The sequence below is a fragment of the Notolabrus celidotus genome, chromosome 12 (genome assembly GCF_009762535.1).
Source record: "Notolabrus celidotus isolate fNotCel1 chromosome 12, fNotCel1.pri, whole genome shotgun sequence".
Taxonomy (NCBI): domain Eukaryota; kingdom Metazoa; phylum Chordata; class Actinopteri; order Labriformes; family Labridae; genus Notolabrus; species Notolabrus celidotus.
The window spans coordinates 20,032,368-20,093,558 of NC_048283.1; the positions used below are offsets into that span (position 1 = coordinate 20,032,368).

The 61,191-nt window shown below is 38.8% G+C and overlaps 5 protein-coding genes across 8 annotated transcripts; 2 read left to right on the forward strand and 3 right to left on the reverse strand.

Annotated features, from left to right (window-relative positions):
* Positions 1–1,770: 1,770 nt before the first annotated feature.
* On the reverse strand, positions 1,771–4,835 carry LOC117822721 (chemokine-like receptor 1). The gene is made up of 2 exons (XM_034697599.1): positions 4,546–4,835; positions 1,771–3,529 (listed from the first exon to the last, which is right to left on the reverse strand). The coding sequence occupies exon 2, from the start codon at positions 3,525–3,527 to the stop codon at positions 2,421–2,423; it is 1,107 nt and encodes a 368-aa protein (XP_034553490.1). The 5' UTR covers positions 3,528–3,529; positions 4,546–4,835; the 3' UTR covers positions 1,771–2,420.
* LOC117822729 (trypsin-3-like) lies at positions 4,665–20,351 on the forward strand. Of its 2 annotated transcripts, none has more exons than XM_034697613.1 (5): positions 4,665–4,782; positions 18,558–18,711; positions 18,899–19,161; positions 19,247–19,383; positions 19,456–20,351. In XM_034697613.1, the coding sequence occupies exons 1-5, from the start codon at positions 4,716–4,718 to the stop codon at positions 19,603–19,605; spliced, it is 771 nt and encodes a 256-aa protein (XP_034553504.1). In that variant the 5' UTR covers positions 4,665–4,715; the 3' UTR covers positions 19,606–20,351. The 2 variants fall into 2 exon arrangements, with proteins under 2 accessions (XP_034553504.1, XP_034553505.1); XM_034697614.1 differs by lacking the exon at positions 4,665–4,782 and adding an exon at positions 18,314–18,394 and having other exon boundaries at positions 19,456–20,346.
* Positions 7,089–11,098, reverse strand: LOC117822720 (chemokine-like receptor 1). The gene is made up of 2 exons (XM_034697598.1): positions 10,991–11,098; positions 7,089–10,345 (listed from the first exon to the last, which is right to left on the reverse strand). Exon 2 carries the CDS (start codon positions 10,332–10,334, stop codon positions 9,192–9,194), a length of 1,143 nt encoding a protein of 380 aa, XP_034553489.1. The 5' UTR covers positions 10,335–10,345; positions 10,991–11,098; the 3' UTR covers positions 7,089–9,191.
* A 1,732-nt stretch (positions 20,352–22,083) lies between the features above and the next one.
* On the forward strand, positions 22,084–26,416 carry has1 (hyaluronan synthase 1). Of its 2 annotated transcripts, none has more exons than XM_034697584.1 (5): positions 22,084–22,233; positions 23,123–23,863; positions 23,969–24,194; positions 24,278–24,410; positions 24,763–26,416. In XM_034697584.1, exons 2-5 carry the CDS (start codon positions 23,171–23,173, stop codon positions 25,436–25,438), a joined length of 1,728 nt encoding a protein of 575 aa, XP_034553475.1. In that variant the 5' UTR covers positions 22,084–22,233; positions 23,123–23,170; the 3' UTR covers positions 25,439–26,416. The 2 variants fall into 2 exon arrangements, with proteins under 2 accessions (XP_034553475.1, XP_034553474.1); XM_034697583.1 differs by having other exon boundaries at positions 22,085–22,233; positions 23,158–23,863.
* Positions 26,417–49,410: 22,994 nt separating this feature from the next.
* LOC117822723 (sperm acrosome membrane-associated protein 6) lies at positions 49,411–55,026 on the reverse strand. Of its 2 annotated transcripts, none has more exons than XM_034697601.1 (9): positions 54,764–55,026; positions 54,502–54,588; positions 54,199–54,270; positions 53,920–53,943; positions 53,296–53,373; positions 52,643–52,746; positions 50,456–50,609; positions 49,684–49,867; positions 49,411–49,564 (listed from the first exon to the last, which is right to left on the reverse strand). In XM_034697601.1, exons 1-9 carry the CDS (start codon positions 54,975–54,977, stop codon positions 49,480–49,482), a joined length of 1,002 nt encoding a protein of 333 aa, XP_034553492.1. In that variant the 5' UTR covers positions 54,978–55,026; the 3' UTR covers positions 49,411–49,479. The 2 variants fall into 2 exon arrangements, with proteins under 2 accessions (XP_034553492.1, XP_034553493.1); XM_034697602.1 differs by having other exon boundaries at positions 49,440–49,564; positions 49,684–49,856.
* Positions 55,027–61,191: the final 6,165 nt, after the last annotated feature.

Below are 61,191 nucleotides of genomic sequence, written 5' to 3' on the forward strand. Positions count from 1 at the left end.
AACTCCAATAAACATACAAATTATGAGATATGCATATGCAATTTAAAACACATGATGTACTTATGCATGAATAAATCATCTATTGTTGACAAATACAATCTACCATACTGTATATACCATTCATTCATATGCTTGCATGCATGTGCTGTTCCCACAAACATGTATATAGTGTATAGTTGATATTATCCATTAAGTAGTATTGCCTTCTAACTATTTAAAGATAAGACTATTATGTAACTACAAGGGTAAAAATACCCGCATACAAATATATACTAATAAAGTAACCATAAACAATAACATACTTTTTTTTATATTCAAGTCAAAGTGACTTCAAATACAGTTGTTCAGATTTGCTGTTTTTAAGCCTCTAACTATTTTTTTCTTTTAGTTCATTTTTTAAACTGTGTGTACACTCAGAGCTACACACACCAATAGATCTGATCTAGAGTCCTAATTCTCACACTTTATAACCTTTGTTATAGCATGGGCTAAAACAACACAACAGAACAACAAATGCGTAAATAACGTGTCGTGTAATTGCTCTGCGTCGACTGTTTTGATTGATATTCAACCATAAGGACTACAAGTTTTAATTCCTTCTTTCGGCACACAGCACTAGGTACCATTAAGTCACAGCAGCTTTTGTTGTTAGGTTAATGGATGCTTGCAATAGTGGGCTTCCAGCAACAAAGACCTGGAGTAAGACACATTTATCAAATATGACCCACCACTAATCATATTATAAGAATTGATGGTGTAATTTCAAAGGACTCAGTTATCTGTTTGTTCCTTCCTGCATCTATATCAGAACTCTTTATCAGATTTACTGCTCTCCTTAGAGATCACTTTCTTCGCTCTCTGGCAATTTACTTTTAGTAAAATATATAATTTATGCTGATACTTTAAACAACTAAATGTAAATTCTGTGACCTGTATCCATGCCTGCTCTATGCTCCTGTGCTTCTCTTATGCTGTGTATCTTCTACCAAGACATTTTTTTCAACCAGGGTCTTCTGTCGAGACATGTCCTAGCACACAATGACAATATTTTGTAATGTGCAGGTAACCAAACAGGGAGCGAAGCTCTCCCTCCCTTCCATTACTCTAACTGTCTCAGAGGCTATTATCATGGAGCAGCATTTAACTGCTGTATCTCCTGTGAATTCTGGACAGTGAGGCAGATCTCCCCTCTGGGAGCTTGCCACTGGCAAGAGAGTGGACACCTCACACCAGTGTGGTGGAGGAGATATGGAGTCAGGCTGGCAGAGCCACCGTTGTTTGTCCACTGTCCTTTTGTTCTTCTTGCTACAGTAAACCCGCTGGCTCTTTTGTGGTCTCAGACTCCTCTGTATGTGTTTCCCCCCAGTTGGGTTATTCCAGACCACATTGGAGCATGTGTGCTTAGGGGGGTTGACCATGGTCCTGATTGCTTATGCTGGCCCATGACAGTTTGGCTTACGGAGATCAACTATCTCCTGGTGCCCAGGGGCCAATCTGTCACAGGCCGGGCTGGGTTTGGCATCTATGCCCTGGAATCTGGGACTTAAAGGGAAGTAACACGCTCACAGGAATGCGATGTACTGGTTGTCATATCTTATGAAAGGAAAAGTTCCCCATTGGTATGAGTAGATGTTAGTTTCTAGAAAACATGTTGCATAAGTTGTAAACAGAGTCTTTGAAGCATCATACAATTAGAATGGTTAAGAAAGACTAATAATGGACATCTTGCAGTCAGTCAGAATTAAGTTTTTACTCAGACCATGGTATATATGAGAAAAGTTCTTTATTGTATAGAGACACATTACCTTCTACATGCAACTGTGCCATAAAAAAGAGTTCAGTAAAGATTCATTATGAGACTTTTTCTGTTGGTTATGAGATGGAAATAATTAGTGAAAAAAGAAGTATTGAATAATATTTTTAAAATAACAGTATTACAGCAAAAATCACAAAACATCAGTGACCGTTTATCGACTCTTCCTGTCCATACACAAAAAATTTAAATATTATAAAAATAAAGATTTTTATACACTGAAGAAAACACATTTTAGGCTTCAGGTTTGTTTCTTAATAATATGCTACACCAGTTCAATACAAAACATGAAAATAATAATGAGCTTTTCTCACACTTTGTTTTTCAGGAAAAAAAAGTCAAGACTTCCCCAGTTGTTACTTTAAAATGTAAATAATATTTTCTTTTAGACATTTAAAGACGTCGATTTACACTAGAAAGGGAGTGCTCAACTATACAACAATTCAGAGGTGTAAATTGTTACATTTTAGCTAATGTCCAAAATTCAATATGAGGTTTCTCAAACAGGAAACAGCATATACCGGAAGCAAAATCTCCTTTTGATTCAACTTTTTGATTTAATTGTTTTTTTTACTCTGTACATTTTCAGTATCTGTGTATTCATGATCTACACATCAGTGCTGTGCATTGACCTCTCTTTGCTCTGACTCTTTAGCGTGCTTGTGTCAGTATGGGAGCCAGAATCCTCTTCTTGGAAAGCAGCCTCCAACGCTTTTGTGATGGATTTGCAGACTCTATCCCTGAAATCTTGTCCAACAAACACATACAGAAGTGGGTTCAGGCAACTGTTGGTGAAGGCCAGGCTGGTAGCAAGAGGGATCCCAATGGTGGTAACATAGTCCAGTGAAAGAATTGTGTAATCGTTGATGGCATGAACCATGTCGATCAAAGAGAAGATGTGAAAAGGGGCCCAGCAGAAGAAAAAAGCGATGATAACTGCAGCGATGATCTTAAAGGTGCGAGTGGATTGGCTGGCCAGGGTGCGGTTTCTCCTGAGACGATGGATTATCACAGCATAACAGGAGACAATGACAGTGAAGGGGATGACAAATCCCAGGAGGAAGCGAGTGATGGTCATGACCTTGAGACGAAACAACCCCAGCTCATACACAGACAAAGATTCGTAGTCATCAGAAAGGGCAAAGTTGTTGAAGCAGTTGATAACTTTATTGTTGAAGGAAGGCCCAGTGTCCCTGAAGACAAAGTATGGAGTACTGAGAATCAGAGCCAGCCCCCAAACACCCAGACTCACGCAGGATGCCTTACGCACATTGCGATGATTCTGGGCCCAGATTGGCCACACCACAGACACATATCTGTCCACACTGATCACCACCAGAATGTAGATACTAGCAAAGATGTTCAGGTAGTTTAATGTGCTGTTGAGTTTGCACATGAACTTGCCAAAAGGCCAGTGGAAATCTAAAGCCAGGTATGTCACACTCAGGGGCAGAGATGCTGTGAAGAGGAAGTCAGCCACAGCCAGGTTGAGGAACCAAACTGTGTTGACAGTTTTCTTCATCTTGAATCCGGTCACCCAGATAACCACTCCATTTCCAAGAACACCAAGAACAAAGACCAGGCAGTAAACAATGAGAGTCATGGTGTTCAGAGACTGTCTCAGTTCAGAATACTGGTCAATGTACTCAGAGCCATTTCCATCATTTACCCCTATTGTACTGCTGTTATACAAAGTGGTTGTGGTCATCTCCATCGCTGTTAGAGAGAGAAAGAGATATGCAATGATAAGAAAAATACTTCTTAGTTTTCTGAAATATTTTGTCTATACAGAAACCAACAATAATCCATGATGAGAAAACAAGGTTCAAATTTGGTGTCCAGGCTGAAAAACAGCCTGGACTTAGAACCAGGTAAGAGCTAGATTTTGGACAGGTAAGCCTCAAGTACTCTTTGCATCCCATCAATCATTTGTGAGATTTCTGAAATGAATACTTAAAAAACGATAACATAGATAAAATAAATACAAAAAGCACTCTAAAAGGGCTCTTTTGAAAGGATCATAGTTAACATTACAATCACAGTATCTTTGGGAACCACATTGATTGTAAATGATTCCTGAAAATGAAAATGTTAACTGGACATATTCACTTGATAGATCCAGTTTAAACCCCCCCCCCCAAAAAAACATGTATAAATAGATATACACAGTAGGCTACTGTAAGTAGACTATTAAATTAAAAAAAAAACATTGTTGAGGGTAAATGAGTTAACCTCATTAAAAAAATGTTTGATATGCTTCTTCTAAAGATAACAAGAAACTCATATGTTTTCTTGACCAGTCTTTAACGTGTAGCATATTTCTTTAGTGCTTTTAAATGCAAAAATTTAACAGTTAGCATGCTTGATATGAAAATCAACACTTTTTCAAATAGGCTTTGTAATTAACATACACCTTTTTAAAATGGTATAGGGCGTTACTGCATACGGAAGTGAACTGCTTTAGAAACAATGGAAACAAAACTAGACAACTAACTGTTACAAAATACAAAATCAATTAAGCAAACGCCAAACCATTTTCAGTAAAGAAACCAATTCGTTTTAAAACAATAAATCAGCAAACTCTCTGAAATGAGGCATTTTTTTTATTGTTATTAATTTAAAATAATTTTGTTTGATTCAATTTCAGTGTATAATCCCAGTTATTTTGTCTGCATAATCTTGCTTAAAATGCGCGTAATTCAAAAACATTATTTCTCACAAAGACAGCTTACCTCTATAGAAGTTTTCTCAGTCTTCTGAAGATTAACCGATGGCAGAAACGATCAAAGATTAATATAGGCTGCGGTGTGACGCCATCGTCCGCTCAGGGGCGGAGCCACAAGGAGTGCACAAAAATGACCCTTAAGTTTATCAGATAACTTTCGTGTTTAAAGACTAGATTATGCGGTGTATTTGTATTCCACAGTTTCCTGTGAGAAATGTGATCCTGTTTCTTCACTTGGTATTGGGTAGGTACATTTTGACATCTATTTTAGTAATGTGGTTGACACCTTCTGTTAACCACTGTCTGAATTAAGGAAGAAGGATGAGGTTGCACAAAAAGTTTCCACAAACAGTTTCCTAACAATCCAGTTTACCAACAGGCAGCACTTTTGTTTAGAGTTCAATTACAATGAGAATTTTAATACATAGTCTAGGTTCCAAGTTACTAAATCCATTCGAAGAATTTAGCCTTGACTAAAATTGTCCAATAATTCAATAGCTTCTCTGTTGTCCAGTTCCTTTTCTTAATAGCACATTGGTCCACTATTTTTTTTTCTTTGAAGATCTAAAAACTGATGACGATGGACAAACTACTGTGCAAGCACCATTTGCATCATGTTTTAAAAAGATACTAAGGGATCTATGTATATTTTTATGATGTACAAGGATCGTAAAGCGGGAACTTGACAAATATGTGTTATACATTTACATTAAAGGTGACATATCATGCAAAATTGACTTTTTAATGGTTCTCTACCTGAAATATGTGTCCCTGGCATGTCTACAAACCCCCCGAGAATGAAAAACATCCATTCTGCCCCTGTTTTGATTTCTCCACCTTTCTGTAAATGTGTGTGAAACGAGCCGTTTCAGACTTCCGTGTTTTTGTTACGTAACAACAATATCCGGTCTGTCACGGAGTCAGAGCTCGGAGCTTGCTCAGCCCATAGACTGTATAAAATAATACTGAATCCCCCCTCTGTTTTTCATTACCTGCACAAATGTGTGCTAACAAGGAGCTTAGGAGGGAGGCATGCTAGTTGCAGGCTGTCTTAATAAACACAAAGGTCGGTTTTACTCCCCACGTCTGCAGATTTGAAGATCTAGTGGATGAATTTTATTTATCATGGATAAGTGCTAGCGCTAGTTAGCAGAGCTACATAGCTACATGTCATAGCTGTAGCTGTGTACCAAGACACACGTCGACATACTGACAAATAAAACAACAAGAAACACTAAATCTGTGACCAATGGTTCAGAAAGGTCCTGCTGCAGGCGCCTCTCCGTCAGGATCAGATTCTGGATCAGATTCAGAGGGTTGAAGTAACGTGATCTCTGAGCAGCCGTGTATATTCAGCCAACATGTAAACATTAGATCAACGTGCTGGACAGCCGAGGCACATCCACTTCCTGAGGGGGCGTGGTCAGAGAGAAAACAGAGTGTTCTGAGGAGGACTGAAGAAGAGGGTTCTTCAGGCAGACCAAAATCTGATTTCAAAGTGTTTTTTTGAACATAAACTTTAAAGACATGTTTTGGGGACCTCTTAGACCAATATATATTGATGAAAAAAGCGTGATATGTCCCCTTTAATATCTAAACTATTTATCCAAAGCAAAAATGAATTAATCGCCTGTAACCCAATGAATGTTATAATAACAACACAACATGCTGTACAAGCAATTCATTATTACTGACTAACCGATTATGATAACAACTAACTGATGATTAGCCAGACCACACCACCTGACTGCCATGTGTTTTCAAAAGAAAAATCAACTGGGATACAAAAATTCATATGCAGCCTCTTCCCCAGTCTGGTCAGAACTGAAGAAGCCTTTCGGAGGAGGGGTGAAACGTCTTCAAGTTCAGTCCAGTTGCCTTACGGATCTAGCTTCGAAGCAGCCTTAAATAGTGCAAACAGATATGTAGCAATGCTTCCACAACTTCAAACCTCCTGTTGGCATCTCGTTTTTCCTGTATGTCTGGTATATACAGTGAAAATTGACAATAAAAAAAACCTTTGAACCTTTGATAAAAAAAAAAAAGCAGATTTGGGTTCTTATGACTTCCAACATTCATGACAAATGGAAAAAAAAGTCTGAAGACGTTAACTCCTGTTACAGTTGTGGTGTAAACAGAATTTTTCTTCCAGTCACACCACTCTATTCAGGCTTGTGGTCTTCACTGGGGTCATTATAAAACACAGAGAACATTTAAACCTCATCTGAGTGGCAGTATGGCAACAGCACCCCCTATTGGCCATGTCTACAATAAAAAGAATATAGAGTAGCAAGAGTATTAAGAGTATTTTATCTGATTTGCAACTCATTTTTGAGTCATATGTACATGTTTTTAGATCAGATGATCTGGGTTAAGATTTTAAAGGTTCACTAATCTGTCTTTCTGTAAATACAGACAACACAGGGTGTTTGTTGTCATTTGGAGTGATGTTTTAGGATATCAGACAGGCACTGTGAGTGGTAAATGGCTTAAATCAGGATAATATTCAAATTATGGGAATGATAGTTACTGCAAGATCCACAACAAAAGTCATCATCATAGTTCACATTTATTCATATTAACTCAAAGCAACAATAAAAACAATTTAAATCCAAATGAAATCATCTTTACATAGCTTACATTAGAACAGGGCATTTATCATGTGTTTCATGGCACAGTGCCACATGAATTGAGATCAAACAGTACATATAGTAAGTATGTCAACCTGTTCTTTACATTTATTTAGTGGCTAAACAGAAAATGTACAGACCAAAATCCATTAATTATAGCTTCTAAAATGAGTTTACATTGTGGTTTTGTTTTGTCTATTTTTGAGTAAATAGATGTCTTTGGGTTCTTTGTTAACAAGGAAAATAAGGCACTTGAAGATGTTAGCAAGAACAGAGGGTACAGAGGGGATGACTTCCCAGATTTTCATGAAACATATGATTGATTATGAAAATTTGAAGGAAAATGACTGATTCATTGATAAAGTTAAACAAAAGCATTGGTTTCTTCTGTGAAATTAACAGAGACATGGATAAATAAAAACTATTAGATTATATACACAACATGCAGGATGGGGGTCATGGAAATACCATCAACCTAAAACTTTTAACAGTGATCAAAATAACACACAAAGCCAAATTACAATTTGCAGCTGAAACTTTAAGCGCAATTATCTCATAGTCATTGTCATATTCTACAAGCTTTGATAATGTTGAATGACGGATGTAAATACAATGTTCATTAAGCATTTAAAAAGTAAATTCAATTTTTTCCTGTAACTCTATGTTGTTGCCACATGGAAAGCATAATCAACATTTCAGGTTGATCCACTTAATGAAGACTACTATAATACAAGATATATTTTACTTTACATTATTTAGCTTCTCACTTCATTTCCACTTGTATGTACACAGAGATGGCCTTTGTTGTCACTGTGGTGCTTTTTTTTTTTTTCCAGTGACAGATCCTAGTTAGGTGTAATACGGAAACTGGGACATTAAAGCACCTGTGAGGAACTTTCAGTTTGTGTGGACATGACCCCAGTGAGCAAAGCAGTACCTCTGATCACTTTGTGAATCTTGCATTCGACACTTGTAGGTCACGTTTTCTGACAAAATGGAATTGTGCTTGCTCTAACGCTCAAATGTTGAATACTTGTTGTGAAAATGGTATAAACATAAATATTCTTGGACCCAATAAAAAGGCATGAGAATTAGACATTAAAAAATACAACATAGAACTAACCTATTCTGTTGCTGATGGTCTCATTTGCCTTTTTAGGTAAAAAAAGAGGCATTTTTATAAAGATTCAGCCTGTTTCATAACCCTTCAAAAACTCCTCACAGGGGCTTTAACTTGCCATAAGCTTGTTTGTGCAAAAGAAAAAGAGATAAAAAGTAGATAAATTATTCATTCAATCTATTCCACAAATACATTTTAAAGCCTGTACTGTCAATCATAAGGCAAGAAAGGGCATTATGTACTTTTAAACTTCCCCTATACATGATAAACGAAAAACACACTACCTTTTCTATCAAAGCTACGTGCTTTTGTTGCTTGTGATGTACAAATCAGAACATAAACTACTCAAGCATGGCTTGCAGACGTGTTTTAGCTCACGATTATATAATATATAGTATGCGTGCAAAATTCAGCCAACAAGAGAACAGTATAATGATTCAATTCTGGTACCTAAAAGATCCACCAGTCTCTTGCTTTACTGTAATGGTTTGTAAATGTAGATAAAGGTGCTTGCATATGTGAAGGTTTGTGTTTTCTTCCTTTGTATACCTCATACAGTATTGTAGTTTCTATTTAATCATTGTTATTTGAAACATTTGACCCATGCATCCCTTTTAATCCCATTTATGAATCACTAATGATTCTCAACTTGCTGTATACTATGACCATCTGTCAGCTCCATCACAACGGAGGCAGTTGATGCTGAGAAGCAGATTTTTTATAGACCTGATCAGTTCATTAAAAAACACTGGAACAGGTAAAATGTTCAAAATCAGGTAGCATATATCTGTTATTTTGCTTCCTTGTTAAAAAGTAACAAAGGCTTTAAAAGTTGTTGTTTTATATCCACTTACATTTGCAATATACAGTTAAAATAATTGTGTTTTCATGTCATGGACAACCCTACACTTCAGCATCAGAGTAAGACTTTTCTTTGCTCCGACTGGTGATCATTGAGTTTGTGTAGGTGTAAGAGCGAGAAACTTCTTCCTGGAAGGCAGACTCCAATACATTCAGGATGGATTTGCGGACTTTATCCTTGAAATCTTGGCCCATGAACACATAAAGCAGTGGGTTCAGGCAGCTGTTAAGAAAAGCCAGACTGGTAGCTATGGGGACTCCGATAGTGGTGACATGGTCCAATGTTTCACTTGAATGATTAGCCATGTGATTTACCAGCTCAATTAGAGCCATGATGTGATAAGGAGCCCAGCACAGGAAGAAAATGGCGATAACTGCAGCGATGATCTTAAAGGGCCGGCTTGACTTGCTGGCCAGGGTGCGGTTTCTCCTGAGACGATGGATTATCACAGCATAACAGGAGACAATGACACTGAAGGGGACGACAAATCCCAGGAGGAAGCGAGTGATGGTCATGGCTTGGTGACGAAACTGTCGCAGCTGGTTCACTGATGGAGTTTCATAGTCATCAGAAAAGGCAAAGTTGTTGAAGCAGTTGATGATTTTTTCATTGTTATACGATGAACCAATGTCCCTGAAGATGAAGTACGGGGCACTGAGAGTCAAAGCCAGCACCCACACACCAAGACTCACACAGGATGCCTTCTGAACACTCCTGTGGTTCTGGGCCCAGACTGGCCACACCACGGACACACATCTATCCACACTGATCACCACTAGAATGTAGACACTAGCAAACATGTTCAAAAAGCTTATAGTGCTGTTGAGTTTGCACATGAACTTGCCGAAAAGCCAGTGGAAATCCATGGCTGTGTAAGTTACACTCAGAGGCAGAAATGCAGTGAAGAGAAAGTCAGCCACAGCCAGGTTGAGGAACCAAACTGTGTTTACTGTTTTCTTCATCTTGAATCCGGTCACCCAGATAACCACTCCATTTCCAAGAACACCAAGAACAAAGGCCAGGCAGTAAACCATGAGAGACATGATGTTCAGAGACTGTCTCAGCTCAGCATGCTCGTCCTTGTAGTCATACTCGTCGTCATCATCGTACATGGAGCCATTGCTTCCAGTGGCATCTGTTGTGTTGATGTGGTACAAAGGGGTTGTGGTCATTAGATCCATCATTGTCTTGGGAGCTGCAATAACAACAAAAACAAATGTTTACTTTCTCCTCATTACAGGCATTGAGTTTTCCAGAGTGATTTCAATTACAAGTAAAACAAAAAATGAAGTCATGTTTTTGTATTGATTTCAAAGAAAGGTCTAGACGCTGCTGTTCACAAAGACATGAATGTGGAATGTGGGGCAATACTCCAAACTACAACCTTTTCATGGACCACAGAAAATCAATCTTGACATGGCATTTTAAGATTATAATCCAAATTGTATTGATGCTCATTACACCAATAGCACTGAAATAAACCCAGTTTAAATTAAAAAATGCAAGCCCTGCCTAACATGCACATCAGGCAACACATTTTGAACAGTAAGCGCACCTGAAGAGGAACAAAAACTGATGAGCATGGGTTTTTAACTGTTAAACCACTAAAACCCAAACCCAATCTATTGCATCAATTGAAATGTTCCCACGCACTGTACACATACAGTTTGTGCCTTATTTTGACATTCCTGAAAAGCTCAAAAGAAGATGAAAAGGCAGCAGACTCCCTGATTCGAAGCGGTTTGAATCCAAACTGAAAAGTTTTCCAAAGCATGTTTTAGTCTACATTTGATGCTTTACTCCCCCTCCTCAGTCCTGTGAGAAAACAAAGGTACGGTACCTCTCTCAAAGCGCCAGTCCGACGAGGATGAGTCCGCTGCAAAGGTAACTCTGAGCGGAGTTTTCCCAGTGTGCGGGATTATTGGAGTTCTGAGCCCTGACTCCTTAAATATATGACGTCATCACAGAGGCGGGACCCCAGGCGCACGTACGCCCCTCATTAGAAGATCATAAAACCTTTATGCACTGCAGGCTGCGTAGTCTATGTGTGGCTGTAGTTGCATTTTAGATTGTTTTATAAAGATAAAATATATTTTGGCTTCATTAACAGATGAGTCAGACTGATGTGCACAGTGTGTGTGTGATGACTGAAAATGCATAGCCAGAAGTAAAATGCTTATTTAAGCGTAGCCTACATTTTCTATCTAATTAAGCTACCAGCTTCCAAAGTGTAAAGAAAACAACAAAAACAAAACAAAAACAAGTAAATCATGAACACCTAAAGACTTCAAAAACTGATTTGGAAACCTTTTTTTTTTTTTTTTACAAACCCAAAGGTGAATCACGCTTTTAAATGTTTACTGGCATCAGTCCTCAATTTAACCCACAATTAAATTAGAGAAAACAAAATTGTTTTTCCTGTTATCTTCAAATTTTCTTCCTCACTCATTTAGAGAAAGAAAGAAAGAAACGTACTTTATTAATCCCCAGGGGGGAAATTCAAATTTTCCACTTGTGTTATATTTTTTGGTCATGCTACACGCACAGTTTTGTGTATATACATACAATTTTATGCACAAACATGCAGTGGACATGCACTTAGGGAGAGATGTCAGAGTGAGGATGCTGCCATCAACCAGCACACCCCGAGCAGTTGGAGGTTCGATGCCTTGCTCAAGGGCACCTCAGCAGTGCCCAGGCAAGTGAACCAGCACCTCTCCAGCCACCAGTCCACTTGGCAAACTTTGTCCATGTTGGGACTCGAACTGGCAACCCGCCAGTTGCCAAGCCCCTATGGACAGAGCTACTGCCGCTTTGCATATATTGCCTATGCCATGGGGCCGGCCCTGTGTGCATGCAGTGTATGTGTGGATTAAAAAAAGATAGTCAATGGTGAGCCCATTTAACAATTAAAAGCTAGACTACATATCTGTTATTCAATTATTCCTCTTAAAAAATACGTTTCATAAATCTAAATGACAATCTTACCACCCACAATGTCATTCTTATAGCACAAATGACGTCACATTTGCCATTCATTTGAATTGGGCGTTCAATTTCAGATACCTGCTTCATTTTTTCTATCCAGAATAAACATTCTTGATATTTGGAAGAGAATTATACTTTGGGAAAACTCATCTTCTCAGATATCTGATACCCACTTGCGCTTACCCAGTTCACACTATATTTTAAAAACCTCAAACATTGGCTAAAGAGTTTGCCAAGGGTGATAAGGTGGAAAGTAGTTGTTTTTCTCAGTTGTAGCCTTCATTACTACCACTAAATGACCTGCCTGATCTGAGTGACATTTGCTCTCAACCATGGAGACGCCAGTCAGTGACACCGCTAAGACAAACCACATGCAGAACTACACAAACACAGATTATTATCTCTCGATTGGCTTTAAGAAGAGAAAAGAACATTTATCAGCTGACTTCAGAGCAAAAGTAGCCAGTAATAAGAACATAGATATATAATTGAAAGCCCCACATTAGAACTAGTAAGAATGACATTATAAATATCTGAAATGGTAATTTCTACTCTTAAGAATCTCATTGTTGATATTTTTAATTACAGTTCTTGCTAGTGAGGATATCATCTTGTCTATATGCTATTATGGATATATCTACAATATAATGATTAATGGGAGTGTGTCTTCTTTAAATGTTGAAACACCTTACACTACTCATTCAAATCAGCATTTATCTGAAACTAAGCTGCTCTGTTATGCTATTCTGAAGCCTGACGCACAATCTTGCTGAGACTCGTCTTCCTCAAATGATTTTGCTGGGAAACTCCAAAAGTGAAAACACTGAGAAACCAAACAACTAAATACATAAATTGTGGGTTTGTTGAGATGACTACCTGAAACGATGGGGCTGTGACTCCTCATGCTCACCCTTGATCCTCCTGCGTAATGTTTTTTTCTCCATGTGGGTTGAGGTCATGTTTTCTTGAGGTTACAGGTGCAATGGCTGTGTGTTGGACGTGTGGATGGATATCTAGTGGTTGAAGGATTTTATCATTGTTTTAGTGTCCCCTCTCTTCACTCTGCACATAGAAGAAAGTCACAGCAGCATTTGCCGATAATTTAAGGTTGTCTTGCACTTTTATGAAATAGCAGGCTACTCCCTCTCTGCCACTGTCCATTTGAAGCTGGACACACAACCTTGGAGCCTTTATACAATCAAGCTTTTGAGAAAAATATCTTTTTGTCACATTATTGCATCTTAGGTTCATAATGCAACTACTAGAAACCTGTATGTTACTTAACAGTAAGTTCTTTTTTTTTTATCATCCTCTTCTACACGTTTATTTTTTTTATTTTTAAAGACGAAAGTGTTCATTTAACTTGTGACAACTGCTTTTGCAGCTCAGTCATTTTGGGTTGAATGTGTCAATCTTTTTTAGCTTAAGCTCCAAAGTTAAAATAGGAACATCTTGGCCCATGATGAGATGGTTTTTGGTCACTGCAGAATACTTGTTATGCATTAAACTGCACCCTGCATTCCTATTGCATGTGACATCTAAGATAAACGCCAGAGGTGCACAAGTTTTACTACTGAAGGCAGCTAGCAAACAACCGCAATCCTGATTGCTAGCTTAAAACAAAAGCGAATTCATATACACACCCTGGAGCAAATTTAAGCTGTAATTGCAAGCAATTTCATCTTTTAAACCTGCTTGGCACATTCCTGCTGCTGTTGTACGGCCAAAATATCCAAGTTAAGATCTCAGAGGTTGAAAATTGGAATTGAAAAATATCCAAGCTCTTGCAATTATATACACTTGAAGATTAGCTACAAGATTAAAATAATTAAAAACTACATTTCAAACATGTGCAAAGGGAACAATTTTAAGGAGCTTCCTGATGTACTGAGACTCCTGCTCGAACCCTGCATGAAGAATGTGCATGCACAATATCCAATCAATCACACAGACACAACAGGAAGAGGCAAAAAAACACTGGATATATATTAATAAGAACAAGATGCAGGCGTAAGCATGTGGGAGTTTTGGCTGCAGAGACAGAAAGTGAGGCTCATGTCTCCAGAGTGCAGCCCTACCTTACACTATGAGGGACAATGTTTCATGAAAGTTTAACTTCATGGTCAAAATTTCCTCCCACATGGTTCCTCTTTACTCTGCACTGCCCACACATTTGATCATCTGTGTGAAATAGTTGTGAGTTAATCCTTTTTTCACAGACAAAATTGAGAGGAGAATCACAGAAATCACTTTTTCCCTGAATACCAGGACTTGTGTCTTCACATTTAATGAGTAACAATGCTAGTAAATTAAAACATATCCTGGTGTAAAAGGTTACTTTTCAGAAAAAGTTCATGTGGTTTAGTTTGATGTCTTTGAACAGCATCTAGAACTTAATGGACAGCAAAGTAAGAGATACAGAAAAATGCAAAGATTGAAAACTGCCAGCTAAAGTTTGTGTAACTGACTTTTTATATTATGAATTTGGATGTCACAGGGAGCTGTGTTCAAGGGGTTTCAACTCATACACTTAATATGTGCAAATAAAAACTGGCATGTCTGTAGCTTCCTTTGATGGAAATATTTGCATGTCTTTCAAAGAGAAAATGTAAACTTGAAATCTCACTCTGGGGTCTATGATGTTTCATATTACTTCACTCACTCAGACAAAGCAGTCTCTTTGTGGCTTTGATGATCTGATCCCATCAGTTTACTCTTGGAAATACAACGAGCCTCCAAATCTTACGCTGATCAGATTTGCGTGGTGTGGTCTGCTAGAGGCTGCCCAACCCTAAAAATGCTCAACCCCTCTGCTAGTGTACACACACCCCACACAGCACAGGAACTGTGTCCTGCCAATGCTCCAGATGTGAGGGGGAGGAAGGAATAAAAGAGAGAGAGAGTGAAAACAGACAGAGAGAGAGAGAGAGAGAGAGAGAGAGAGAGAGAGAGAGAGAGAGAGAGAGAGAGAGAGAGAGAGAGAGAGAGAGAGAGAGAGAGAGAGAGAGAGAGAGAGTAAGAGACACTACATGTGTGTGTGTGAGTGTGTCTGTGTACACACTCCTTTAGTCCCTGCATGGGTTCACAGCAACACCCTCGTTTCAGTGTGTGGGTGGACATATGTCTGTTATCATTGCCTTTTTTCTTCAGATACATAAATATTCAGCAATTGAATTTTCCTCCCCACTGAGTGATATTCTACACCGGCACCAAAAACAATTCACCCTAACTACAGGAAAGAGTTTTATAAAAGCTGACCTAGTTAACTTTCTCATTACTTTGAAACTACATTTCAGCTCCATTTGTTGTACAGAACGACATTACATTTTTAGCAGAAGTCTAGACAGTAGGACTACTTTGTTAAATTCGGTCACGACCCTCTTGAGCAACACGTCCTCCGCTGTTCATTTCTGTACTGAAATGTGTTTTTTGGATTTTTTTTCTGCACAGTTTTGTAACAGAGCATTGAAGGCACAGCGCTTGCTGCTGTCTGTAGGGGATATTAATAGCTATCCCAAGGCTATAGTTTGAGGGAAGCCTTCAGAGGCCAGGGCTTGCCAGAGTTCTTGATTTACCAACCAAACATGTAATTATGTGTGTGCCGCACAAATACCAATTTGGGTGTGTAAAACAACTAGTGGAGGTTTAAAGGGAGTTTAGTTTTAGCAGAGGGTGACATACACAGTTGGAGTTTGGGGGTTTTGATTCACTTAAACACCTGGGAGAGTGGGGGGGCGGGGGGTGAGCAACCAGAAATGCATGACTAGAATTCATGTATGTGTGTGTGTTTGTGGGACAGTGCAGCACTAATGACACACTCCAGCTCCCAGCATCACTGTAATACACCCAGTGTTTTTCTTCTCTGCTGTGTGCAAAACAGTGTGAGCTCAACATTTCTAAATCCACAAGTTCTTTTTATGAAATGTGTGGCACACTGACTGTCATGTTGAAACTTTCAGACTTCAGTGGTGCAGTCACAACGACACAAATAGTGGGAATCTGCAGCATCCTGAAACCTCAAAGGTTTGTTGATCTTGTTGCGGTGCTGACTGGAAATCAAACCCTTGTCTCACGGCTGTGGAAAGGTCAGGAATTTTGTTTTCCAAGGCAAATCCCGGTGCCAACTGCGCTCGCCCCTATGGCTCACTGACAGTTTTTTCCATGAAATAAACCACACACAGGGGGAAAAAAGCTGAACCTCAATAACCAAAACCACTTCCTTTCGTTCCTACTTTCGACCGCAGCGCCTGGTCCCCCTCAGCAGGCCTGAAGGATATGAATAATAAGCCAGGGCTCTGTCTGACAGCAAACAAGCCTGGCAGTGCATACCCATGCAGATCTGTGACACAGTGCTCTCTCTGTCTGAGGGTATTTTGAGGTACAGTGAAACAGGGTAACTAGGGCAACAGATGGTGAACTCAATGGAAGATTTGACCCTTTTTTTTTATTGTATAACTGAGGGTTAAAAAAGACTGTGCTGATTTTCATTAGTGAAAATCTATGGCAGTTCCAGATTGCAGAGAGAGAAGTATTTATGTTGTTTCTAAATCTAGCTGATCACATCCTGGATGCTGTTTTGCACATGTGCAACCAAACAGGCATCTGGGTATCACATGTGAGTTTATCAAAGACAACTCTGCCCACTTATCTCAGGGACTCTTTGCATTTGTGGCACATCTTAACCATTCTGGCAATTTCGTTTTCTCTAATAAATGTCCTGGAGCTTGTTTTTCCGAGTGAAAACTTAATGAAAATGCATCCCGACTGTCTTGTGAAAAGTACACACGACAAGTGATCAAACACAAGATCCTAACAGTGAGCAAACTGAGATGTTTTTATTTTTGAAGAGTAAAAGTCTCTTAGAAGAATGTGCCAAGTTATTGCACTTGTTAGCAACCAAAGAACATAAAGCGATGATGTGCAGGCTGCAGACGCTATGTATGCCACACTTAATGAGGGAGGGAGAACCTGCCTGTGCTGGATGGGAATGCATTCTATCTTAAACCTTAAGTGTATAATCACAGGGTTTGCTTAAGTGCACCCTTACTTTAGATGTTTTTCTGTCTGCTGCTGATAAACACCTATGCTCACACATGAGTAACGGTGCTTCTTACCTCTTTGCACGCCTCTCTCTCTTGGAACATTGACTCAGCAGTGACGGGCAGTTTTGCAGTTTCCACACAGTGAATTGCTTATTTCCTTCTTACATACATCTACACCCAAATCAGGAAGGCAGAGGGTGAGACAGATTGGTACCAAAAAAGTACAAAGCAGAATGTTAAACTGACACTATCAGAAAAAGTTCTGCTTTATTTCTCTGCTATTTCTAATGTAGGATTACACTTAACACTTCACTGATAGAATATCATGCACTAAAGGAAGCTGAAGGTGATGATGACAATGTATCACATTATCAATCTTGTTAAATACAGAAACTGGCAACATTACCGCATTCATTTAATCAATTACAAAACACCAAATGGTTGGTTGCAAACACACTCTTGAGCGTGTCTTTTACCACATGAGTTACCAACATACCAATTCTTACTCAACATCTACGATGGAATGTGTCAATGTGTTGGCCCAGAGCGCCCACGTTATATCCAGTATGTGACTTTAGAATAAACTTTGTCATGGTGACATCAAGTGAAAAAAAAGTGGTGTATATCCAAAGTATATCCATCCTTTGTTTTATATATATATATATTTTGGTGCATTTTTGCCTTTAATGGATAAGACAGCTGAAGAAAGACATACACAAAAGTATATCCAATCTTATGAAAATCACACAAGCATTAAAAAAATATGTAAACAGTAAAACACACAAACACACACACACACACACACACACACACACACACACACACACACACACACACACACACACACACACACACACAGAATGTGCTGACTGAATGCAGTTTAACAAAGGGGAATTCCAAATACCAGTTTTTACAATTAAATTGGTTTCCTCGTCCAATTTCTTGTCCTGGTTATTTTCCCAGCGTTGAGCTGAGATGTGTTTTTCTCTTCTGTTTTTCACTACATGCTGTACATTAAACAAAACGTTCTGGGAAAATGTAACACATGTTTGGTGTTAATGTGTACCTCTGACGATGGAAGGCCTTGGGAGAAGGGAGATAAGAGGACTAAAATACCTGAAACTAGAGGGTGAGTGCACATTAATGTGCTGAAAGAACAGACAGACAGACAGACATGAAGCTACTCCTTCTGCTGACTCTCTTTGGAGCAGCAGGTACAGTACAGACAGAGCTCATAAACACAGAAAATGACTCATTATCAGGCATTGATTACCGAAGACTAGCTTTTTGATATAGATAATGATAGATGCCAGTTCACTTTTGAACAAATTTTCCTGTGTTTTGCTTCTTTGTGACTTTTTTTTTTGACATCTGCAGTTGCCCTGAAGGAAGATGACAGGATTGTTGGAGGATATGAGTGTCAAAAAAACTCTGCACCCTACCAAGTGTCTCTCTTCTCGGGGTACAACTACTGTGGTGGGATTCTTCTGTCTGAGGAGTGGGTGCTCTCTGCTGCACACTGCAAATCAAAGTAAGAAATATGATTGCTTACCTCTGTTCACATACTGGAAAAACAAATCTGTAAACAGCTGCTTAACACTGATGTATTTATCTTGGGTTTGAAAACTTCAAAAAACAAGTCATTTTTATGACTTTTATGATTTTCTCAATTGTGAAAGCAGAAAACATGCAGTTTATTCTGAGTGTATTTCTTAAAGGTCAGATCTAGAAATTCGCCTGGGCGAGCATGACATCTGGGAACCTGAGGGGACTGAACAGCACATCATGTCTTCCAAGTTTATCCAACACCCTAACTACAACCCCCGCTCACAAGACAGCGATATCATGCTGATCAAGCTGAGTCAACCTGCCACTCTGAACAGCTACGTCAGCCCGGCTAGACTTCCTTCAAGATGTGCCAGTGATGGAACAATCTGCCGGATCTCTGGATGGGGAAATATTCGTCCCAGTGACGAAGGCTGTGAGTACTTGTGTGCTAAAGAAAGTGTGCTTTTTCATGTCACTATGGGACACAAAAATGAATCACATTTTGCTGTCTATTCCAGCTAAGTTCCCTCATAAGCTGCAGTGCCTTGAGGTCCCTCTTCTGAGTGATGACACATGCTTTAACTCATACCCTTTCCAAATCACTGAGAACATGGTCTGTGCTGGCTACCTGGAGGGAGGGAAAGATTCCTGTCAGGTAACATAGACAAGGACGGCTATGAAGAAAATGTTCTGCCAGCTGAGATAACCTCATTTTTTATGTCCTCAGGGTGACTCCGGGGGTCCCATGGTGTGTGACGGAGAGCTGCAGGGAGTCGTGTCTTGGGGTAAGGGCTGCGCTCAGAGAAACAAGCCTGGGGTTTACACAAAAGTCTGCAACTACATCTCCTGGATCAAGAACACCATGGCATCTGGTTGAGAGGGAAGGACGTCAAACAACTCACATTTAATCTGGCATCAACAGCAAAGTCCACCTGATGGTGATCTATCTGTACAGTGTCATTTTTACATGTAATAAAGAGTTATTAAACATAAGTGACAAGTTACTTAAAGAAAGAAAATACTGTGTGAGGAGAAACAAATCAGACTGCCTCCTAAAGTTTCCCCACGCACACAGTTGAAGCTACAAGAAGTTAAAGCTCAAATAATACTGACAGACAGGTGTTGTGCTTCTTGTCTCATTGGTTGGTTCTATAATTCAAAGCTTTGTTTAGCGTAGATGCATATGAAAATGTCAAGGATTTAACAATCTAACGAATCTAGTTGCCTCCTTTGTCTCAGAGCGGGCCCTGACTCAGGCTGACCTAACAGTGAGTGTGCAGATGAGGTTTTTTTTTCCTCAAAGATCGCAGAGCAGCTGTGAAACAAACCTGACATTTACAGCCAGCGAACAGTAAATCAAGAAGGCAAAAAACACTGCTACACCGCTCTCTGTGGGCTGAAAGTGTAAAGCATGTTGCACACTCCATGATCACCGATTGTAGATCACTGCTGCCCTTAGACAGCGGGCGGACCAGAATCATTTTTAGATCTAGTTCATTTAAACAATTACAATAGAAAGTCTGTGATTGTAACAGGAAGAACTGTGAGGTTCTTCTTTTTATTATTAAACTGAAAATAAAGGGTTGCCATGATCTAAAAATTCATAAAAAAGGCATCAGGTGCACTTGTAAAGCATAAAATCCCAAACTGATTGCAGTGGATTTTGGTTTCTTGGGTGTGGCAAGAGCAGAGGAGTGACTCACTAAGCTTTTTCTTGACCACCGAATAAAAACCCAACAAGGTTTCTGAGGACTCATACAATAAATAGCTCTCATTGCTATGAAGCTTTGGATACTGCACTTTTTTATTTTTTTAAATGGATCTCTGGTCTTGGAGAGGATGTTGATTCTGGCATCACAGATGTCCGTGTTTTGAATCAGAAACAGAAACAGAAATCCACAAACCATGTTTACGAGCTACTCAGATGTTATGGCAGCTCGGCAAAAGGTTCCTCCTCCTTCTGCAGCATCTTTCACAGAACGTGAACTTGATGTGGCCACGACTCAACCCTGTGATTTCAATGATTCGTTGGGGACATGCCAGAGGAAGGAAACAGTATTAGCACAGACTTTACAAAAGAAATATTGAGCTACAAAGGCAAGAAAAAAAGAATATAGCTAACTGAAGGAGTATTGTAGTGAAGGTATATGTGAAAAATAACAAAACACCTTACACAGGCACAAATGATAGAACAAAAGCTCATACTGAGGACCTGAGATCGTTAGTTCAGGATTCTTTCAACCTGCTCATGTAAAACTTGAGACCATGTTTACAATCATGTGTATCTACAGCTCAGTGTTGTGAAGCAAATTAATGAAATTTACAGATCTCCTGAGGTAAGCAAACATATAATAACATGTCTTTTAAGTAAAGCCAGTTACCCTGCTCTGAACACACAGACTGGCACAGCCCTCGTACATGACATCAGCTGCTGGTGGCTTCTATTCCAGTCTTGACATGAAGCATGTTGACGGCTCGGCCAGCTCTTGTGGCTAAGGGTGGGGACCCTCATGAGCGGTCAACAAATTTCCCTGTAAAGAAACTCTACAGGGATGTAATCATGGTTAGGACGGGACAGTTGCAGCAGCAGCAGCACAGTGAATCACAGGAGACAGCTTTTCTCCTCTGAAGTCAGAAATAAATAGCACAAAGTAAAGAGTTCCTTTGTTCTATTACTACTTGTTATCTTCTCCTATTAAAACAATTGCCTTTCTCCCCCCTACTTCTTCCTACTACTTAACTACCACCTTGTTTTTGTTTTCTTTTTTTGCTTCTTGTAGTGGCAGCCAGCAGCCAGCAGAGAGCAGCATCAGCACATAGTAGATGAACTTCTGATCTTTACACTGCACTACACTATGTTCATTGGACGCACAAGACTAATGGTGATATTTTCTCTCTTGTATGACTGACCACCATATGAACATACTTGCTGCAGGGCAATCTGTTCATGCATAAAAGAAACAAGGACATATACATTTATTCATCAAGAAAGCTTAGGTATGAACTCATTCTGAGGTAGATTCAGAGGAGAAAAACTGTTAACCTAAACACATCGAGAATGACACAAAATGTGTGAAAGGCTACTTTTAGCAGGAATTAAAACAACAGAATGTGGACAAACATGTAGAACAGTCTGCTGCCAAATATATTGATATGTCTTCTCTATAGGCTACCTAGATTATATGAAGGACATGCAGAGTTTGGAGAAACTCCATCTTTAAGTTGTATTGATCACAAACTTATCATCTCTATGGTAAAGTAAAACAGACCTACAGAGCACTGCTCTCACGGATGTCCTCCGCCGGCGGGACCACCGCCCCCTGACGCAGGGCTGAGTCAGCGGGGGCGCGCAAAATCCCTTCATATAAAAAGCGCGCACGTGGTTTCATCCTCTTGAACTTGGAAGCTTAGACTATAAAGTCCACCAACTTCCCTCAGAGTCACCAGACAAGAGAAACACGGACTGGATGTAGCAGAAACAAAAAGAAGGGGAACCTAAAAACAGGTATGATTAAACATTTAATAAATTAATATTTGAAACATTAACATGTTAATGTTAATTTATTTTTTATATCTGAGGTGCTAATAAATTGCGAGTGATCGGGTGTCACTTGAATTTAAACAAAAAAAAGTAGAATAATGGTAAATCAGTGTTAATGATATTTTTTTAAAAAAAGGCTATTTAAATAAAAAACGGATTCTTGCAAGCGGTAGGATATCTGCTGCTTACATTAAAAGCTATATCAACTCTGAATTATGTAACATTTGCAGCTAACTACAGGTGATGAGCACAGGTATTTCGTTTTGGTCAGTAACAAAAGAACAAGATATTTTTTTCTGTTGATTCCAGTCTATAAAACATAATTTCATACTTTGACATATGTCATTTTTTTGATAAATTCAACTTTTAAAAGTGCGATATTATTTAAAACAATAGTTTCAAATTGATAAGTTGAGTAAAAAAATGATCTGAACCATTTTATGTTATTGCTGATAATACTCTGGAAAACTTTAAATGAAGTACGTTTTTAGTCTGATTCCAAGTAAAAAATCTCTGAACCTTAATGTAAACCACATTCACCTGACAAGGCCAGGTACACGTCTTATTTAATGATATTACAAACCTTTAACTAATACTAGGAATAAGGCAAAAGCACTTATTTAATACTGATTGCAGTGTGTCTCCTGTTATTGGACATATGTTCTAATACAGTGGAGCACTGATAATGAACAGATTTAAAGTCAGGAGTTAAAAAAAATAGTAGACCAAATTTAGACCTTTCTATATATAAACAATTAACTCCATTTATTCCCCACCTCACTCAATATTGCATGTCAGTGCGCATTTTTGGCATGACTATGATCAGTAAGAATACATCCTTTGTGCTTCTTAGGTTTTCTAACAGGTGCTGTCTTCTGTCTCCAACAGGAAAAGAAACACAATGGAGTTTAAACCTTTATTAAAGAAGCTGCTGTCAATCCTCCGCACCATCCTCACCTTCCTCTTCGCTCTGGTGGTCCTGTGTGTGATGATTTGGGCCTATGTGGCAGGTTTTCAGATTGCGACCTCTCCATATGGAATCATCTCCTTTGGCTTTTACGGACTGCTTCTTACACTGCACGTGCTGGTCCAGAGCTTATTCGCCTTCATTGAGCACCGGCGGATGAAATCTCGCACAGAGGAGTGCTCCTTCACCAAAACCATTGGCTTCACCATATCGGCTTACCAGGAGGACCCCGTCTATCTGAGAGAGTGCCTTAACTCCATCAGGGCCCTCAAGTACCCGCCTGAGCTGCTGCGCATCATCATGGTGATAGACGGGAACTCAGATGATGACCGATATATGATGGATATGTTCAGAGAGGTGTTTGCTGACCAAGACCCCGGCTTTTTTGTGTGGAAGAACAATTACCACACGTGGGACCCGATGCAGTCCGAGCAAGATATGGAAATGGGACCAGCAGTGAGCCCAGAGGATGCTGATTATGTAATGGTAGAGGATCCTCAGAGAAAAGAGGTAGAGCGCCTAATCAAGACAACAAGGTGTGTGTGCATCATGCAGAAGTGGGGCGGCAAGCGGGAGGTGATGTACACAGCGTTCAAAGCTCTTGGGGATTCAGTGGACTACATACAGGTACATAGTCTTCTTTATAACCATGCTGTAATCTTTTCAGATGTGCTTATTTTGTTAAAAGAAAACAGAACTATTCCTGACATAATCTTCTTTCTCCCCCACCAGGTGTGTGACTCGGACACTAAGCTGGACCCTCTGGCCACAGTGGAGCTGTGTAAAGTGTTGGAGAGCAACCAGAAGTACGGCGCTGTGGGGGGCGACGTGATGATCCTCAACCAGAAAGACTCTTACATCAGCTTCATGAGCAGCCTCAGGTACTGGATGGCTTTCAACATCGAGAGGTCCTGCCAATCCTTCTTCAACTGTGTGTCCTGCATCAGTGGCCCTCTGGGTAAGAAAAACAAACTATTATTTTTGTTGTTTGTTTTGTTGTTAGCAGTAATAGTCATGGTTTAACCTCGCTTCTTTTTACAGGTCTGTATAGGAACGACCTCCTCCAGACGTTTCTGGAGTCATGGTATAATCAGACGTTTTTGGGAAGTCACTGCACGTTCGGGGACGACAGACATCTTACCAACCGCATGTTGAGCATTGGCTATGCCACAAAGTAAGAAGCTTACAGATAGAGATCTTTTGTCTTTTGATACTGAGACTTGAATGTTGGCGGAAATAGAATACCCCTGTGATACTAGTGTGGTTAAAAGTCAAAAATTCTGTCACAAAAACACAGATTGCTTAAATGATGCTAGCTTGAGGTTGTTTTTTGTGTCACATGTTTATGCCCTGACATTTCATTTTGGGGGGCAATGTACTATGGTACATGGATCAGAAGTACATCACCCTAACTGTGCTTATCAACAACATGCAAAGGAATTACATAAGATGCAGTTATCTTGAGGGAGTTGTCTTTACTGTACAAATAAATGTTTCATGGATCTAATTAGTTTTTTTTTTTACAGATACACTGCTCGCTCTAAATGCTACACAGAAACACCTGCTCAGTTTCTGCGCTGGCTCAACCAGCAGACCCGCTGGACTAAATCTTACTTCCGAGAGTGGCTCTACAATGCAATGTGGTGGCACAAGCACCACCTGTGGATGACCTACGAGTCCATCGTCTCAGGTATTTTCCCCTTCTTTGTCACCGCCACCATCATCCAGCTGTTCTGGACCGGCACGCTGTGGGACATCCTGTGGATCCTGTGCTGCATCCAGCTGATTGGGCTGGTGAAAGCAGCCTACGCCTGCATCCTACGTAGAGACTTTGTGATGGTATTCATGTCCCTGTACTCGGCTCTTTACATGACCAGTCTGCTGCCTGCAAAGTATTTTGCCATTCTCACCATGAACAAAAGCAGCTGGGGGACATCGGGCAGGCGTAAGATTGTAGGGAACTATATGCCCCTCCTCCCTCTGTCAGTGTGGTCAGCCATTTTGCTTGGAGGGATGGGTTACACAATCTACAAGGAAAGTCAGATGGACTGGTCAACTGCAGCCAAGAAAGCAGAGATTGATTTTCTTGTCTTTGGGTGTGTTGCCTACGTATGCTACTGGCTGTTTATGATAAGCCTTTATTGGGTGTGGTTTCGTAGGGCTATAAGAACACGCTCCAAAAGTTACTCATTGAATGTGTAGGTTTAGATTGTCCAGTGAAGAAGGAGGTAGATAAATTATTGAAATTTAACCATATATCTTATTTCATTTATTTATTTTGACATATATTAAAGTAACTGTTGGAGTGGGTTTTTTTTTGCAGCTGCTAAAAAAAAGGAAAGAAAAAGGAGTAGAGCACTTTTTAAAAACAGACGAAAAAATCAGTAAAAACTGTTAGGTTGAGTGTTTAGGACAAATGATTCATATGGAGATGTTGTTGCACATTAAAACGAAAACAGTACTGAGGGCCTCAGGCCCAGGCACTTCTCAGGTTTCTTTAGGACAGATTTTTGTGGCAGAGATGACCTTCCATCAGATATTAATTCCTCACATCCAAAGATCTGAAAGTGCTATTTAGATAACATCTATTATTTTGTATTTTAGGGTGAGGGTAATGGATCTTGTGTTGTGTTTTTGGTAATTATAAACTTCACTTACGAGCTTTACTGGGTCACTTTAGCGACCATTACTTCACCACTGTTGTTGTTATTGCACTGGATCCTTGAAGGCACTTTCTACACTTCTGCAGACCTACTTGAACATGCAGAAATGGCAGTTGAAGTACTGCACAGTGGGAACGATTTACAAATAGAAAAAAAGAAACCTTACCTCTGTGAGAAAACTGAACAATCATAAAGATGCTGTGGCTAAAGACTGAAATATGTTGTCACTTACTGCAGCCTGGAACAATGCTGACAGATGCTTCTTTAAATATTGTATTTTTGATCTATTTGCTGTTTCCCTACTCTCTTTATGGTATGGGTGTACTGTGTATGATGCACTTTGTTTAACTTGATATTACAGAAGAGAATGGACAGAAACATGTCAATTTTTATATATATTATCTCAGCAGTATACATGCTGTGAGGGCTGGAAGTTGACTGAAAATGTGAACAAAAAAAAACAACGATGGTTTGGGGATCTTGTATATACAAAAATAAAATATTTTTCTAATATGAATGGTTGCATTTTCCTTGTATTAAAATTGTATTATTTATAAAATAACACCAATTTGACCTGGCATATCAGTGTCATCAGGAAAAAGCACATTATGTCATACTCAATAGCACAACACCAGAAGGAAAAACAGCACCACAATACATCCAGTACTGACAACTAACAAAATGATTGTAAGTGTCTCCAAAAAATAACATTACTGTTTGTCAAAAGAAAACTTTAAAGCCCTTTGTCTACCAGGGAGGACAAGGAATATCTATGAACTCAATATAAATGTATGTGTTCAAATCGCATGGTGAGAACGTCAATTCATATAAGACAAACTAAAAACATGCCCTGAAAAGCTTAAACTTCTCCTGTTTATTTTTCACAATTTAATAAGTGTCAGAATCTCCTCCACTCTTCCTGCCAATGCCTCAACTCTTATCATATATATCCACTTCTGTCCTCTGTAAGACTCAGATTTGATTTAGTTTGGGATTTTTTACTCTTTTGGTCATGCATCTAAGCACACACAGCACACACAAGGTGTCTGTCTGTTTGCAAGCAGACCCAAAGTGAGAAGGAGGACCCTTCACATGAAAAAAAAGTCAATGAAGAGCCAGGAATGTTTACTGCTGCACTGATTAACACTCGGTCTTTATGAGAAAGGGAGGCACAGAGTTACATAACACATGAAGGAGGAAACATAATTGAAAGTTAAAAAAAAACAACAACCTAAAATTAGGTTTAATTGTACAGCATAGCATCCTAAAAATAACCCGTATCTGTGAGAGCATTGGCACAGTTGCCGACATCGGTATGGCAGTGTAGCCCCATGGTGTCCGTCATACAAAGCTATATTCACAATCTTTACAAGACTGTTGATGATCGGGATAAGATAGGATAATCTGAAGGTGCAAAGTACACCCAGGCCTGTAAATTGGGAGAAAAAAAAAAAAGTTTCCATTCACCGTTAGATAACGGGCTATCTTTTTTCCACAAAATGGGAGGATTCCCTCACTGGGACTTCTAATCAAGATGACCCCTGATGCTGTCACTGGTTAGCAACAGGAGCAGTGATGAAAACACACACACATTTCCAATAAACTGAAAGTGAAGTTATCAAAGGATCCATGATTGTCTGAGTCAAGGTTCCTACTAGTTTTTACGCAATGGGCGGGCTCAATTGCACAGGTTTACCTTTATGCGTGTGGAGTCAGGATACAACCTCACAATGGTGATTTAGTTGTATAACCCTGGTGGTATTAATGCAAAATGTTGTTGCACAACATTGGTGTTTCTAGCCCATTTTTGGGGTTGCTGAAGCACCCATAAATTGAATCCCAGTCACCACTAAAATTTGAGGGATTAATATTATTATCATTATTTTTTTTCCCTGTATGTCCTTTTTAACAAGCAAACAAAAATACAGCAGCTGATGTTGTAAGTTGGATCAATGTATCAGTTTATGTCTTATTAGATATAAAAAGCATTGTGTGGTTATTTGCCTTTTGGTTGACAGTACAAAAAGAGAGAGAGGAGCAGAGAGAGGACTTTATTTATTTATATATAGTTTTATTAGTTTATTATTAGTATTTTTAAATATTTATGTAATCTTTCATCTAGTTGTATACAATCTATTTGTGGATTATTGTCAGTCCAAAGAGGGAGAGATGAAAAAGGGGAAGGAGAGGAGAGAGTGCAAGATCAGGAAGAACCAGGTAAGAAAACAAACAGAGAATAGTGGCACGCAAAACTTATCAAATTATAAAATCCAGACAAGAAGGAAAGGTAGAGAAAACATTGAAAAGTCAATTTCTGTTCATGTGTTTTACATGTTGTGCATTGATGATAGTCCAAAAAATAATTCCAATGTCAATTTTTTGTATTTTTGTTAATCACTATGGGGGGCTGGTTTACTCCAGAAACATACATACTGTTTATGTATATGTTGAGGAGCTGCTGTATCAAAATTAGTTAACTTTTCCCAGAAATAAGGGTTACCATATGTTTCTTTTATGATTCCAATCCATTTCTCTTTTGCTGTGGCTCAGCATTTAAATAATCTTAATCAGATTTGATGGTTTAGTTACAGACTTTCCCAAAAAGTGTTTTTCTTTCACAAATGTGGGAATGAAATTGCATTAAAATGTACAAAACAGGGAAATTGATCTTGCCCGGCCGGGCAGCTCTCTGTGTGCTCATCCGATCCTAGAATCGCCCCTGTTGCACAACACCATGTACATATCTGCTTTATGACAAAAAAAAGGGCCACCTTTTTAAATTTTTTTGAATCACCTTAAATTGGTTCATTTACATTTTTAGGACTAAGCAAAGGCTCATAAGTGGCCTGACAAACTCCCCTACAGTTTAAAGCTCCTGTGAGCAACTCACAATTTGTGTTGAATTTGGCGCCTCATGTAGACAAAGCAGTGAATCTTCACTCTTGAGCCCATTTCATATAAAAGCACAATATTTACTCCCTTGCGACATTTTGCCTTCACTTTGAATGTCTCAAAGATGTGATGATGTAGTGATGATGACTAAGTAGTTCCACCGCCATGCAGGCATTGTAGGTGTAACAGAGGCATAAGCAGGGCAGACCAGGTCACTGTGACCCTGTAGAGCAGTGCAGTAGAGAAAGTTGATTCTGATTGGTCAAAACCTTTTTGTTTCTTAACAGCAAAGGGTTGCTAGAGACAACCTCATCCTATATGAAAAATAAAAAAACAATCAACAGAGAGGATTCTGGCACACTTTACCTCTGCCTGCTGACACTGTGGTAAAAATGGTGTTGGTACACAACGTAGAGGATATTTTTGATATTGCTTTAAATTTTTAAGAGAGCACAAGGCTTTAGATTTATGATAAATGGTGGATCAGTCACCAGCAATGAAAAGAGGAAAATAGTAGTAAAATATCACAGAGGGAGGTTTATAGAAGGAACTGAGTGACATAGATGGGGAGCAGGAGACAGAAATGAAGAAAGCACAAAACAGAAGGGGATCTGGTAGTGATGAAGGACTGGTAGAGTGACAAAGTTAAGTCAACTGACTCCAAAGTGACAGAGCAGAGGACTTTAATCAGGTGCTGCATTGGGTCCTGCTCACCTTTTTGAGGTTCCAATCCGTTGGATCAACCAAATGGAGCTCTAGCAAAAGTTCAGTCAGGAAGATTTTATTCTGCATGCTACTTCTTTATTCTTTTCATTTCATTTATTGTGCTCACTCCAACTTGTATTTCCTGTAGTCATCAGCTGTTCTCCTCACCTGGTCATATCTGTCCAATAGCACTGCAACGCACCATCATTGTAAGCCCATCGTATCACTTCTGTCTTTTAAAAAAAATATGGCCTCCTCTTTCTCCAGTTCATTGATGCACCTCCTCCCCATCCCTGCACAGTCTTTGCAGCTATGTCAGTATCAACAGCCAAAGACAACATCTTCAGCAGTCTCCCCGTAGCTGCAAGTCTTCAAAGTTTTACAGCTTCACCAGCCCTAGAGCACTCTATCAACCATCTCCAATTCACTGTGCAGTCTTTGTGGTTTTAATCAGCTTAATCATCTCATCAAACTCATACGACACCAGCCAACACCTCCACTACCAGTGCTCGGACGCCAAATAGATTTTGCTGTAGCTCAGGGCAGACACCCTTTGATCACTCTATCGTCATGTAGAGTTAAAGCCCCAAAGAGACATTTCACAATAAATCAACATCACATCATCTCTTTAAAATAAATATTCATCTTCAATTCATTAACTTCCCTGACTGAGTTTATTAGCGGATTTAAAAACCATTGGAGACCACATACTTTAGGACAGTTCAAATCTCCGAGTCCTCCTTTACAATCACACAATGGACGATTCCTTTACACTGCTAGACCACACACTTAACGTTTGTGGTAACAATTTCACAAACATTAAATCTCACAGAAGCTTGCACAATCCAATGTGACTTCAGTAGATTAACAAACATGGAGGGCGATCCTGGTGTGTGAAAAACAAGTAAAAGAAAAAGGGAGAATAACTCCACAAGCTGGTCTTTTTCAGTATTCCAAAGGCACTCCTTCCGAGGGTGGTCGTCCTGAAATTGTAGAAATCAATCTTGTTTGATATTTATGATAACAGGTCCCCTGGTGGCGAATTGGTCCCTAAATCTGGCCTAAAATTGTCTAGTGTGTGGCCAACCTGAGCTGATACTGGCCAGATGGCAGCAGTTACAAGTCCAACTATAAGGAAATCATTTTAAATTTCCTTAGAATGGTCTTTGATTCTTTTCTATGTCATATAGTAGTATCAGTAGATATTTCGATTGGTTATAGAACTCATATTTTTAAATGGTGGCAAAATTAATTAATCAAAAATCTGTACAATGAATTGAAAAATGTGACCAAATAAAAGTGATGTTTTCCAATGTTTTTCTTTTTCTTTAGAAGTGTAATGATTTATTTTATTTCATCATGTATATTATATTTACACACATTTTTTTTCTGGCATCCTTTGCTGGCCTGCACTTTTTATCTTTTATAAATGTATATGTTTATTTTAAACCTTTTTGGAATGGTAAATCTTGTTTGTGGAATAAAGATTCTTGTATCAATCATATGAATGTAGTTTTACCTACTCACTATCAGTATGAAGAGTGACAACACGTACAACTTCTCAGTTTTACGAGCTAGGCAGGACCACAGCATTTTAATGAGTTGTCCAATTCTAGGTTGAGATCAGCTCGGGCAGAATCACGCTTGAGACGGAACCCCCAATCTGGGGTTCCCTCTGCTGAGCCTTCAGCACATCCAAACACACAAGATCATTCCTCCACCTCCATCACTCATCACAACATACATACATCAGTCACACCATACATACATACTGCTGATTTTTCCTTTGATATTGAAACACATAATGTTATGGCATGGTCCTTACTAGTGAAATTATCTCTACATGAATCATATAACATTGCAATTAACTGTTATTTTTGTTTTACATGGACACATTTTTTATAACATCTAATAAAAGGTAGAGAGGGAGTGACTTTTCTTCACATCATAACAATCCAATTGACTAAATAAGCATGCCAGTTCAGAAACAGCGTCATACATTAGCTGTTGGTGGTTTCTCAAAGCAGTGTCTGACCCAACCAACAATGTTTTCTAAAAGTCAAGTGGACATTTGTCATTTACCTTTGTATTTATGCTTTAAGATCTGTACATTCTGATGAAAGGCGTGGATGAGGAGGGAATTGACTGTTAATGATTAGATTGCTTGAATAAACAATGGCTGAAAATAGGCTTGACTGTAATGTCTTACACAACAAGCTCACAAAAGAAGATTAAATGTCTTTTCTTCACAATTCTGTTATTAAGAGATCGTTACATAAATTGGGTGTTCTGTTTGGTCAGAATGACGAAAGCTTTTTCAAAGAACAACAATGGTGAAAGAAACACTTACAATGCATCACTTTGGATACACAAAATGCAAGTCGATGTGTGAAAAACAAAGTGTGCAGACATAAAAAATCCATTTGGAAAATGGTGGTTAAGTAATAAGCGTTACAGCATGAAAATAGCGTAGAAAAAGCTTCCACAGTTCGGATATTAGAATTCCTGTTACACCCTGACAGGTTACAAAGAAATCTTGATTGGGCTGTTTTGTATCAGGTAGAGATAAAATAGTTAAAAACAATCTGCAAGCACCATAAAAAGATCAATGAATTCAAGAGTTTATCACATTTTGCAGTGATTCCAAATGACAGAGGGAGTTTTTACAACCAGGGAAAGACATCATTAGTACAATCAATGTATATTTTATCTCAATGATTGACAGGTCAACCTTCAGGGGTTTGCTCTTCTTTGTAGGTAAACAGTGAGGAAAAACTCTGACCAACCAGAGAGGAGAGAGACTCATGAAACTCATCATGCACGTGGCTGGTGATATCCCATAATTGTCAGGGTTTTCAGTCAGAACACATTTTAAGATGTAGTTATTCTTCTCTTACATATTTTTAGGTTTACATTTGTGAAGTTATTTCGACCATTCCATTGCTTTGTATGTTATATGTTAGGCAAACATTATCTTCAAGTAATTCAGTGGAACTGTAACTCATATTTTATTTATGCTGAATTTGTTACATTTTTTAACACGGCAATCAAGCCAACGATAAATCTTTGCACTACTCTGCATTGACCCCCCGATGCCTGCCAACAGACTTTTTATTGATGGCCCTAAACCAAATGACTCAAAATTCTCTTACTGTCACAGACATTATTTTTATATGTCCAAATAAAATCATCTGAGTTTTTCTGGCGTTGTGGAGTACTTCAGTCACGAAACTCAGTCCTGGCTGCTTTTGATTTGTCTTTTTCTCATTTTTACACAGATTAAATTGAGAAGTGTGAGGTATTACTGGGAATTTTTTGGCTGTGGTAATGCAAATATTGAAGTTCAGTGATATTAATGCTGATAGCTGTCAAAGGTGCTCTCTCTTCAACACCAGACACCGACATTAGTAGCTTTAATTTCTGTGAGGTTCCCTTTTAAGTTATTTACACCAATCTTTATTCTTGGGATGCTTTTCATTTTTCTCAATTTATTTCAGCATTATAAATGTGGGTTAACAGTTGCCCTTCTCAAAAGGGACAGATACAACTGTGGTGTGTCTTTTAATACTGTGACTTAAAGGTGACATATCATGCAAAACCAACTTTTTAATGGTTCTCTACCTGAAATATGTGTCCCTGGCATGTCTACAAACCCCCCCGAAAATGAAAAAAATCCATTCTGCCCCTGTTCTGATTTCTCCACCTTTCTGTAAATGTGTGCTGGAACGAGCTGTTTCAGTTTTCAGTGTTTTTCATACGTCACAACGACATCCGGTCTGTAACGGAAGTCAGAGCTCGGAGCTTGTTCAGCCCAAAGACTGTATAAAATACAACTCAACTCCTCCTCCGTTTTTCATTTCCTGCACACGTGTGCTCACAAGGAGCTTAAGGCTGATTTATACTTCTGCGTTGAATCAACGGCGTACCCTATGCCGGGGGTCCGCGTAGCTCCCGTACTTACGCAGAGGCCTACGCACGTAGCTGACGTGCACCTCCTCCAAAATGTAACTCCCCGTAGAGCCGACACGGACTGCAAGCCCTGTGATTGGTCTGCTCGGCGGCTTTGTCTTTCCCGCATTTACAACACTTCCGGGATGCTGGACATCGGCCGCACATCGGCCGTGTATTTCATCTACTCCTCTCTATTCTTCATGTAATCATGTCTGTATGATAAACAGCAACATGTATCAGCTGTAGATTAACATAACACGCTCTGAAACTCTGTGGAAAAGTAAACAGAGATCATAGCGGGACTGGAAGCAGGCTGCCGGCAATCAGAGAGACCGCACTGCCCTCAGGCGTTTCGGCGGAGAATTGCTGTGCGATACGGACACATCGACGCACAAGTATGTGGGGCTCATGTCCGCGTCAGCCCCTGCTGCGTAGGGGAGATGCAGAAGTATAAATCAGCCATTAGGAGGGAGGCATGCTAGTTGTAGGCTGTCTTAATAAACACAAAGGTTTACTCCCCATGTCTGCAGATTTGAAGATCTAGTGGATGATTTTTATTTTTCATGGAAAAGTGCTTGCGCTAGTTAGCATAACCACATAGCTGCATGTTCGTAGCTGTGTACCAAGACACATGTCGACATACTGACAAATAAAACAACAAGAAACACTAAATCTGTGACCAATCGTTCAGAAAGGTCCTGCTGCAGGCGCCTCTCCGTCAGGATCAGATTCTGGATCAAATTCAGAGGATTAGTAACGCGGGTCTGTGAGTAGCTGTGTATATTCAGCCAACATGTAAAGATTAGATCAATGTGCTGGAGAGCCATGGGGATATCCACTTCCTGAGGGGGCGTGGTCAGAGAGCTCATTCTCATTTAAAGGCCCAGACAAAGAAAACAGCCTGTTCTGAGCAGGGCTGAAAAAGAGGGGTTTACAGGCATGCCAAAATCTGATTTCAAAGGGTTTTTTTGAGCAATAAACTTTAAAGACATGTTTTGGGGACCTCTTAGACCAATATATTTTGATGAAAAAGAGCATAATATGTCACCTTTGAGAAAAAGAGTAGGCCTACTGTTAACTGAAATAACACATTTCATATTTTTTGGGAGATGTCTGTGTTGGCGCCCTTTTTATGTCCTGCAGAGCGGGTGTTTGTCTTAGTGTGTCTCTTTTCACAGGATCTGGGTGGCTTACAGGGTCAAAAAATCAATTTCAATGAAGCATAATCATGTTATGTGTCATGACCCCTTAGATTAGCGTCTCCAGGATTTTGACGAATTAATGCTAAGATGGACATTTACATTTGCACACATATAAATAACATTTATTTGTATATTAAATTTGTATCGGAACACTTATAAACGCAAAAAGTATTAAAAAGAAACATTTTAGATACAAGATAAAAGTTGAATATTAAGTTTTACACAACATACTCTCTTCAGTATAGATATTCTTCCCCTTGTTTGCTGTGATTTGTTTTAAAAATAAAATTGCATACAAATTACAATTTATAGGCTACAAAGAAATGCAATGAGGCCAAATGTAATGCATACTACATAACATACACACAGATGGCCAACTGGTGTGCTTACTTTTAATCTACAGGCTATATGCTAGCATGCTAACTCCAAGCTAGCATGCCTAAATAGCAACCTAGCCCATGTTCTAGATGACAAATTAAAACTAATGTCAGCCATGTTGTATTCTGAGGCAAAGCAATATGAGTTGGAAAAGCGTTTTTCACAAATACACTCCTGAAAAGTTTCTCTACGTCTGAAAATGTTCCTAGCTTGTTCACAGATTTGAGGTTGTCTTGGTTTGGGTATGGGAAGACGAGGGGAAGGTAGGAACTGAGTCTTGTTGGCAGACAGGACATTATATCAAAAGCACACAGCAAAAGCCACAGTGTAATGTCTACAACATGATAGCAGACGAAGCAACACAGACCTTCATGATGATGACGATTGTTCGTGTAAACAATGAAACCAACCGTTCCTCAACCTCAAATGTCTTTATTCATCCCGTTAGTTGATGCTTTTGTCATCATCCCCACTCACTTGCTCACTGGTGGAAAATGTCCTCAAAAGTTCTGACATGAGAATCTTGTAATATCTGCAAACATTTTACTCAGGATCCAGCAGGAAAAAGTCCGTCCAAAGTCAGGGAGAAAATGTACGCAGCCCACCCTGAAAATGTGAGGAATTTTTGCAGTTTTGTATAGTTAGCATAAAGTGTTGCATTTGCTAACCCCTTTATGTTGCTGTACAGATCTCTCTGACTGTAGTGGACTTTGTACCTTTTTTTTTTTTTTTTAAAGCTTTACAGCAAAGTAAAGCACCTGTGCATGCCCTTTCTCCTTCCTTCTATTTCAAGTCTTGTAGAGGATGGCATCTAAGTTGTTACATAACTCTGCATACTTTATTGTGCACACAAAACACAAAACACAACTTCAGCTTTTACATGGATGTTTAAAACTGCTCCAATTACAGTGTCCTGTAACCTCTGATAACAGCACAGCCTATTTGTTTTTTTTATGTTGTTTTATTAATGTATGAAGCATGACATGTTTTATTACTTCCTCTGTCACAGTATCTATATCTGTCACCCTTTCAGCTAAAATTAATAGATTTTGAAATGAAAAAACAAACTTTTGTTTAGTTATCTGCACATAACTTATAGAATGTTGACATTACACACTGGAATCATGTATTTTTGTATTAATTTCTTAATATATACGAAAGAAAAAAAATAAAACAAAACATTACATTACTGCTCATTAACAAGAGATAATAAAGATATAACAGGTTATTTCAACAATATAACTAACTACTGACTTCAGTGACAGTAAATGTGCAGGGGGAGCAAAAAATAAACCCTAACGGCCTTGTTGAGTGGTACCTCTAATACAAAGATGTAATAAAAAGACAAAGCATTAATGTAAATCAAAAAATATAGATACAACTAAAGACAATGGTGGGGCGCCGTTGGCCTAGCATCTAACAGCATGCCCCATATACAGAGACTACGGCCCTCGTTGTAGAGGTCACAGATTCGATTCCAGCCTCAATCATTTACTGTGTGTCATCTCCCACTCTCAGCTGTCCTATCCATTAAAGGCGAAAATGCCCAATATATGTATATCTATAAAAAAGCAATGGTAAAAATAAAATAAAATAAAGAAATACTATTGGCAAACAAACCCCAAAGTATTTCTTCTTCCTGAGTGTTGCTTTATTGTTGTACTGCTGTTGTCTGCTAGGCCGGACTTAAACTTGTAAAAATAACCAGCTCACTAAGGCTTCCTAACCTTGTAATAAGGGGAATCCTTCATCTCCCTGTTACTCTGCTCCTTTTATGCCATAAATTTTACAACAGTAGACTTTGACTTAATGACCACAGGAACATTGGCATCATTCAAAATGGTAATAATAATAATAATAATAATAATAATAATAATAATAATAATAATAATAATAATAATAATAATAATAATGATAATAATGATGATGATAGAAATAATAATGATAATAGAAATGATACACTAGTACTAAAACTAATACTAATGCTAATACTAATACTAATACTAATAATACATTTTATTCACGGGTTCCTTCATGACACTTATATTCAACAGGCTTTGGACACCTTGGGCTTAGATCAGGCAGGACACATTTGTATTCCAACAAAGATACATTATCTAAACCAGAAATCTACCGTATAGACTGTTAGTCATAGCTTCTGATAGCTCTTAAAACAACTGTTTGGCGCACTAAACATTTTCTCACATGAGTAAAAGTGTCTGGATTTCCTCTGACCATTATCAATGTTACTCATCGGCTCACACGTTGAAACAGCTTGTTTGGTCACCACTAGCAACACCTCTGGCATAGATTAAGAGCTATCATTGATGTCAGAGCTCTGATGTGCTTTACTCCAAAAATTCAATGCAGCTGCAATGAGTCAGTAACAGGAGAGAAAGGGAGCAAAAAAAACATGAGGAGTGTGACGCAGCCGATCATCACTTCCCCCTTCGGATCTGTTTCCAATTAGCCTGTCCTCCCCCGCCCTGTCTGGGTCTCCTTCTCTGACACCAGGAGGAGGAACAGCCTCAACTGGCACACATGCAGGGGCTCACGTTTGAATTGTTACAAACGGGAAGATGGACCACAAAGTGTTGTGTCTCATTCCAGCTGAGCAGATGTCTTGTTCTTCTTGGGAACTGTACTTTACCAAGAATTGGATAAACTTTGCCAAAGACCTGCAGTAGATTCTGAAACCACCACAATGGTTACAATTAGGACTTCATGCGTCATAATGATCATAAGATGATGTGGAAATAAAAAACAAGAGTGTTAACACTGTGGTAGTTATGAAGAAATCAGGACTCCCTTGGTGCTTGTAATGTATGATTATGTAAAAAATTGTGTCTTTGCTACATAACAACAAAATAAAACCAACTCCCACATTTATTTTTATTTTTCCAAATGTTTGCCTGCGCTTCTTGTGGTTGCCTTTAACCATCCCAGTAGTTTTTACAGTTCTTTTGTGATGAGATGAGAAAATGGCCCAAGATACAGAACAAGAATGGAGAACTCAGTTAGATCATTTAGTTATTTTTGGCACTGTGTGTTTGGACAGATTGAATTGAGGGTGTTCCCCAAGTCTGTAGACAGCTTTTATGTCACGACCTCAGCTACAACAAGCACACTCATACTGGCGGGGCTGCCATCATTTACTGGAAGTTGCGTTAAAACACATAGTTTGAAGTTACATACCAGGGGTCACCAATCAGAGCCCACAACTTTTCCCAAACTTTTTGAAGTCTGCGTGTGGAGCAATCAGCGTGGCGAAATACCACATGGGTCTGGGCCGGAACTGCAGATCCCCTGCTGGGCTCCCGTGTTGCAGTTTGTGTTCTTTGGGGTTAACACGCCATCATTAAAATTTGTGAAACTTAGTGGCCGCTCTGTCCTGGTCAGCACATTGTTAGAAAAGCCTGAATGGAGTTCTAGTTTTTCTGAGCTGTGATCCTAATCACATGAGTTTTATCTGAGATAGACCCGAAGCAGCGGCACACAACAGGATGATGATTAAGTGGTCAGACATATTTGCAGAAGGTCAATTCTGGAGAAACTGGAAATGTGCGCTGTCATCATTACAGCATTTTCCATGGATCAGCTCATTTACATTTACAGTGCTGAAAAGTGTTTTCAAGTTATGATAAATTGGACCCAAAGTATCAAATAAGTAGGCCATGAATGCTTTCTAGTGTTCTGAAAGGTGTAAAGTATAAGATAAAAGGCGTAAAAAGGTCTATAGAGTTACACCTTGTATCCACATGATATTCTGAGTGAAAGGAAAGATTTATAGCTCTGTCAACAACAATCTACTGAAGAACAGTTTTTGACGTATATATGAAGCTATTAACCTGAAGGACACTCCTCTCTGTTGCCTATTACCTAATTAGATAGAAAGGGTGAGTTGGAGTCCGCATGTGAGGGAAAACCCCTCCTGGACTTCCTGAAGAATGAAACAGTGTAAAGCAAAGGGGATTCAGATTGAAGCTCCTGTGGGGCACTTTCTGTTCAAGTTGGTTTTGGCTCCCCCAGTGGACAAAGTTTACCGCCTTACCTCTTTACTGATTTGTCCTATTTTTAATGTTTTTTATGTTACTGCTTTCTTTTAATACCTAAAAGTATCACTCATATGAATCTTTGCCAAGATAAATAAAAAAACAGCTGTTAATCACCTTAATGTCTTTTAATTTACAGACATTAAAAATTCAGGTGGAAGTGGGAGATGACACAGACATTAAAAATATCTTAATGTCTTATGGCTGATGGTCTCATTTGCTTTTTTAAGTAATTTAGAAGCATCTGTATAAACTAAAGTCAGTTTCATGGCAGCGAAACACTCCTCACTGGAGCTTTTTTTTTTTAACACTTTATTTTTCACATTTTTATTTTATAGCAGGAGTAGTACAGCAGTATTGCCAACACCTGGCATTAAACAAGTGGTAACGACTTTAAACAAATCACATACAACAAAAAATAACCTAAATGAAATACATTAGACATAGATTAATTGTGTATAGACTTATTTTATGTATATACACATTCATGCAAATAAACTAACACAAAAAAACACAACAAACAAACAAAAAACACTTCAGCTGTAAGGTACAACAGGGTACATAAATCACTTGTATTAGATTTAAAGGAGATCAAGAAAACACAGGTCAGTTGGGAAACATGGACATTTACATTCTACCACATGATCAGGTCTGAATACCACCTCACAGACATATGTTGCTTTAAGTTGCTGGGAATGACAGTTTCTCTCCACATTCAAAAATGACATGCATGTCCGGTTATATCTACCAAGTGAGCCCTTTAACATAAATCTTAACTTTTCTATTGGAAGGCACTCACTGGAGCTTTTACCAGAATAATACACAAAAATGATTCAGACATCATCGTCTCATCCGCAGAGTTTACACTTCCTTCTCTAAGTTTTGTCACAATGCATCATTGGTTGTCTGAGCAACTGAGCAGCCCAGTGGAAAAAATAAAAGCAATCTGCCCATTAAATGACAAGTATAGTGTTGAGTCATGTCTGACTATATTTAGATACCCAGCACAAGCTTTATAAGAGCTGCAGATCTCAGTCAGTCCTCACAACGTGTGTTTCTCCACCATTGAGACATAATCCATTTAAGACAGTAAACACAGCAAAAAACAAAGAACAGTTTAAAAGGATAGTCAAGAAAATATATCTGCTGGATTAAGGGAAAGAATCGGTTCCAATATATTTTCTTGAATTTTGAGTTAAAATCACATACAGGGCTTTAATTTGGATTTTTAAGAACTTTCTACTGCAATTCAGGTTTTAAACGTTTCTAACAAGGTTTCAAGGAAAGAAAATATGTGCAACATTGAAAAATGTTGTAAATGCTCAATGACATTTAAACCACATTTACTGTTAAAAGGTGTTAACCATCTGGACCTCTGAGGTCATCAGGTACTGGTCTGCTTTCAGTCCCGAGAGTCAGAACAAAACATGGTCATTATGCTCCACATATCTGGAACAAACTCTCTGAAAGCTGTAGGTCTGCTCCAACTCACACCTCTTTTAAATCCAAGATTAAGACTTTTTTATTTGCCACTGCTTTCCTATCTTAGCTTATTTTAACTTGCTTTAAATGCAAATTGTAATGTAATTTTTAATATATTTCTAATTTTCTAATTTTTTTTTTCTTTTCTGTTTTTTTTTATATTTGTCATTTTAATTGTGCTCTGTTATGCTTGTCTGAATGTTACCAATGCTTTTAATATTTTAATGTTTTAATGTAAAGCACATTGAGTTGCCCTTGTGTATGAAATGTGATATACAAATAAAATAAATAAAATCAAGCATTCTTTCTTTCATTATTACCTAGTTTTTCTTATGCTTATTTGTGTGAATGTGCTCAGTCTTTGGAGAAGTTTAGTTTTAATTACTTATTCTATGTTTAAAAAATTTAACATCATGATTGACAGCTCTTTTGACAAATGTTGGCTCCTGCAGTTTTCTTTACTTGATTAGTGTCGTGTATTGACAGCCCATGATGTGTAGATGCAGAAGGAACTTCATGACACTGGCTTGCTTTTAGAGTAATAAGTTTATTACAGGAAAACAACACCAGTATCGAACAAGCATTCCGGACTGCTTGGGAAGACGACTCGGCCAGATTGTGTCTCTCTCCCCCCAAGGCCCCTAAACACGTTCGTTATATAGGTTTAAGTGATGTCCACAACGCACATACATTTCTCTTAACATCTGGTTCACATCCAGCAGTGGACCTCAGCTCTGTTGATATAGGCATGCTGACTGTCACCGTAATTTACACCAATGTTTGACTTCAATCCCTTGTTACCGTAATTTACAGATCCGTGAAGTTGTTTCTATCCGAACTTTCTGTGGCCACTGCAAGCAGTAAAAATGTATGTTATTGTATAACTTCATGTGAGATACCTCATTAGCATAAGAGGAAGAACAATGAGAGGAAATGTAAAGACACTGACATGAGAGTTGCTGAACTTTCCATAAGATAAGACAAGATAATACAATTAGATAAGATTATACTTTATCGGTCCCCAGAGAGAATTCAATAATTTTCTAACCATGAGTGTCTTCTTCAAATCAACACAAGAATCTGTTCTGCATGCTGCACTGACCAGATGGATATTTGTCATTTTATCTGTAAGATAAAGGTGTTTTTTGGTTAGCGGAGTTGGCATGATGTCAATCCTATAGCTTCACCATTCAGATCACTTTTGTCCTCTAGTTTATTTCACCATCGCAATATGTCAGTGCCCATAACATATATGTATTGGCTTTTTTTTTTTCTTTTTAAACTGAGGGGAGATGTTAGTCTGTTGTCTATATTTATATACAGCCAAAGGTTTGATTGGATGACAAAAGGAACAAGAGAGCAGAACAATATGTCAAACAGAGAATCACCTGATATCTTATTGTTTTCAATGTTTTTACCATAGACTATATAAAATATGGACGTAGTATCCGTGACGTAACCAATCTGTTTCTGAAGCGCTGTTTTGAGGCCAATCGTCGACAGGAGACATATTGCTGCTGTCCATTGTTGTGACGTAGGGAAGCGGGCTTTGAGCCTCCTAGCCAACAGCTACAGCGTTCCCGCCTGTCAATCAAGTCAGCTGTGCCTCTCATTGGAAGACTTGTAATCTCAATATCTTTGAAATTGCTGCGTCAGAAAATAATTCAGCCCCCCCGTACAGTGTGTGCCGATTGAGAAATGAGCTATCCAGACTACACTCGTCTTTTGAACCAGGCTGTAAACATGTTTATTTCTGCTGTGAATATCGTCTTTTTTGAATTGGTGTGTATGTGGCCCTGGGACTTCCAGAGCCAGCCTCGATGAACAGCAGTTTTTAGCACTTCTGCATTTGACTCATTTTTTTTAGACTGGAGGTTGCCGCTTGGTTTTTACACATAAAGGTTGGCAGCTTTTATGTTGAGGGTTATTTTATGTGCAACTTTATGAGCAAGTCAAAAGTTATAACAGTTTCATTTGTTTTTATTTTTGTTTCATCTTTATTTTTGTTGTATGCTGTTTTTTGGTTTAGTTTTGAAAATGCTTAGTTCAAGTTTAGATTTTGTCATTTTAAGTGTCAGTTTTAGTTTTTTGATAGGATACTCATCAGGGACAAGACCTGAAAGGACCTGAAAAGATGTTACAATGAAAAATTCAAAACATCATTCCATTTGGCTTGTTGCTTTGTCAGAGGCAGGACTTATGTTAAAGTTAATCATATGGACCATTTTACATCATAGATGCAACACTACATGCCATGTAATCAGAGCCGTGGGAAGTGGCTTTAAGTTGGGGGTGCTGTAGTAAAAGGTGAAATTTTTTTTCTTTTTGCATTTGCGATACGTATGCAACTGATAGGCTATAGCACACATACATTTTATTTTTATTTATCTGGTTTGAATACAAGCTTTCAAGAGAACTTTTCATTATAAATTCACATCAATAATGAATATAATACAGGCAACTATAATATGTATCAAATGCCCGACTTGCAACTTCCATACCCCGTTGTACAGCAAAGAGCATACAAGCCAAAACAGGCCCAAAAGGCTGAGCGCATTGAACAGAACTTATCCAACACACAGGGCCCATGTGTCGGGTCATTTTAAAATGAATAATTATTTAAAATTGCTATAATTATTTCTCAGATCTTCCTCAGGCATTACATTTTCAGAAAATGATACAATGAAAATATATTTAAAAAACTGATTTATTGTGTTAATTAATGTATTCATTCAATTTATTTATGCATCCAGAAAAGATTGTGTGATGCCTTTTCCAACAGGGGTGCTGCAGCACACTCAGCACCCCTACTTCCCACGGCCATGCATGTAATGGTGTTTGGGCTCACACTGCTGTAATGCTGCCTCTGCAGAAGCCAGTGCCCAAGTTACCCCCCCATTCAAAAAGTCTGGACACGCCCCTGCATGTTAGCGCGTATGTCATGGCACATACCTCAGGTTACTTTTTGATCAGCGACAGGTGGATCCGTGCTGAAACGAGGGTTATATCAATGGAATAGAGGGGGCTACAATGAAAGACATTGACTCGATTTTCACCAAGGTAAAAGTCAGACAACTTCTCAAGGAATGTTCAAGTATAGCGCGCTGCTCTCTCTCTATATGAAAAGTCAATGTGGATTGAGCATGTGGGAACTCCTCTCCCTCCTCGTCATCAATAAACACATTATAATTTATCCAGATCACCAAAAGAAGGGATTTTATTCAGAATTTGAATGAAAGTGTTTTGAAAAATTCGTATATTTCTGAACCATCTTTAGCCAAAATGAGCAGGATACTTTCTTTGAGGAGCACCAAGCTTTACGCGCGTGTGTCGGTAGAATATGAATCTTCGGAGGGTGAAACAAAAGATGTCTCAGTACTGTAAATGTTTCAGAGAGAGATCTAAAGAAAGCTCTTTTGAAGTATACATGATAAGAACGGGAAAGGGCTTCAACTTCTGATGTTAAGAGATCTGACTGAAATGAAACTCCTGGCGCTGCTCATGATGAGACGGACAATAAAGGATGTGTCAGTCAGAGTGCTGGTGTCAGAGACAGATCTAAGGACATTTTCTCTGTAATTTTATTTTCTTTTTGGTAGTTTTGTGAACGTACAATGCAGTTTTAGTCAGTTGTTGCTTTTTTGTAAAGCCTCGTTTTTATTTTCATTTCATTTAACAGAAATGTTTTGGACTTTCCAGTTTTCTTTTTTTCGTTCACAATAATAACCATGCCCCAGACTCAAATCCCAGATATTTAACTTTTCATCATAAGTTGTTGCAGTGTAAGTTTTTGTTGTTATGCGTCACATATTGTCTGACTGTTCGTGTTTTTTTGTGTGTTTTTGTTTGTTTGCTTTGTTTGTTTCTTCTCTTCTGAAGGATTCATGTTTTGTTGTATATTTTGTATTGCCCTGTTTTCTATTTGTTATTGTCTGTCTGGGACCCCCTCTAAAATGAGATGGTACATCTCAAGGGGTTTATCCCAATAAATACATTTCTTCACATATTTGTATCTGTATGTCTTTGAAAATGATCGCTGTGTTTATTTAGCAAAGTGCAGGTATTGGTCTCAGGTGAAGCTCAAGTGAGCAGACTGTACCTGAGTTGTCAGATATCTCCTTCCTGTACCTGGAACCACCAAGCACTGTTACAGCCTGCTGCCCAGCAGTTATCTGTACAAAACAGGAGGTTCTCAGCAACTATGTAACTATAAAGACAAAACTAAAACACTTTGTAGCTAAGAATTTGCAAATAACAAGACTCTTTGATACAGTTTGTCAAATCTAAAGTGAAGTGAAATGTACTTTAAACACATTGTCCTCTCCCTCCTAAAGGCCTATAGTAAGTGTTGGACATTATTACGTTATCTGAATTGAAGTTTTCTCTGCAGCTTTAAAGATAAGGCAGTGATGCATGACAGCATAGATAGGAAAAGATATCAGTGCCAGCTATAAGGCTGGCGAAGTCGGTCAGATGTTTCCTATAGTTACCCATTTTATAGATGTAATTTGATGCAGCAACTGGAAAGTGTTGTAGAGATTGCAAATGTTTTACTCACTAGTTTTGATTAGATAAAAAAAAGGGAGATTTCAGTGATTTTTGTTTTTATCGGTTCCTCTTATCTTTGCATTTTAACTATAGGCAGATAAAAAGCAGGGAAAGTTCATACATTGTATCTAGAGCATGTAAAGTTGTGTTTTCCTGTGTTTTAGATGTTAACACACAGGCCACATTGATTCCTTATAATAAGCAACCTGATCCACAAGTGAAAAAACTTGTGGAATCCCCCTTTAAATATTTCCAAATATTAAAAAAAAGTACAATTATTTTGTATCTTTTCTCCTGAGCTTTAAAACTATTTATTGTAATTTATTCACTGCATCTTAATTTAACCCTTTCTCCTGTGTCCTCAGACGTCCTGTATTGTTAGTAATGTTTATTATAAAAATAAACTGTGTTGTATGTTTTTTGGCCACATATATCTGTCTATCTGACTTGAGTTACTGTAGCACAAAGTAAAGACCTATATTGTACCCAGCAAACGTACACATATGTCAGAAAATTATTACTCACAGAAAACAGATTCTGTTGATGAAAAAAACAAAACATCTTTCATTATTTGAGTATTATAAGCAAGTAACTCATGATTAAACTAACACTTTAAAGAACACTATTACAACATTACCACACAAAATGCATGGATAAAAACAATGCCAATATTTAAAAAGAAAAGGATATTGTTCTTTAGATCTGGGTCTCAAACACCAATATGAGATGAATAAAAAGGCCCAGATCTGATGATCAGAGGGGTCATGAGGTAAAATAGTTCAGGTGGAGGTGGGATATGACACTCAGGTTTATTTTGAATTTCACAGGAGGCCAATGGAGAGATGCACGAAATGGGGTAATACAAGACTAACAGCTACTTTAGTCAAAGGCAGCCTTATTTTTGATGACTTAAAAAAGTTTAGATGCTTGATTGAGCCATTAATGCTTGAAAATTAAAGTGTGAATGTTGTGATTTTTCAATAGTTAAAGAGGACATTTATTTATACACTAGGCACTAATGATGGTTAAAAGGCATTCTGTGATCAAAAAACAGGACTACCAGATTTAGATAATCAACAATACTAGCTTTTTCAAGCTTCAGGAGAAGCCGAAGATCTAATCTGTGCAGCAAGCTAAGTATCCAGGAAGTTAAGATATTGGGCTTGGCTGAAAATGAAATGATTGTATTATCAGGATTACAGTAAAGTGACGTACTAACAGTGGTTGGACTATGACGGACTAGGGAGGTAAAGCAATGAAAGGCAGAGTGGTCTCTGAAGAACTCCACGTAGCAGGGGAGCTAATGATGAAGCATGCTTTTTGTTACAAATATTCAAATATTTATGGTGGATTGATTGAAGATGTTTTTTTTCAAAGCAGTCAAGTTAAGCAGAATAAAAATAGAATTTTTTGACTGCGTGCAGAAGAATGTTGTCAGTCATTAATGTGATCTCAGTTCTATGCTTGAGGCTGGAGTTAGATTGATTTATGTCCAAGATTTTATAAGCTTTGACCAACTTCAGGAGTTGGTCCGTAACGACATTTCAGAGCAGTTTTGATGAAAGGGGTAGCTTGTAAATGGCTTTGAAAATCTCCAACTGAATTGTGTCCAGGGAGGGTTTGTTTTTATAAAAAAGATGTGTCTGAACACTAGGATCTGTGTGTGAGACATAGCTGTAGTGAACAAGGCTGAATAGGAGCATAAATGTTTAAAATGTTGTGCTTAGTGTCTCACATTGTCTTTAGACTGAAAAGTATATGTCTTAAGTTGGCGTGAGGTAAATATATGGAGGGAATTTGGATCACAGACCTTCGATCTTGGCTGGAATAACAGATAAGATATTCTCACAGCCGTTGGAAGGAGACGTGGGCATGGCATTTATGATGAGCTGATGAACCTTGAGTTAAGATTTTTTTCATTTTGCATTACATAGACTTTGTTTGTTTTCGTTGTACGCATTAGCGGGCAAGCCCTAGTCATGAATTATGTACAAAAGTCAAGCACTAATACACACAACTCATGAAACTACGTATCATAGTCATTAATATTAGTCAGGCAAGGAGGCCAGACCAGAGGAATGGCTGGAGAATTTGCTTGTGGTCTGATAATTAAGTTTTTAGAGCGGACAGGGAATAACAGATTACCTTTTAGTTTCAGTATTATGTATCTGAGGGATAGTGAAAGCTCATCAAAGGCGGGCAGGTAGATTTATGAACAGAAACAGGGTCAAGGGAGTATCGGCGGTTATATGCAGGGCCAAAGGGGTGATGCACTGTGTGAAAAGATTTCTTTTTGGGGATATACGCATGTCATTACAGGTTTTCTGCACATGGGCAACAATAGAAATATAAATACTGTACTTTTGGGGACAAACAAGAAAAATAATATTAATATGTTGTAACAGAAACAACAAGTTTTGCCTCTTCAAGTGGTAGAGATAATACATGCAGTGCTATTTAAAGATTTCAGCCCAGTATATTATTTCTTATCACTTCGTTCCTTTTATTCATGTGATAAGTTTTTCAGAGACATCTTAAACATCTTTAGCTTTTCATAGTTTTGCATCAGAGAGAGGATTCTGACCAGAGTACAAAAAGATCAATCTGTTATGTAAAGCTTAAGGGCTTCCACCATTTACTTTTCATAGCTGCACAAAAGCAGACTTTGACATGGGAGTGTTTGGGCGAGGCTTCAAGCTTTGAAAGTTCACTCTAAACATTGAGATGTTGGCAAATATGACTACAGTGTCACATTTTGTGTAAATATCTGTTGCAATAGAACTACTTCCTCGTTCCTGCATATGATTCAGATTTGTTTATGTGATGTTGTGTTTCATTCTAGCAACCGCACACTCTCTGAACCGCAGCCCTGATTTGCCACATTGATCAGTAGCAACAAAGTTCAATTGAAATGTAATCTTATTCAGTTCAAGAGTATGGCTTTCTGAGATGAGCTGCAGCGTGTATGTGCTGCCACCTTGTGGCCACCTGAACACATGACCGTTTGTCACAATGAACAGGAGATTGAAGGAAGCATTAAAAAAAAGTCTACAATGCTCTCATTTTACTGAGTTTTGAAGCCTTATTAGCACTTATCATGGCGTCCATGAATGAATTACCTGGCACTTTTCATTTCAGCCATTTCAAGTTAAACCCAAATCACAATTGTTATGATTATCTTATCTTTTTTAACCCAACTTTATCTCTGCTTCCTATCACCACTCTGCCTCATAACCCAACTGATACTGAATAATTCCTGATATTTACATGCAGGCTCCTGGTCTTGACTCCTTCTGCTTCTGGTTACAGAGTCTTGCACTAAAGTTACTTTGCTTTGGAGAGAATATGCAAACTCTACACAGAAAGGCATCTGCCCAACCGGGGATTGAAAGCAGGAACCTTCTTGTTGTGAAGGACCAGGGCTACCCACCCTGCAGCCCCAGCTCATATAAATGAAGCTTTAAAGAACCTGTGACATTTATGAAGTATCTGTGTATTATTATTAACTCAACTCAACTTTACTCAACTATACTTAAAGAAAGTTATTGAAGAGATAGTAACTGGGCTGGAGTGACATTTTTCATTAAACTAAGGTTTTAGATTTAATTTAATAGAGTGGGAAGAGACGCACTATTAAGCAATAGAAGACATAATGTACCACAAGTGAAATATATGTATTCATTCATTCATTCATTCATTCATTCATTCATTCATTCATTCATTCATTCATTCATTCATTCATTCATTCATTCAGTAAAAGTAAAGCATTTGTAACAAAATGTTAATAGCATAGTTAGATTATAATTATGTTCATCATAAAGTGTTCCATTTATTGAGAAGGATTCATAACATTATTGTTATTTCTAATGGTTTCACATAATTTTTCTACAGCATGTATTGTTGCTGGTTCATGTGGAGTACTATTTGTAGTGTACTCTGTATTAGTATATCAAACTGCTGCTTTATTTACACTGATTCAGATTTTAGTGTTGAAAATAGAGTGATTAATAAATAAAGTTAAGTACTTATGTAAAGAAACTAGCACTTTCAGATGACTGATGACATTTCCCACAGTATGCAGTAGAGGTATAAAGTCATGTGAAATTAAAATGCTCAAGTAGCTCTATTTATATTATTATACAGTAATGAGTAAATCTGTGGAGTTACTCCTTGGTCATTGTTGAAACAAATGTTGTCTCATGTAGCACAGTGCAGACAGGGGCCCACGATAAGCACGTTCATCCTGCCCTCTAGTGGTGGAAGGAGCAAAAAAAAAAAGAAAAAGCCTTTGTGCCATGACATAAGGCTATGTAGAAAACCAGTCAGCTGATGTCAGCTGATTAAATGTTTGTATTTATTGTACATTCTTCTCAACTCATGATTCCCAAATCTTCCTCTTCATCAGCATGTTCAGTGTGACTGATTTGCTCTGGTAGTGATGACAAATAAAGAGCCCTGAAAAAGCCAAAGAAAAAGAGGGCGTTAAGACACCATCTTACACATGACCAGAAATCTTGATTCAAAGGAAATATGATTACATTGTCTGATAATGTGCAGATCAGGGTTTTGCTTACCCCAGAGAGAGGAAGAGCAGCAGAAGCACAGAAGTTAAACAGACGGTGAGAAGCAGTGGCGAGGGAGGGAGGCGGGGGGAGTGGGGAGGACCACCGGGTGCAGGGAGTAAACGCCCTCCTGGGAGCAGAGACAGGTCGAATATCTCCTGCAGCTCTGTGTGGCCCACCACAACCTGGGGGGTCACTTGGAGGGAGAGAGACAGATACAGAGTATGACCCACATTAAGGGCACAGAGCAAAAGATAGAGATGATGGAAGTAGGAGAGTGGGAGTTTATTGAATTATAATCTAATAGCTTTCTTTGAAATCTTGTATATAAAGAAAGCAGGGTACTTTTTATTCTGTATTTTGGATTCAAAACATAAATAAGGGATTGTTTGAGTTCAGCTGGGCATGAAACAGATTCAAGTTGATACTAATGCCTCCTTTTACCAACAAAATCAAACCAGACCACCAGGGCCAAGATTGATTATTTCTATATTTTATTTTACCACTGCTGAGGGTAGGTGTGAGACAAAATTATTAACTGCACACTACAGAAAGCGCCTTTTTTAGCATTTTCTGCTGCAAAGATTATCTAAGATCCGTATATTTAAAGAGATTTTGTCAGAAAACTCAACGTATGCACGTACAGGACAATATCAGCTAAGAGAGAAGGTGTACAGTGTTTGCCAAAGTCAAAAGTTCATCACATTTGATGCCTATAACCAATAACCTATAATTTCTAAGTATCAGTTTTTTAATGTCACTGTCTTCGAGAGGAGGTTGTTACCTGTGAGGTAGTAATAAAGTCGAACAATGGAGTGTTGTCCGGAGTAGATCTCACACTGGTAGGTGCCCTGATGGTGCAGGCTGGTTGAAGGTATTGAATAGAGCCTGTCCACCCCCGCAGTCAACTCTTTAAACTGACCCTGCTGGGTTTTCACCTGTCCAGAAAACATAAATCTTGGAGAAACTGTAGGCAGCACTCATGAAGGTTGACGTGCTTGCAAAGAGTTGATTTAACATCTTGGGAACTAAGTTAAGTTTAGCTCAACATCTTAGCTAACCAACCTTGCTTTGTCCAAAGGTAACACAATTCCCCTTCCAGAAGTATGGCAGGTTGTTTGTGTCAGACAAGACTAATCCATATAATTTTACTTTCTTTGTTGCAGTGATTCTATTACATTTTTTTCATTTTATATAATTCTATTTAATGTTGTTCATGTACATCAGGGGTTCCCAAACTTTTCAGCACGCGACCCCCAAAATATTGGTGCCAAAGACTCGCGACCCCCATTGTCCCCCAAAGTGATTTAATGTGGCTTCATTTAGCTGGTCTGCAGAAAATGAGCCTACCTATATGAGCATGTGTCTGTGTTTCCTGTGCCGTTATGAATTAACCTACTGCTACTGATGCTTTTTTTAATTAACTGTTCACTAACCCTAAACGTAGGAGTCATCTGACAAAAAGAAAGGCAGAAAACTCATTACATTTTCTATTTTCAAGGTTTTAATTCATGTTTAGCTACTTTTTTTGTCAATATTTTTACTATAATGGGTAAAATTTACTATTTTTAGAAAACTTTTGTCATTCAACTTTTTTTATTGCATTTTTTCTGTATTTCTTTGTTCATCAAAAGTTAAATAGTATAAAACCAACAAAAAAAAAGCAAAAATTAATAAATACAAAAAAATTCAAAATAATAATAATAATTAACAGTACAAACAAAAAGAAGATAAACTTAAGAAAACAAGGTAATAAACAAAAATGAATGATGATAATAATAATAATAATAATAATAATAATAATAATCATAATAATAATAATCATAATAATAATAATAATAATAATATTAATAGTAATACATATTTTTAGACAACTTAAAAAAAAACAACATTCTGGAAGACATCTCACGACCCCCCATTTGTGTATCAGGACCCCACACACTTTGGGAACCCCTGATTTACATCATTAAGGTTATACCGTGAAAGAAAGAACAAAGCTAGATAGTTGTTTAGACACTTGTATGACTTTTGTTCAGTAATCTATTGGTAATGCCTCTGGGATCCATTAGGGGGGGATCATACTGTGCTTCCTCACCACAGACTGTATATTAAAGAAGATGCCATAAGTGTTCACTGACTGTGAAGCCAAAAGATTCAGAGCTCCCCCTATTGACCGGCTGCAGTATAGGTTATAAACCCCGCCACCTCCATATTAACAAATGAAACATGGGTCAAATTATAAAAATAAAACACATGTCAAATACATTTTTCTCAGACATGGTTTTTGTAATCATGGTTAGTTCTTATCATGATGTTTTATGTTCAAGTGTTCATTTTTATGAGAAGTTCAGTTGTAATTAGTTGTTTGATATAGAAAAAAATATTGATTGACAGCTAATGCAGCGTTCTGTACCATATTAGTAGAGTAGAGGAGGAATGGCGTTAGAAAACATAACCCAAAACAAGAGTCATTATATTTTCCATAACCATGAATTTCTGCTTCAAATCGACACAAGAATCTCTTCTACTGTACTGGCCTGAGGTTTTTTTTAAAAAACGTTTTATTGTGAAGTTAAAAGTGTGTTTTTGTTAGCAAAAAGGGTGTGACGTCAGTCCTGCGGATTTACCAGCCAGGTTGCTTCTGTGCATGCCTATAACTGTATGTCAATGCTGATACGAGTATTTTTGGCTTCACATCTTCCAATGGGCGGAAATGAAAGCTAGCAAGTTATACAGTGATAATAAGAAACGTAAACTGACCGGCAAGTGGTATCACTTCAAAAAGAGTACCTATTGATGGTGGAAAGGTCTGTCTGTCAAACCTTAGGACAGAGCCAAGCTGTTTCCTCTTGTTTCCAACATTTATGCTAAGCTACGCTGTCTCTTGGGCTAATATAACATTGTCATAGTACTTTTCTTAGTCTTTAAAAGGTATTGCCGTGACTCTGAATTCACAATACACCTGGCCTACCTCCTCTGCAAACCTCCAGATCACCTCGATATCATCTGGTAATGTAAAAGGCACCTCACACCGCACCTGGCTTCTGCTGCTCTCCATTACTTTAACATCTTTAACTGAAAAAATACATATACCCACCCACCCCCACACACACACACACACAGACACACACACATGCACACAGTCACACACAGACACACGTAGATAACATTCACAGGGGGGCAGCTCTTGCAGTCTGAGCCCTCCTTAATGATAATACTTAAGCCCAGTCTCTGAGGAGTGGAGTAAAAGTGATGATATGCTAAACAGTGGCTGTGCTGTAGAGTTGATACCAATACCGTCGTGTGTGGGAGGCAACTGTCACCTTGCATAAAGAAGCCAAGGACTTAAAGAGTACCTTGGGGGCTCTGTGCAAAAGATATAATGTGTGGAAATAAAACCTTGCCTCGGTTTTCTTTTTTCAAATCCCGACTTTCTGCTAAGAGCATTTAAAGGATCAAAAGCGGAGCGTTTCAAGGATCCCGAGTGGATGCTTATGAAGCTGAAAATATAGTTATGTAAGGATGTGTCAAGTCTGGATTAGTACATCTCTTTTTTTCCTATTTGAAAACAGTGATGTAACAGCATCAGTAATCCAATCTGTGTGACTGAAGGTAAATACTCACCTGGACAGTCCAGGGGGAATTCACAGGAGTCGTACTTGCAGGTAACACAGTTGTACACTGAACCAGAACTCTGGAAACCTGAAACATTAAACTCAGAGTTTAGATCTTCAGGGATGTCCTGATCCTGATCCTGATTTGCCCCCTGATCTAATTTTTTAAATATTGAGAATCTGTGGATACTGAGTCCTGATCTGATACTTGTATTTGCAGAGATAATAGAGCTGCACATGTTTTTTCTCGTTGTAAATAAATTGACGAATAGATGTCTTCAGCTCAAACTTTATATTCAGTCGCAAAAATAAGCAGGAAGAATCTGCATTCTTTATCAGGAATGGGCTGAGAGGCTGGTTGTCCAAAGTGATGAATTCAACAACCTTCTCTCTGTGGACATTTCTCTCTCTTGAGGATATTTATCCCTCCTTTTAAAGTCCAGTGTTTGTAGCATTGGTGCATGATAAGGGTGAGATGAACGGCCAAATTTGTAGATCCCCGATCAGTCACAAAATGCCCATTTAGGCTCTGATCTGATAGTTGAGATCGGGGTAGGCACATCCCTAAATATTTTTGTATATTTTATAAAAGATGTGTCACTGAAGACACAAAAATGGGAATACACACACTCACCACATGGAGGGAAACACCCAGTGACTGTGGAGACAAAGTAGAAAAGTTAACTTTGCTCACCAAATTTTATGTCCATCAATAATTTAATACTAACATCCACAAGTATGAGTCAGTGTAACCTGACGGCTTCCTTTATTCTCCACAGTGTTTGAAAGGCTGTAATAACGTAAATAGCTTATTAAAGAGAGAGTGGAGAGATCAGAGGGAGCCGTAATGACCTGATATAGGCCTCACTGTAGATGAAAAGATGAGGGAAAAGGGGAAGAAACCATGTCTCACCTCTAGGCAGTTTGGAGGCAGCCGAGATGAAATTGTCTGCTGCTGTCTGCAACCTTTCCTCATACACTGTGTCTGACGGACGGGAGGGGAAGAGGAAGGGGAGGAGGAGGGGGAGGAGGAGGAGGAGGAAGACAGAAATATTTGGCTCAACACATCCTGGTGAATTATGTGCTCTAGGGCATCATTTTGAAATTTCTCATTTCTAACTCCCCTCTGCTTCTGACCTTACTTAACAATTCTGACGCCGTAAAGACTCATTCACTTGTGCTGTAATGTGTCTGTCTGAGCAGGTGTTTAGCCTACCTTTATTCTTCTTTGTGTCAAACTCCTCCACCACGGGGAGAATCTGTGAGTCCAGAATGTCTTTTAGCTGTTTGTCATAACCCTTACCTGGAGAAGAAAACATGACACACAAGGAAAAAGCATCTTCATCTCAGTGTACTTCTGCTCATGTTATCACCGACTGATGTATTTAGATGATTTTCAATGTAATTGAATTCTTTAGCTTTGGAAGCTTTGGACAAAAATAACAAAACATCAATGACAAAAAGAAGGATTTCCACACCTACTCTGCCAGCCTCAATTACTCTCTTATCGTTGTTGAAGATGCGTTCCAGCTTCCTGAAGCAGGCGTCAACATTTATGACATTGTGTTCAGTTAAAATGTGACCAGAACACAGACGAGAACTGACTGATGACTCAACAAAGCACTGAAAGCAGCTCCGAGACGGGCTGAGCAGCAGGCTGACACACACGAGCCATAAAGCAGATGTGCACATTTTTTAAGAGGAGCATGAGAGTCAAACAAATATTTTGATATGAGGTGTTTTCATTCAAAATCTGGTCTCTCGGGGGCAACAAAGGAGGAGATTCCGATGTTTTCTTTTACAAGGAGAGCTTGAACAAAATCAGTGAAATTAATGAGCACGTTCTACCTTGACATGTAAAGTTGAGATTGTGATTTTGAAATATGTTCAAAGTGTCTAGCTGGTTTCGTCAACATGCTTGTTTTTTCAAGAGGAGAGCACCACAGACTCCCCTCCATACTTTTCTCCTCCTTTCTATTGTCTCTAGTCCCCATTTCCTGCTGCCTCAATGCACCAGTTTTACTGCAGAGCACAGAGATGGAGAGAGCCAAGGAGGGAGGCGGCGACGGCAGTGGTAGTGGTGGTGGTGTTAGGGGGGGAGAGGGTAGATGAAGAGGGAGTTAAATGCTTATGTACGAAGAGGGATGAAGTGGTAAGCATGTTGGGATGAGTCTCCCGAGAGAAATACGCAAATAATAAAAGTGGAACTGCTAAGGGGAGAAGGGGAGGGTGAGAATGAAAGTAAAAAAAAAGGGAACAAAGGGTCAAGATTTTTCGATAGAGTCGGCAACAAGAAAGAGAAAGTGTTATTGCAGGTGGAGTTTATAAGCTTTTTGAAAAGTAGTGGTGTTGGAAAGAAAAGAAAGCAGAACGAGGAGAAAAGAGGAGTGGAGGAGAGGACACAAGTGACAGAGGCAGAGGAAGCGGGACTACAAATCAAGTCGACTGCCTCATCACATCCTGTATCCCCCTCTCGTCTCCCATCCTCCTCCTCCTCCTCCTCCTCCTCATCTCCCCCTCTCTTCCCTTGTCCCTCACTCCCAGTGCATCTCCATGGCAACCAGACAGGGTGCCTAATACATGAACTTAATATATTTTCAGTGGCAGGGTGAGCTGGGTACTAATGCATTCATCTGTCTCCACACAGACAAGCCAATCAATATTAGGCAAGAGTCTGCTCCAGGACTGCCAAAGTCAGATCGCTAGTCACACGGTCGAACGTGGAAAATCCTAACTATGCATGTGTGTGTGTGTGTCTGTGTGTCTGTGTGTGTGTGTAAGTGCATTTAATTATGCCTGCTTGTATACAGCATGCACTGCAGCAGGGCACTTTGATAAAAATCTTCTCAGAGCATTTCTAAAAACGTAAAGCCAGCTTATTCACGGCTTTATCAAATTTGTTATGAAAGACATCTCTTATATACGGGAAAGATCACACACCTCTTTCACTCAGCTAAAGAAAAGGAGATAATCTTCACAAAATGCTGTGAATTGGCTTTTATATTCAAGATCTGGTGCTTGATGTATAATAAAAAAAAAAAATCACTCCATTTGGCTCCGTCTAGTAAAGATACGGTTCTTATGAGGTCAGGATTTCAAATGACTCTTTGGAAGTTTTCTAAGTGTCAGAAAGAAAGACATCTTTAATAAATTCACACATTCACTTTGTGACATTGTTTATTGAAATATAGAGATAGAAAGCTAAGAAACTTACAATACAATAGTAAAAAACACAGAAACATGCAAAGGTTTCATCGTTTATCCATTCACTTTTTTGAGATGATGTAAATGACGGGGTCACAACCCTCGGCTGTCTTCCTATATTCGCCCTCAGTGAGGGCTTTAAAAACACAAAGTCAGCCAATAGGGTTTGCCCCCTGAGAGTGTCTGTGCTGCAGGAGGAGTGGTCTTCTTCTTCTCATAGGTCTTCATAGTGACAGAACAGGTAAACATACAACAGTCGATCTCATGAAAATGCTAAAAGGAAGCTAAGATACATAAAGGAAGGAAAAAATTTGACATCTTATTATTTTGAAAGAGAAATGACGGACTTCAAAAATCCAAAGAATATATTACCATCATGCAGTTTTGTGCTTAAAAAACACACTTCTTTTTGTGACGCTGACACTGAATGCAGCCCTGTTCCCGAGGACCTCACCTGTGACCTGCTTTGACCTCACAGGTTAAGGGTCTCAGGGACAGAGGGGCATACTGGGAAATTAAAATAACACAGGTAGAGCATCAATAAGGTTTAATGTTGAAAAAACTTAATTGAAAAAACTCATTTTGGTGCTAAAAAATAACGCAGAGATGAAAGTTGTCTGAGGAAAGAACCGCAGAGTGGCTGCATCGAGACAAAGACATGACCTCATCTGACATTTGGATTCTGCGGCACCGACCGATCCTCTGGTCAGCTGCAGAACAGAATCAGAACTGATCAGTACAATTAACAGAAAATCAACACAATCATGACATATTTGTCCACATCTTGTACACATTCAAGTTTTGCCTTATAGTGAGGGAAAGCAAAGCAACGTTTTCACTGCAAGGCTCGGGGTTGATGTCAGCATTGCAGCAGCCGAGCACATTATGGAGCAGACAGCATTCATTTAGCGGAAACAATTAATTTTGAACTGTTGTTAAATGTCATGGGCATTTTGAACATGATTTATTGAGCTAGCACCGACAAATTACAGTCTAATAGCTTTTCTGAGCTCAGTGAACTGAAAGGGCTTTCAGCCTCATGAGTCTGTAAGACGTTTATCTTAAGTTACCAATAATTTCCCTCACCCTTACTCTTTACTTACACACATAAGAAGCAGTATTTGTTTTAGCACGTAACTTATTTGTCGAAGAGAATGATACTTATCACAAGGTCTTGATAGTTCATCCAGACTGAACTCTCTGTTAAGAACATCTGAATGGAGTTGCAGTCTAGACAGGAGGTCAAATTGTTGCACTTTGTATACAGTAACATCATATTTTCAATCAATTTAGTATTTAGAGAAATAGATAATGTGTCTGCTGACCTTACCCGTCAGGAGTAAACTCAAAGGCTGTGATGAATAGACAGAAAAAGAGTATGCAGATTAGGTTATATTAGTCATAAAATCACCTGTATAGGAAGCAAATAATGACAGCTTAAACTCAGTCGAACTGTCACAGCATCCAACTGTATTTTTCTATGAATGAAAATATAAATTTAAAATTTCCTGTATATTTTGCCAATGAAAAAAATAAGGCATATCATAGACATATCAGAAGCCAATGCCGCCCACTGGTAGACAGACAGAACGACACATGCTAACTGGAAAGGACTGAATATTTTCGCATGTTATCTTAAAGAAACTTTTTAGGACTCATCTATAGATGGTGCCCGCTTCCATCTCATAAACATCTTACTGGGAGTATGCACAAAGATGCAAAGGTTCCTGCGTCACGTCCTGCATCATAATGAACACATCAATTCACATTATGTGTCACCCACAGGTTCATGATCTGCAGGCCTCTAGACTTTGGAATGCAAAGGTGTGATTTTAGATCATGATGAATGTGACAGACATGTCAGCCCAGTCGCACCAGAGGGAACAGCAGACATTCGTCATTACTTCAACTACAGATGAATTATGGATTTGTCTGCAGATGTTGCTTTTGTAGGTTTGTTTAAAATATTGTCAGTCATGTCAGTGATAATAAAACCAAACATTATTATTATGCTAAATGACTGAGCGGAGCAGAGTTGGGCTTTTCTGTCATGAACAGACTGATGATAACTGCAGCAGATGCATATACATATTGTTAAACACTGCCTGTCATACCGTATACATTTTTCCACAGCTGCTAATTTTACTAATTTACCAGCCTGTTATAAGAAAAAACCACATGAATACATAAGGTCAATTTCAGAAATGCACTTCCCCATCTGATCACAAATGAGGTGATGAAGAGAAGTCAGAATTAAAAGTAGTCAAAAATCAAACATGAAGTGTAGACGTTACCTGTCGACAACATGCAGACCGTAAAATAATTAAAAGACTTTCAATCAGACAGAATGACACATTCATACTACAGATACAGAAGTGTGCACACATGCATGCACACACAGCCAACGCTGACTGAAAAACTTTTAGATAAAAATAAACGTCGGCTCTGCGTAGAGAATAAAAACATCACCCTCAATCTGCATGAAGAGTTTGAGTGAAAATGTAAATAAAAGAAAGACAGTCACCTTCCAGCCGGCTTCTTCTTCTTTCCTTTCTTCAGAATGAGTCTGTGTTTCCTCTCTCTCTCTCTCTCTCTCTCTCTCTCTCTCTCTCTCTCTCTCTCTCTCTCTCTCTCTCTCTCTCTCTCTCTCTCTCTCTCTGATGGTGTGTGCCGGGGCCAGACAGCGAGCCCAGCGGCAGGTAGGTTACAGACAATAGTATTGATTCCATTATTCTGCTCTCTACCTACCTACCTGCCTGCCCGCCTGACTAACAGCAACATCCATGCAGCTCCTCACCTTTTGTCTCCACCAGGCTGCCGTTGCAAACACACACATATACACACACACACACACATACACACACACATACACATACACACAGCTGCAAACAAGGGAAAAATAAAGAAGAAAAGAGAAAAAGCTTGCCTACTTGCCCACTTACACACCAAACCCTCTTGGTGCACATGCTCTCCAACACACACGCACATATACTCACATACACACACTCATTTACCATCCGTGCTGCCTTCACTGCCTATAGTCGTCTTTTTGCTTTCATTTTAACTTGCGTTATTATCCCTCTGTTACTCTCTCTAGTGTTCATCCTTCCATCTGCCTCTTTTTCCTTGCACGTTTTTTTCCCAGCCTCACGTCTCTACTAGCTCAGTAACCCCCTCTACACACGCACACACACACAAAATCACACACCCTCCAGTCTGTGAGCTAATATGTGTGTGAACGTGTGAGGGATGGAAAAGTAGAGTGAGTACGAGTGCAGCGAGTTCACGTGTGTGTGTGTGTGTGTGTGTGTGTGTGTGTGTGAGGGGGAGATGGAGGGGGGGTGATGGCAGAGAGGCTAGCAGAAAGTGGGGGATGGAGGGGGAGGGTCAGAATCTCTAATAGGATGAGAATGGAGAGAAAATATGAAGCCCAGGAGTCTCATGAACCTGAGAGGCTGACATTACTGCCTCCTCTATGCAGCAATCACACCATCATCACACTGATTACACGATTTACGGCTGCTGTTGCTCCAACACATGTGTAAATTGCACTTGGAGTGACATCAAACACACTAAATAAACCCATCGTGGAGCACTCTGCCAATTACAAGAACATGTCTTAATTATATGGCTTAACATCAGAGGTGGACCATGTGTGGTTTGCTGTTTGGTGCAAACTGAAACAAATCTGAATGGTGCAAAGAACTGCAACTTAAAGCACAATTAATTCTTCAGAGAGAAGCTGCATGCACACCCACACTTTGTGTTGCATGTTTAAACAAAGGAATTGCAAAAGTTTTGCATATTTAATGCTGCGTAATTGTATTTTATTTCTCTTGTCTGTTGGGTTGCTTAGCTGTGTCGGTCAGTTCACACGTCTAAAGGCAGGTCTTGCTCTCCAAGAGGACGGCAAGTTGTGTATGTTGTGTAATAGAATCATACAGCGCTTAGGGGAATTCAGATATGAAGGTAAATCTAATTTAGAGCCCCCTGATTGGCTGTCTGTTCAGCGGGATGGAGCATAAACACTGCACTTGATGTGTGAGCATCATTAATGGCCCCAAAATGTTCTGACCACTACGCAGAAAATCACAAACGTGTCAGATATTCGGAGGAAATGAGAGTAAGCTGTCAGGGAATAAACAGATTTCTCACGTAAAGGAGCGATCAGTAATGACACCTTTTTAATGGACTGCTAGTTAGCACTAGCTAACTTATATGGAGGTATGAAATTGGGAAATATGTAAGCACAGCAGCTGATCTCTTGACGCATTTGGTGACCATTTAAAGTCTGATGGAGACAAACTCATCCTCACCTTCTTCAATGAGGCTTCTGCTTTATAAATATGCAAGAAGAGGATCCAACCTTTCAGAAATGTAGGTTAGACTCAAATCACTACGCTATACATTCATAATACCTCATGAATATTCATTATATACCCACACTGCCTATAGATGAGCCCGTCTCACTCCTGCAGCAGGTATTCCAGCGTTTATTTCCCACTCTGATCCTTTTCCTCTGAACTGTCTTATCCACAGCTCTGATGCACTACAGGACTCTCCACATCCTCCTCCATACCCGCAATCATACTGTAATGCCATGCCACCTTCATTTGCATAGAAACAACATGCTGAATGTGTTTATACTATCTTCCCTGCGCTGAGTGCAAGTGTCTGTGCTGTATGTGCTTGCACTGCACAT

Coding starts and splice junctions, on each gene's coding strand:
- LOC117822721 (XM_034697599.1), bottom strand. CDS start 3,527: ATGGAGATGACCACAACCACTTTGTATAACAGCAGTACAATAGGGGTA.
- LOC117822720 (XM_034697598.1), bottom strand. CDS start 10,334: ATGATGGATCTAATGACCACAACCCCTTTGTACCACATCAACACAACA.
- LOC117822729 (XM_034697613.1), top strand. CDS start 4,716: ATGCGGTGTATTTGTATTCCACAGTTTCCTGTGAGAAATGTGATCCTG. Junction 4,783..18,557: donor GTTTCTTCACTTGGTATTGG/GTAGGTACATTT, acceptor TGACATCTGCAG/TTGCCCTGAAGGAAGATGAC. Junction 18,712..18,898: donor GCTGCACACTGCAAATCAAA/GTAAGAAATATG, acceptor TATTTCTTAAAG/GTCAGATCTAGAAATTCGCC.
- LOC117822723 (XM_034697601.1), bottom strand. CDS start 54,977: ATGTGCACATCTGCTTTATGGCTCGTGTGTGTCAGCCTGCTGCTCAGC. Junction 54,271..54,501: donor TGACACAAAGAAGAATAAAG/GTAGGCTAAACA, acceptor CCCGTCCGTCAG/ACACAGTGTATGAGGAAAGG. Junction 53,944..54,198: donor TGCCTCCAAACTGCCTAGAG/GTGAGACATGGT, acceptor TTGTCTCCACAG/TCACTGGGTGTTTCCCTCCA.
- has1 (XM_034697584.1), top strand. CDS start 23,171: ATGGAGTTTAAACCTTTATTAAAGAAGCTGCTGTCAATCCTCCGCACC. Junction 23,864..23,968: donor ATTCAGTGGACTACATACAG/GTACATAGTCTT, acceptor CTCCCCCACCAG/GTGTGTGACTCGGACACTAA. Junction 24,411..24,762: donor AGCATTGGCTATGCCACAAA/GTAAGAAGCTTA, acceptor TTTTTTTTACAG/ATACACTGCTCGCTCTAAAT.